This window comes from Taurulus bubalis, assembly GCF_910589615.1.
Source record: "Taurulus bubalis genome assembly, chromosome: 10".
Classification (NCBI taxonomy): Eukaryota; Metazoa; Chordata; class Actinopteri; order Perciformes; family Cottidae; genus Taurulus; species Taurulus bubalis.
The window spans coordinates 18262762-18334850 of NC_136598.1; the positions used below are offsets into that span (position 1 = coordinate 18262762).

Genomic DNA, 72089 nt, shown 5'->3' on the forward strand with positions numbered 1-72089 from the left:
TTGCAGGAAAGTACAGCAAAGTAAAGAGGCCTCTCTCTCTTCTCTTGTTTGTTCTGAAGTCACAGAGACCTCCTGCTCCCATTCAGTATTTTATTAGTTTTTCCAGATGGCTCAGTAAAGACAGACAGGAAGGAGAGGAGACAGAATGATGAAACAACTCAAGCTATTACATAATATTATAGAGTCTTCTAAACTATAGAAGTTATTGGTTTTATGTATTTTGAATGGTCATGTCTTTATATTTTACTGTGTTTCAGTAATTGAAATGAGAAATAATAGTAGTTGAAGTAAAAGCTGTAAATACAGTTTGAGTGAGGCTCATCGCAGCTTTATGAAGTAGCACTGGGAAGTAAAACTAGATTGATAGGTTATGTTTTTGTCTCAGAGCTAAAGGGCTGAAATATCAACTAAAGTTGCATTAAGCAATAAAACCACAAAGATGAAATCTGCAGCTCAAGGTAAAAAGCAAAGGCCCCTAACCATCTCCTGTACAGTAAGTCAAGACATACTCCTGTCCTGCTGGCCCCGAGGCTCTGGGATGGGTTCCCAGGCCAGCTCACTAATCTTCTCAGTCACCAGGGCACACCAGCAGAAGTATTTTAAGGGCTCGGTCTATTTGGATATCATGGAGTGAGCAGAGCACGATCGTCGGCGTTGTGCTACGCTAAGCAGATTATCTCTGCGGCTTCATAGACTTAAACACAGAGTGTGGGCTAGTGCTGCTGCCTGTGCGTACTGCAGAGAGACCCGAGGAGGCGCACAATAGTTTGCTAATGAAGGCCATCGTTAGTCGCAGCTGTCACTTGTTGTCAATGTTCTGCCACATCAATTCATTTATGTATTGTTTGTACTGTAAAAAGCCAAAAAAGAGAGATAAATGCCCAACATATTTTACCAGAGTGCAAGCTGTCCGACCAGCAGTCCAAAGCCTAAAAACTGTTAAATTAACACTATATTGCAACTATAATGGAACTATAATGACTGAGACTAAAATCCAGCCACACTAGCACCTCTGTGAGGCTGCACTGACAACGATGCATTGAGCTAAATGCTAAACGTCAGCATGCTTAGATGCACACAACCAACATGCCAATGTATATAATGCAGGTATAATGTGTGCCATGTTCAGAAATTTTAGCATGTTCAAATGTGTTAATCAGTACTAAACACAATAATGCTGAGGATGGGAATGTCATTCGTTTTTCAGGTATTTGATTGGAAACAAAATACTTGCAAATATTTGGAGAAAACAAATTTGAACATTTTTACTTTTGTCTTGATGGTGGCACTTGAGGAAAAGTGAATGGATTGCCAAGTCAAGATTCATCCTTTGGGCATCATGAATATCTGTACAAAGCTTTATGGCAATTCACCGTAGTTGTCGAGATAGGTCGGTGGAAGGCAGACTGACATTGTCATCCCTAGAGCCATGCGACTAGCATGGCTAAAAATGACTAACGAAGCAATTATCTTAACAGTTACCTCTTGATTTCTTTTGTCTGTCCCTGCTTCGATAGCCCAAACTGTCCTCTCGACCAGCTAGGACTCATTTTTGGCCTCTAGAAGAAGCGATGTCCTGTGTGGTGGATGCCTGTACCTGTACCATGTTTGTATCTCATCTCATGAAGTAGAATTTCTTCAGTGTTTTATGCCTGCAACTGAAATGTGTCATGTAGTCTCAGCCTGGAACACAGGCTCATTAATTATGCATCACTTCACATCATAGCTTTTTGGAGGTTTAACAGTTTCAAAGACGCAAGCAGGTTAGAGAATTCTCCGAACACTCAGAGCAGACTGTAATCCCATCAGCAGTTATACACCTGTGGCTCAGTTTACAACATCAGTATAAGGAAGCAGCTGTTACACAACTGTGTAACCATTAGCTGCTCCTTTATCCTCCCTGTGCGCAGGTGTTCGCCTCCCAACCCACCGCCCACCACGGCCCTCACCTGTGTGTTGCGGTGCTTCCCTTGTGAGCCGACCTGGGCTGGCAGTCCCTTCTTGCACCGCCCGCCAACTCCGCCCATGGTCCGAATGACGCGCTCCAAGACCTTCCAGGCATACCTGCCGAGCTGCCACCGAACCTACAGCTGCATCCACTGTCGAGCTCACCTGGCCAACCACGACGAGCTCATCTCCAAGGTAACCGGCAAGCTGCTCCAGTGACTTCACTCATCTTACCAACAGTGGTTGTTCCTGGAAACCATTAGGACAGTACTTACATCCAGGCCGCAAACAATTACAGACTGAAAAAGCACTTTACTTCATGTTTTTTTTTCTTCTTTTTTTTTAAGATAAAAGAATACTCACTGTATTGTTTTTGCCTCTTCAATTTCATAGCACAGTCAATAATACAGAGAAAAATTGAGTAAGTTGAACAGCTATTAAACGACATGCGTGGAAGATTTAAAAAGAGGAAGCGCGAATGAGGAATTATGAAAACAAACATGCTGAACACCTGTATGTCTGTGTCAGCCGCCACCACGCTATTGCTCGTGGATGGATTATGTTATGAACTGGTTAGTGAAGAGGATTATGAATAAACTATCACTTTTTACACAAGTGATAATAAAAACACTGCTCACCTGTGCACAAAGGCCTTCTGCCGGTCGTAACACATTTAACGTATTCCTTCAATCGTAGCTTTCATATTGTAGAAAAAGCCACTTTATCTTATCATATAAGAGCTTCTGTTAAAGTAAAGGCCTGCCTCAAATCAACACGTAGGGATTTTATAAGGAAACTAAAACTCCTGTTCTTATTTGACTCATACATTATGGCAATATAACAGCATGCTTATATAATTGCATAGTTACCACGTTGTATGAAAGAGCTCATTCTTGTTTCAGCCGTTTCATCTTCGTCTCATCTTGTCTCTGCAGTCGTTCCAGGGCAGCCAAGGCAGGGCCTACCTGTTCAACTCAGTGTGAGTATCCCTCTCTTGTTGCATTTTTCTACCCACCTGGTTCATGTTACGCGTTTGGAAAAACTGTCCTGCAGGCTGGACTTAGACAGGAGACAAGTGTTTGAAATATGTTAGAAATGCACATTGTTTGTTTGTGCTGTGTTTGAAGCCTCGGTGTAGACGGAGCCAGCCTGTGCCTCGGAGTCATTATCAACCGAATTGAGTGTGAAAATTAGGCTGTTTGAATCTATGCTTCCTGGCCTGGCGCCCTATCAGTATGCGCTGTGTGAGTGGGTGTGAAGCAGTGACTCACTCTGAGCACATCATACAGTACATGCAACTGAGCAACGTGAGGTACTTGCACAATAACATTTTTTAACTTTTATTGCTTTGTCTCTGATTGTGTCTCCTTTTTCTCTCCTTTCCTTTCCTCTCCTTTCCTTTTCCTCTCATTTCCCCTCTCCCTCTTTCAGGGTGAACGTCGGGTGTGGCCCTGCAGAAGAGAGGGTGCTGCTCACAGGTCTGCACGCTGTAGCAGATATCTACTGTGAGAACTGCAAGACCACCCTGGGCTGGAAATACGTACGTATCCTTGGCTGATTTTGATGCACAAGTGCCACAAACTGTATCCAAGGTTAGAGGACCATAAATTGGGAGGTTGTTATTATAGCACACCCTAATTTTATTTGCACCCTAATTATAGTTGGACCGCTTCTTTTCTCGAGGTCAACGCAGTTTTACTGCTGTGTGGGCTGAATTCATTATGAGATTGATTTATCAGAACAGATGGCGATCTTTTGTGACTTGATTAGTTTTTAAACAAACCTGAACATCGATGTAGAACATTTAGGTGTTAATGGTAAATGAACATTTAGACATTGACAGTGTAGTTGAGCACAGCATCGATGATCACCATGTAGCTCGGCTTACTGTTTATCGGAACCATATAAACAGTCAATGTCTCCGTAATGCTGTGATACAGCATGTCAACATACACGTGCAGGATGTATTTAGTACAGGTGGTATTTTATGTCAGGGTGAGCTTAACAGCATCGACATATGTTAGCTGTCTTCATATATCAACAGACCATGTGCAGCTGTCACTGGTGAACCCTGTCTGTGTGGAGGTGAGAGTTTACACTATAGGGCACGTGACTGTATCTTTAAGGAGTTAGCACAGACACAAACAGTGAGTGTCCTTGTTGTTTGACTTCTCAGACGCCTCCATTGACCGCTACATGTCTAACCTTCTTCTATAACCTTCCAGCCTAAAAATAACTGTTTTCCTTATGACGCCTGGTATAAACACCTGGCGAACCATTTTTAAAAGTAGCAACTTTTCTGGGTAGTTTCTATTCCTGTCCAGACCCCACAAGGCAGAAAAAAAACAGAGGTCACTTGCATGCACAAGCACAGAGACACTAGATAGGACTTAATGGAGGGTTTCCATTAATATCAGTTGCAGCAGTATTGATTTTCCGCAGTCGTCAGAGTTCTATTGAGAGGCTTGACCTACTGCACTTCTAAATGAAGAAATCTGATAACGTGCCTCTGCAGCTTGAAGCCAAAATAGCCAAAGACAAAGCAAGCCACAGACGCTCCACGGTGGAAGAACATTTGTGTCAGCCGACTGTGTGACCCAGCGTTCAAGAGAGGCCTGAAATGAGTGGGTGTCTTGACACAAAAACACAGGGTTGTTAATGGACTTGGACGCGAAACAGAAGTTGTCATTTTTTGTAATTAATTAGCTAAATTATCCCCATATGGATTTGTTAATAGCAAAAAGCATATCTTTACCTCTAAACCTCACTGGTTCCAAAGAAGTCTATTAAAGCTTGCAGCTTGGGTTTAGTGCTGGCTACTATCATTATCAGTTACTGGGGCCAGAAATATCCAAATTTGGGGATATGTGTGGTGGAACTGGAATAAGCTGAGGTAAGATTAGCAAGCAGCAGCTATCGCAGCTGAACCTGATCAAGTGACAGCCATCTGTTAGTCAAAAACACTCCCACACTTTCTTGTCTTTTGGAACAGCACTAGTAAAAATCACAATAAATGCACGTATCAGAAGAAGGAACATTAGCTATTGTGTCTACAGCAATGTTAACAGCTTTGGATGGCTGCTGTACAGCCTTGCTTTATGCTGACATCATGCTAAAATGGTTTCACAACAATGCTTAGATACTCATGTGAAGCAGGTAGAATGTTTACCATTTTAGTTTAGCTTGTTAGCATGCTAACAAGCACCAAGTCATGTCATTAGTTTTGCAGGTATTTAGCCATAAACCAAAGTATTAGCATTGTATTGGAGAAACTAACAAGCTAATGACTGTTGCAATCATGCTTTTCAAATTAGTTTGCAGTCAACATACTGTTTGTATATAGTAAGGGAAACTAATAAACTGTGAAATATTTTTTGATGATTATGGTGTTGGTGTATTTCAGTTAATAAAACAACACAAAGTGGAGCTCATAGGCTTCTATGTAGGTGGAGGAATTTTGGATTACACACCTAACAGCAGAAATGCAGGTTACAGCCTGCAGAAATAGAGCAGACTCGACATCTATGTTGGCTATTGCGAGGCTCTAACCTGTGGCCTATTGGTTTTACTGTTACTTAGCAGTGAGACACATTCCCGCCAGCTTAAGGTATGACGATTCAGCCCGGTCAGAGATTTGGTTCTGCAGGCTCCTCTGCAGTGTTTAGTGACTGAGAGTTATATAACCAGCTCCCAGAGAGCCAGCAGCAGACACAGACCAGGACTAAGTCAAGGATTTTCATATACAGCTGTAAGGGCTGTCATGAGCAGGGTTTTTATTTTTAATTGTATGCACCTTGTGTCTGTTTCTAGCTATCATATTCTCTGTCAAATATATGAACATTCTGTCCGTCTGTCATTTTAATTAAATCGCTCCTGTCCTCTGCCACACCCTCCAGGAACATGCCTTTGAGAGCAGTCAGAAGTATAAAGAGGGCAAGTTCATCATCGAGCTGGCCCACATGATCAAGGACAACGGCTGGGACTGAGGGACGAGCAACCGGGACACTACTGCAACAGAGGAGATGGAGGGGGGAGGAGGGCTTGATGACTCGATGGGTGGACAAATGGATGGATGAATGGAAGGGGAGGGAGGGTGAGGGGATCGTGTGTTGGGTGAGTGTGCGACTTTGGTTTGGCTGATTTACCATTAACCTCTGTAACTCTCTGCCCATCCCTCCCTACCACGACTCTTGATGTATGCACGCACACACAAACACACACGTCAAGGTCCCAGACATCCCAGCTTGACAGAGAGGCAGACAGGCAGGCTTGTACGCAGCTAGCAGGACTAGGTGACTGGCCAGCAAGATGTCTCACTGTCTCGTTTTTTCTTACGGAAACATTTGGTTCAAAACGGTTGCAACACTCCTCTATACCTGCTAGGAGACATCTTCATTGTGTGAAATATTCCACCTTGCCTCACAGAAATGTCATTAAGTGGAAATGTAGCCAGGAGCAGGGTGGTTAGGCTGCCCTGGCGGTGTTCGTTGGCCTTGGTTGAAGAGCTGACCGGCATTCACTCTGTCATCAGATTGAATCAGATGACCTAAGATGATTATAGCAAATCCAGCTGATCGCCGCCATGCCAGCTGGGCCAGTGATGAAGCCTGGCGCTGGAGGCACGGAGGCCCGAGCACATGGGCGTTTTGATGTGTGGTAGGGTTGGTGAAGGGATTGCCACCCATCAGGCCGCTCTCTCAACATGGTGAGGAGGGGAGGATCCCGATCCAGTTATGCAAAGGATTTGATGGCTTCTGGCTTGGATTCACTCCATGCCTTGCCAGTGATGCAGCTCAGAAGTGGGCTGAGAGTGAAAGAGATACAGACAGACAGCTTGTCCTAAAATCTCACAGGAATTTGCCCTCGCGACCGCAGAGCAGCCCTGGGTTTTATTCATCCTATGATACAAGTTGTGTAAAATGATCTGCTGATCCTTCCCGTGTATGTCTGACATTGGCAGACGCATCGCTGCGTCCACCTTTGTTACTTGGCCAGACAGAATTACACAACATAAGCGTGTCTCAGGTGAACTACTTTGGCTGGGATTCCCAAAGGTTTACGAGCAGTGTGAGCATCTTTCTACTGTTGGAGGTCGATGAGTTAAGGTGACAAGGCTGTGCAGGCTTGGGGGAGGTAGCTAGTGATCAGTCAGATACTAACACAAGCCCTGCTATCGTGCAAATAACAGTGTGGTTTGAAGAAACTAACAAACAAATGGTCAAAGCATGACCGGTTTCATGGGCCAAAAGAAAATGCAAATGGAAAAAAAATTAATACAGAAAGTAATTTGTTACCTTTACTGACTTTACGAGGTATATACATAACCACAGAGGTGTGTACTGTAGCTGCATATGTATAAAAGGTTTCACTCTTGGGCTCTCTTTCAGTCTGGGATGGCTGCCGTTTAACTGCTGTTACACTGATCTTCACTAACTGGCCCTCATAAAACATAACAAACCGACTGGGCAACATTATGAAGCAATGCACTAGACCCACCCGCTTATTCTTTTCAGCAACATCATATTATCGTCTTAGGCTTTGCCCCAGTTTTAGATATTTTTTCTTCCACCTCAGTTCTCTCAAATATTCCTCATTCATCCTTTGCGTTATGACACCTGGGAAACATTTGAGGTAACATTAATGGAAAGCATTGCTCAGGTACGTTTATGCTACCGTTTCATCTTAATGTGCTGGATGCGTTATTATTCTCTGATGGAAATGTATTATTTTCGAGAGGATCCATCCCGTGGAAATGCAACATTAATGCATGCATGAAGTTAAACAAGTGTTCTGACCAGTTTTGTGCTCGGTCCTCGTCACATTGTGAAAAGAACATTGTCTGTGTGTACCAGAGTTGCAATGAAACCTTGGGCTGTAATGTAATACAACAATTGATCCGATTGGCTTCAGTCCATTTGAGCTGTGAGATCTTTCTTCTTCGGATTAAACGCGATTCTGGTTTAGAGTCAAGTCAAATTAGTTGCCCCGTTTGTCACACATAGTTGCCCGCTGTTTGCGAACACTGCTCTAGAAGTTGCCAAACCGAAACAGAGGACTCTCTTCAGTAACGCTCAGCAGCTGATCGCTCAGTCGGCGGCTGCGACATTAAACCCCGCACAACCAAAGAACCCACCCATCAACAATATATTGACCAAACAAAAAATCTAATTTTGCTTGGGCAAAGTGTTGCGAAACAAGGGGTTGTGTATCGCTGAAAGCCAAGGTTGTTGGTAGCCTTTCTCTGTGATATATATAATGTATTATGATTTTGTAAACAAAAGATCTTAATATATGAATATATTCTATTTACTGTATTCACCATGAGGATTACCATTCTTGTCAACCAATGTGCTACAGACTGTAAATAGTGTTAATGTATTGTGTTTTATCTATGATCCATACGATGAATGAATGAATATGATTTAGGTCATGTCATGCTTTCTTTCTGGTACCCCACATTGGCTGTACGATACTACTTTTTTACTGAAAATGTTTCAATTTTAATGTCTTTTGTAAAGGAGGATGCTGATGTTGGCTATATATCATTGGATCTTCATCTAATAAAATGCACCTTGATATCTGTATGGTATACAGTGTTTATTTCTTCTCATGCAGCCTTAAATCTCAAAGTGTCCCACACTAATGATGCAACTTAATTCAATTGGGCGATTCACTCACAAGTGATATTCTGAAAGAAACTTGAGCCTACACTTTCTGAAGCTTTCATCGTTAAACCATCCCTGCTCAGTAAGTGCCTCCGCCTTTCAACCTTCTCTGTTACGAATAACCAAATTTAAGATGATCCTGTTGACATTATCAGGGTTATTTTCTTCTGCTTTAAGGTTTTAGATTTGAGCTTTGCTTAACAGTGACCACCAAGGCCACAAAGGACAATAAGGGTATCGTTCTAAATGCCAAAATGTGCAGAATTTAAAAGGTGAAGACATTGATTTTTAAGTGGCATTGTAAACTTGATTGTTAAGACGCTGGCGTATAAAAAAAGGATTTTCTAGGAAACAGTAAATAAATTAGCTGTAACTAAGGATATTTCACCAGCTAGTTTAAATTAGTACAATCATTGCCGTTTAGTTCTGACCCATTTCTAGTTCTTTTGAATTTTTCATGCTGTCCCCCATCGTATTATAGTTACAGCATTTTGGCTTTCTAGGGCTGTGGCCTAACGTCTATCTAAAGTCAGATAATAATAGCTGCCATAAGCTTCCACAAATAGGGCGGTAGCATCAAAATCCAGTGTACTGAACTGAGGAATAGTTTGTTTTCTTGCTTAAAAATTAAACGTTTCATCCGTGAGAGCAATAATTAGTTGTTTCTTGTTTTAACAGATATATTGTCTTGATTTAAAAGCTTGTGTAAGATTGGAGAAGCCATTTAAGAGATTGAATGGTCTGTGACATAAATAACTCCTGTGAACCATAAATGGTTAATGTTTTCCTTTTGCTGACGACAATCACATTCTTCCAGGAAGCCACTATTTTAAGAACAATGATGAGGAAAAAAAATAAGGCGTTCACAGCAACTACGAGGTGGATGTTTGTGTGAAGTGACCAGGCATCCCCAGATAGCGTGGGCACAAAGCCTGCTGCAATATCCAATGGTGACATTTTATTGTCCCCATGGTAACAAGTGCATCATCTGTTACGAATAGGGAAAAATCAACATCAGCACCAGCCGCTTCGTTTCGCCTCCGTAAGGATGATGCTCGTGGTGTTTTCTGTGTGTATTTGAGGATGAGTGTGTGTGCGCACAGGAGGGTTATGGTTATAAGAGTCACCTTTTAGTTTTACATTAATCAAGCTTCTGGTTATGCCCCTCCTCCTCCCCCTCTCCTCTCCCACCCCTGTCCTCCCGCTGTACTGTTGTTTTCAATAATCCTCCTGGACTGATTTCCCTCTCTCTGTCCGACTTGGCTAACTCACTCTAAATCTCACTGCAGCAGATGGTGCTGTGTTTGCATTGGGTGAGGTCTCCTAGCAACTCTGTCACTCTCTCGCTCTCTCTTTTTTTCCCCGAGCAGTGGAGGAGTTGGTTGCTCTGTCTGGGTCTGCCCACCCCTCCTCCGTCTCTTTGATTGACCTGACCGCCTCTCAATGTTGATGTCTATGTTTACGTCTCTCTCGTATGCAAAAGTAGGGCAGGGGCCGACTGTCTGGATTACTAAACATGTGTAATGATTACATTTGATGTGTAACATTGGCAAAGCAGGACACACAACAACTAACGTGATTTGTACCCCGATGTGACCTAGATTTTTACAGATGTTCACACATGTTGTGACGGCAGGGAAATAGGAAATATCACATTCGGGCCACGCAGGGTTTAAAGCTCACATTCATGTGTATTTCCAGCTGCTAAATGTAGATTTGTTTTTTTCTTTCTTTCTCTTTCCAGGATCTGACACTTAAAAGGAGATCATTACCATCCTGGGAGACATGCTGATGAAAACACACCATCAGGTATGCATGCAGAGACATGCAACTCTATAGATTCAGTCTGCCAGGCTACAACATACTGTCTGATCCACACACGCACACGTGCACACACACAGGAGGGCAAATAAGGACACACTTGAATCCTTACATGGCCTTGGTTCTTGTTGCAGACACACCTACATTGTTGTAACTGTATACACGGAAGGACCTTAAATATAGCTCAAAATTCTTCCTTCATTGGTTTATCTATTATTGGTTTATCTCTTAATTAAGCAAATGTCTATGTAATACTACATTAGTACTAGTTCTAACAACTTGTACTGTGGATACTATACTGTTGCACATTGTGTCTTTTATCTTTAACGCCACCAACAACCTCCTTAAATTTAAACTTTTTTTTTAAACTATTATCTTCAAAATCAAGACCAAATAGTTAGCTGTGAAGATCAAAACCACTTGTGTGTTAAATATTAAGATGGTTAGCGTAGCATTGAGCCTCGCTCTGTGAAAAGGTAACAAAATCACTAATACTATATCACTCATACACATTATATTGTATTTGTTTAATCTGTACAAAAAACAAAGTGTAAAAATAACAATTAGCCTTTTTTTTTGTTCCAGGGAGTGGTGTGCAAAGCTATTTCTTGGCCAGTAACTTCCTGGGGTCTCCATTAACATGGTTCCACTTAGTTTTTGGTGCAGATTAAGAAAATTAAATATAACTTGTCAATGTGTTAGCTTCAGGGCTGCTGGCTCCAGTTTCATATTTACTGCACAGCTTTCAAAGGGGTATTCATATTCTCACCTAACTCTCGGCATTTCTGCTTGTATTTTCACAAGGTTCTCATTAATACAGAAGTTCAGGAGCACACTCAAACAGACGTCTCTTTAAAGCCTAATGGCTCACAGAGTGATCATCCATCAAGCACAGAGTCACACACACAAAACCAACACTGAGACACTTCAGTATTGGTGAGGGGAAAATAATAATACAAATGGCAGCCATGACATGTAATGCGGCGGCTGCCCCTGATTAATTGCTTTAATTTACTTTTCCAGCTGTATCACTGAGACAACACAAATGCTTGATAATTCTTCTTGAAGTCTGTTGACTCGGATCACAAAGAGCAACAACCCGCTGCTTCATGAGAGCGCTGTATATCTTTTTTTGTGTGTATTTTCATTAAATTAAAACAGTGCTATGCTCACTTCTAAAAGCTTTTGCTGATGGCTACACCTAAGTGGCACCAGATATCGATGATCATTCTGAAGCATCCACAGGGGATCTTCTGCACTAGCATTTAAAATCTGCCTTTGTGGCTCCTTCTTTTTTGAGGGAAATCATTGGCCCTTGAGGGATACAAAGTGCCCCCTGTTTGTTTGTTTACCCGGGTAGAAGTACCGACAGGCTTCGGCGGAGAAGGCTTTTTTCCTCATCCCATGACCTCATATCTATATCAGGCACTCAAAAGCGGGCCGTGGCCAGCCCCGCTATAGAGAGCAATGTGCAAGGCCAGCACAAAACAATGTATTCAAAAAGGTCCTCAATGGGGGCGGCCTGAGTGATGACAACTCAGATGAACCCTCACATAAAAAGTAAGCGCATTCAGACACAAGGGTTCCTTTCAGGTGAATTCCTCTGCAGTGTGGCTTATTACATGTCCAGGATCCACCAGGAGATTTATTTGTTCAAAAAGTGTAGTCTCTAATAAGAGATTCCCCCCAATGACCTCTCAGGACCGAAGCAGCGTCCCAGAGCTTTTCAAGCTATGGTAAACAATTGGAGAGGGAGGCAATTGAAGTGTTTAGCGTTTGTCTCAGAAACGCATCAGTCATCCGAGTCTCACGGGATGCACACATACCTTATCTCCATGGCAAAATCACCACATATTTCTGCAGAAACGGATGCTTAAGAAAATGTAATTCATTCTATTCAAAACATCCCCACCTCAATCCAGTCTTAGTCAGCGATAATTACACATTAGTGAAATGTGTTTCTGTATATTTTAGCTGTTTTCATTGGGACCAAAGTCCTACTTAATCCAGTTAGTAAGCATGGCTAAGAAGAGGAATAACACTAAAGTGCACAGTGAAGCAATCTGGGCTTGAATCCTGCTCAGACACACAATCACATGTTATCTCTCAATCTGTAATGTATCCTCATTGTGGCGCTTCTATCAAGTTTATACCTATACCATAACTTAGTTTGAGGAAAGTATAATAACATATCATTGGTGGGAATGGAAATTCTGCATGTTGAAGCCCAGATTATTCTTGGAAAACTGAACATATAATGTAGGCCTAGTCTGTTTGTTATTCTGTTGTGATAGAGATCATATGACGTCAATGTTTTCATTATGTAAAAAAAAAAAGTCAAGTTTAACTTTTCATGATTTCAGTGCAGCAATCTCCTTTTCTTTTTTGGAAATACAGATAATAATTTCTGGAAATGTTTTGGAAAACAAGTACATTTTTTAATGGAAACAGGTTGAAATAATCTGAACGCAATTACAGATTAGTTTCCACTTTTGACAAAAAATATAATTTTGAGGACTTGATAAACAGAAAGGACTGGATATATTGGATGGAGATGTATTTGCCCTTTGATTATATTTTGGTCTGCAGAGATCAATAAAATAAAAGCCGGGATGCATTAACAAAACACATAAATGATATACATTAACAAATATGCTCCTTCAAAGAAGAAGTGAACGTCTGTGCAGCCTATACTGTTCTCGAGGTCAATTTCTGTCCACACGAGTGACTCTGAACAATCCGCCTGTACCTGTGAGTGAACCTGCTGATTCAAAGCAGATGTATGTGAGGCTGGTCAGTCCCTGCTGGACTCCGCTCGTGTTGGAGAGCGGAAGGGAAACAAACGCAGACTCTGCTGCAGCTGCCAGGAGACCTGCTGTAAGGCGGCCGAGCTCAGGACTGCAGAGACTAAAAATAGATCAGCTCAGTGGTTCACAGGCACCACCCACCACATTACCCATGTGGCAAAACAGCAGCACAGAGCAAAACAATACCACTGCATACTGTACTACACTTAAAGAAGAGCAGAGGCAGCCTGCTCCCAGCTCAATGTCAACATGTGTGATACACAACATGACAGATACTGAACATAAAGGGGAACGCCTTCACCCTGGACGATTAAAACCAATATGTGTACTCTTAGATTGAGCCTATGGCCCACTAAAGCCCATGCATTTGCAGTATTAGGAATTCTGGCGACATTCCCAGAAAAATTAAATCACAAGAAGCACTCTATGGGCAGTGAGACCCCAAAACACATCATGTCACATCAACGTCATAGGTGCTGCCAATGAGAATAAAACTGAGATCTTCAAGATTGTAACTTTAAAGAGGACATGAAGGGGATCACGTATTTGAGCACAAATATATCTTGAGTCAATACCAACCCACAAACAGTTTTTTGGCTAACTGAATTTATGATTTGAACGATGACGTAAAGCAGACAATGAGAAGGTGCAAGGCTTTTTTTTTTTTAAACTACAGTAACAACATGTATACTGTATTTTGTCTGCTGTGCTTCACTCGTCATTGACTTTTCCAATTCTCTCAGCAAAATGTAATTTTGACTGCAGAAAGAATTCCTCATGAAGTCAGTTTCATAAAAGAGCAGAGCATGGAGCGTCTTAAGGGATAACATGTAAGGTGATGTTATCAGACGTGATAATATAATGGAATACACATAACGCATAATTATTATTTAAATTATAGAAAATGTAATTAAATAAGTAATTAAAATAAGTATAAAGATAAGCTTTTGTTTTTCCCCCAACTGGTTGATTACATTAATAAATACTTTATTTCCAGTATTCTTTAATGATTTTCCTCATGTGTGCTGGCAGGCTGAAGCGCTGCTGTTTAAACGCTCACAACGCATTTTAACCGGCAAGCTAATGCTAGGAAGTCAGTAAAATAGGGATGATGAAGTATTACATTATTTCTAGCGAAATCCATAGTTGTAATTCATTTTAATTGAAGGTTAAAAGCATCTGACTTTATTTTGATTTGTAAAGCAACTTCATTCTCTGTCCGGTAAACATTACTCCATATCTTATGTAGCAAATACTTGTTTGGTGATATGCTCCACATATCATTTAGAGAACCTTTAGTCATTCATATTAGTTAAATATATCCCAGCAAATCTCAAATGTTACCTTCAACCTGAAGAAACTTATTACACATCGGACAAACTGATTGAAAACACCTGAACACCTGTGGGCCTTTTAAAATACTCCAGAAGCAGGTGTGGCTCGTTAACTGCAGGACAGTCTGACATTATTGATGGATTAAAGTGACAAAAAACAATAAAACGTTCTAAAAATATCTTCTTGAGTTTTCTGTTAAGTAAAACAAATAATGGAGTCTTGCACTGCAGATACGAGGAAATAAGACTCTGTATCAGAGGATGTGGTTGATCCTGGAGCAGCACAGATTTGGGATTTCTGTAATCTCAGCACAGTGGTTTCAGATTGGTCTGATTTATTTACTCCTTGCCTCGAACACGTCTGTGTATGGGGGGCATCTGCTGTTGGAAGAGCAGGCAGGTTGGAGTTGAGGCAACAACACGACTTTCTCTAATTTGAAAATATCTTATTTGAAATAGAAAGCACTTTGAACTGCATGAGTCAATGCTTTTACTGGAAAAGAATCACACCCACCCAAAAAAATCAATTAGGTGCATTAGGATTTTAGCTCTGCTCAGATGTAAGGTTAAAAGAGCTATTGAGCCACTTCTCTTGCTCGCACACACACGCACACAAACGTACATATGAAATGCATCATCTATTCATTTTTTCTTGTTGCATCAGCAAGAAAGATGATTCGTAAAAAAAAAACTGTGGCTGAAGCAATTTATCAATCAGCAATTATGTAATTATGTAAGCTTTTATGTAAACAGAAAGCGTCTGGTGAAAAGGCAGAGACAGAACCGTGCTCTCAACTACATAGTCGAGGTAACGCGTTTCCTCTTCACTAAGTACGTTTCATGACAGCAGACTGTAGCCGACTTGTCTGACATCATAAGAACCACAGTCATATCTGGGTCTGTATTATTGAGTGGAAATATTTATTTTAAAAACTGAAAAAATAAAAACAAACCCACCAACATAGTTTTAGTATATCATACAAAGACATTTCAATGTTGCTATGTGAGTATTTGTTTATCTTTGACTACAGTGTGAGGCAGTTTGAAAGGCTGGCTGAGCTGGTAGGACTACAGACACAGACCCAAAAGAGGAGAGAGAGTGAGAGAGAGAGATTAATAAAGAATATTTGGGCAAAAATACAACCAAACAACCCTCAAGGTGCATTCAATTCATCTTTCTAAACACTTGAAATACCGTATAAAATGTGTCTTTTTGTTGTTGTTTTTACATTCCAATCTCTAATGAAATCAGCTACCCAGGTGTGGAAGAAGTGACAGAACACAGCTAAAATCATTATTAAATACAGAGAGACCTGGACCCAACAGTAATGCAATTAATACTTGCTGTTTGTTAAACCTGCTTGGGGCAGCAGATGGGTGGTGTCAAATGCAAACACGATTTTCAAAATAAAACACTTTTCTCTCTTTTGACGCACCAATCTGCTTCTGCAAGTGGTTTAGAACTAGTTTTTAAGAATTATTGGCAAATACTATTTGACCAGTGTCTGTTAAATAAACCAGTGTCACAACTTTTTTTTTAGATACACAGCTGAAGCAGAGCGTCAAAACAAAGTATGTTAAGACACAGAGAGAGACACAGTCCAAGAGAATCATCATGGCCGTCATCAGACAAGAAGAAGAAATCAAGCGGATGCCTACTCATCTCATGGTTTGCACAAAGGCATTATCAGTCTGTTCACAGAGTCCACTGGCGACAGGTTAAAGGTCAGTCCATCAGTCTCAGTCGGACCATCTGTTAAATAACAATCTCTCCCTCCTGTGGCTAGCAAGTGCACCATTCATAATTAACTTAAACTGAATCCTTACTTGGAGAGATGCAAAAAAGAAAAAGTAATGCTATTGAATGCTTTTAGATTAAACGAAAGCAAAAATATTTTTCCCCAACAAAAGAAGGCTTGTAGTTTATGTACACAGCTACTTGGTCTTTAGGAAGCTATTGAAAACACTGCAGTCACCATGTGCTGCACACTTCAGAGTCCATTGTGGTCCTGGCAATGCAGACTGTTAGTTAGAGACGGGTTTATAAAACTGCAGTCCTGCAGGGTGTTTGAAGAGGCAGGCGATGAGTTCATGAATAACGGGGTTGTGCAGCTTCGAACGTCCCGACAGTCGAGTCAGACTTTCAAACTTTTTCAGGAATTCCGTTTCTTGCTACTGCAGATTTTCTCTGGCTGAGAGGGCGGTCCTTCCTTCTGAAAACCCCCTGAGCGGTTTATCATCCTCGCGGCGTCACAACGTCTCCAGGAAGTAATTGAGCGAACGACTTGGAGAGCCGCCGACCAGAAGACGACACCGTTAGCAGTTCATGATGTGACTGGATCACCGGCTGCACCTCCACAGCCGCTGCTTCTGTGACAGATCCGTTGAAGGGACCGACTTTTGTATGCACCAATAAGGGTCTGAAATTTTATCTAACAACTGGTGGTTTATCTGCCAGATTTAAACTGATATTGTTTAGAGGGAGGAGGTTTTCCTTCCTCTTCCCCTACTTTTAACCAAAATAAAAAAGGGGAAATTACAGAAATTACCCCATCTCTTTAGAGTTTGGGAAACAACTTTCACTCTAATCAGTCATTCCCACAATGCACCACTACCTCTGACGATGTAGCATGAGGTAGTTGGCAGTCTCAAATCTCACGGGGAGAAGACTAGTGGTGCAACTTTCCTTTTCTGAAAGTACTCCTGATTTTGGAGCGGATTTAAGAGTTTTCATGCAAGCGTCTGTTAAAAGAAAAAGAGGGTCGGCTTGAGTAAACAGTCACGGTCGTTAATGGTAGAGAGGTGAAAGGCAGAAAGTCCAGTGAACCAGGCAGTGAAGTGGTATGGACTTGATAAGGTGATAACTCACAGTGAGGAAAGAATAGGAAGAAACTAGGGGGGCGATTAGGACAGATAGACAGTCTTACAAGCTGACAACACTTGTTTTAGTAGGAGAGCAGGCATGCCATCTACGTTACACAGAGACATGATTTTAGGAATGGGGAGTGACAAGAACAGTCATTCTTATTACTGTTGAGGGTTTGGCCCGTGTGCGGTGCTTTCCTGGGATGTCTTGAGAAGAACTTGTGCTCTTTGTGTCTCCATTGTGACTCCTCGACGGAGCACCGTTGTTAAAAACCGGGCAAGAAAAAGACAATAAATACTCCGTAGAATGGGTCCACTTCACTTTGACAGTGTTTTGCCAACAGAGTCCTGGAGGAGGGGCACGGCATGGAGAGGTGGGACACCACGACGTCAGGCAACCCCACACCTTCCACTCATCACATCTACTGGTTCCTCCCTGTCGCTGAACCCTTGGACATGGGCAGGTTTAGAAAAGAAGCACCGTTTAATTTGGCTTCGATAACAAACAAACAATAGAGAGAGAAGAAAACATGGGAGAAAGAGGGTGAAAAGTGTATAAATAGATAGAGGCAGACAGAAGCCGGTCTTCTGGTGGAGGAGGGGCTCGACAGCAGTGGCAGGTCAACCTGTTGTATTGAAAGAGACAGATTAATGTTACTTATTTTTACTGCAGTATTCTAGGGTATATTTACTCCGAAGAGGTTGTCCTCTGCCTTTACCCTCTTGTTGCTCGCCCCAGCCTTCTGCTACTCCGGCCAGCTCGTAATGTTTCTTCCTCAGCTCGCCGAGACGCTCGCGTTCCTTCTGCAGGCGAGTCTCCAGCTCCAGAACCAGGACCTGAGGAAACATGGACGCAAGCGGACGAAAAACACAAACCCGTCAGTTCCATGCAAACCATGACATACCTCCTCACGATCACATATAGTTGCATGGAGGCAGATTGTGAGGGAACAAATATTATAATGTTTTTTTCTTGGGTGTCATGCAAGACAATTGATGAAATTACTGAGCATTATTCTATCTTTTTTCCTTTGATTTGCATATACAATTAATTTTATTTTAAATGTAATGACCTTTTTTTTTTTTAAATACAAAAATGTCATCAAGGCTAAATTAAGTTAAACAGAGCAGTCGTAAAAACAATCTTATATTATTTTTCTCCAAATATCCTTGTGTCTGTCCTTTCCAAAGCCCAGTTAAACAATCATCATTCATACAGGTTTTTAGTTCAGAAAAACACACTTCAAACAGAGGGACTCTATCCAACAATGGGACATGTGTGAGAGCCGGTCCAGACCTTTCTGTGTTTTTCTTTCAGTGTCGGGGGAGCAGAGCCACAACACAGAGTGAAGTGTTCATATGGGCCCTCTCAGTGCACGAAGAACAATACACCTTTATATACTGATGTGGAAACTTTAGACATAAACTCTGTCGTGATAGATTATTAAATAACTCATTTCTAAAATAAGATGTCCTCATGTTGTGGGCTTAAATGAGAGAGATAATTTTCCTTGTTTCCAATGAAAGTGAGCACTTTCCTGGACTGAAGTTACTGCCCTACCTATTTGAAAGCCTATTTTTAGGGCTCAACTCAACTTGTGGCTTACTATGGTTGATATATTTGCTGTATTCCACTGCTGCTTACCTGTGCGTCCATCTCTTGTCGTTTGATCTGTATGAGAGTCATGCTGGAGAAGTCCATTGTATCTGGACACAAACAACAAATTACGGTTTGAAAGTTTTTATTACAACTTGTAGCTTTGAACTCCCTAAAAACAATTGTAAATTTTGTATTATGATCAAATAAAGCCCAAACATACAACACAATGAACTAAACAATCCTAACTTTCTCACCTTTCTCTTCAATCTGGGACTTCCCAGACTTGGTGGAGGCCACGACAGCTGCAGTGGCCTGTGTGACGCCCCGGGACGCCTTCTGCAGGCGCTGCAGGTTGCCGCTGTCCTTGTCTGCTTTTACCTTGAGAGGGAGAACAGCAACAATTCAAGAGACATAAGCTCTACAACATGGGAACTCTGCTCCCAGCTGTATTCCTCTGTTACCATTTAGACACCAACAGAATAAAACAACGTGCATTATTTGCTCACCTTAGAGGCAGCCACTAGCTGTGCTGTGCTGGCAGCTATTTCATGAGAACACACCATCAACTCCTCAAACTTCCCTTTGCCCTGCACCACCAGATCAGCAGCATCTCTGGAATGACACCGCGTGGAGGTTAAGACCACTTTGTTCACAGCACAGCAGGAACCACCTGATTTATGAATGACCTTTCAGGCTCACGACATGATTTACTGTTTTGTTTGTTCTTTAGTTATTTCCGCGTAAAGGTCACCCTTTTCATCCTTCAGGATATTTAAGACTCAACACTTTTATACTCGGCGGTAAGAAGGAGACGCTCAGGAGGGAGGACTGACACTTACACCATGACTGTGGCGCCCCATCCCACTGCTTTGGAGGCAGAGATCAGGCCCTCAGTCCAGCGGGAGTTCTTGGCATAAAATTCCTTCGTGGAAGCTGCCCCCTGGTGGACAAAGGAGGAAATAAGACAATATATGTTTCACGAGTTACATTTTAAACTGTCAGGTATGAATGCAAGAGTTGCAATGTAAGACCATTTTTAATTATCCATTAATCTAGCAATTAATTTCTTGAATGATCAATTATGAATTTATCTAGAACACAGGGAGAAAAGTTGTTCACAATTCCTCAGTCAAAGGCAACATATTAAAATTGTCTGACCAACGAGAAAATATATTCAGTTTACTGAATGAATGCAGCAAGCTTTTGTTGAGTGTGTCTGAGACTGTATGGAGTGGCTAATAATAATAATAATAATAATAATAATAATAATAATAATAAGTAGCAAGGTATTGTTTCATGGTTATAAATTCTTTTTTTTTAAAATTAGAAACATACATTTACATAACCTATACCAGTGGTTCTCAACCTTTCTTCAGTGATGTACCCCCTGTGAAATATTTTGTTTAGCCAAGTATCCCCTGACCAGTGCAAAACAGCTTGGGTTAAAACAAATATGTAATACACAGCGCTGTGCCATGAGTGTCGGATTTAATATAGAATATATACAGTTTATGAATTTACACTTATATTTTATTGAATATGTAAGGAATTTTGAATGGATGTTACTTATATAATATATATTTAATCTCACGTACCCCCCTGGAGTGCCTTCACATATCCCCATTTGAGAACCACTGACCTATACTATACCATACTATTCCATATTACATGTTATATTCTGCTATACTGCTACACTATGTTTATATAAGATAGTATATCTATGATATGTATTAATAATATACTTAATATTATTAACACTGTATCATTACATGGCACAAGTATCATTACTTAATTACAGTACATATTATTCTGGTGTACACTGTTCATTATGCTGAATATAGTGATAAATCTGTTAATAATATGACCCCCATCTCATTGAAATGCAGAAGAAGAAGAAGAAGAAGAAGAAGAAGAAGAAGAAGAAGAAGAAGAAGAAGAAGAAGAAGAAGAAGAAGAAGAAGAAGAAGAAGAAACTCACCCTGCCACTCTCCACGATGTCCTTTTGCAGATTTTTGGAAGACAAAACAAGCTGCTTGATCGCCTGCATCAGCTCTGTGCAGGAGGCTAAAATCCTGCAGGGGGTGACAGAGCAGAGGAAACAAACACCGACTCAGTGACGGTCTACAGCTGTTACTGATCTCACCATTTCATCCAATTTTAAAAGATGGTGCTCAATACAAAAACAAAGCAGCTTCCTCACTGTTAGTTCCCCCCGTCTAATTATTGCATGATCAATACACCACTGATCCAAATTCTCAGTAGTTGTTTGTCTCTTTTCATAATTATCTCTCACAGCAGCACTGGTGCAGTCATTACTGCGAAAACAACTGATTTTTACATTAATAATTACGTCAGAGAAAAATAGAGCGTAGAAGACAAAAGTCTAATTGGCTTCATTTGCACACAAATAGAATAACTGCACAGACTGGATGAATAAAGATGAAAAGATACAAACCCAACTACTAGACGACACGCACTTACGTATGAGACGAAAGCAGAACAATCTAAAACTTACAACTGAATGGATTCTCACGCAACTTTGGATGGTTCAATGAAGATTTACGTGCATGCAACAAAATCCCTGAAATGTGGAGCTTCAAGCTTCTGCACAATAACGCAATCAAGAGATTTCTGAACTTCCTGGAACCAAAACTAATTTGGTGTGGGACATCTATGATATCATTGTGGAGCTGCTCCAGTGAAAAAGGAATGACATCACCAGTATTAAACCTACAGAATACACACTGAAGAAACTGATTCTAAGTTTGCATGGATGAAACGCAGCAGACAAACACTGGCTTCAGTCTTCAGTTTGCATCCGCTTTGTGGCAGAACTGATGAAATTCGTTGCACGTCAGCCCTCAGTGTGTGACCGTCTACAACTTCACTGAAACATTATGTAACTCTTGCTGCCTTGTCTGTAAGCATCTCCATTTCCAGTTCTTTTCCATTGTTGGAAACGATTAAATATTGTGGTCAGGTCTTTCACAAACATCACAGGAGGCTGGGTTTCCTGTGTCTACCTAACAGAGGAATCGCTTCCTCAATCTTCAGATTTTTTTCAAGCTATTTCATTTTTCTTTAACCACAGAAGTGGGTGTTGTTCAAGTTTACGGTTAAGTTATGGTTAGTACAAAGGAAACTAAGATGAAGTCCTAGAAAGAGAAAACATTTGTTTGTGGGTGAATTGTAGTTATATTTCAGGAAAATTACTTCTTGGAAACATAATGAGGTTGATCTTTCTTGTAAATTTTCACTCTCCTGAATCTCATTTAGGTGCAATATTCTTTAAGTATTCAGTTAATTTGAGGTGACAGTTTGCGATTATTGTGACGGTAAAAGGGATTTCGGTCTGAAGCGGTGCATTACCTCTCATTGACTTCCATCTTGACTCCTGTATCAACTGCTCGAGAATTGTTGAGCATTTCCTGTTGGGATCCACAGAAAAAAGACACTTTGAAGTTAATACTGTTGGAAAGTGAAACACGGGACAATGTTTTCACACAGCTTAGAAAAAGAGCCCACGCATGCACGCACACACGCACACGCACACACACACACCTCTATCCTGGCAGCCGCCAACTCCACAGCAGCGGAAGTGGCGGCCATTTCCTGCTCCACAAGATCTCCCAGCTCCCCCTGCTGTAGCTCCAAACCTCGAGGACGCAGTTTCTGACCGAAAGACAGAACAAGAGAGACTGAAGTCAGTATTAAAGTAAACAAATTGAACTTTTTAAATCACGGTCTAGATTAAATGAAACTCTAGTGCAAACACTAGTGTGTATGTATGAAGTACGGACCTCTGCAGTGGCCAGGACGGCCTCCAGAGCCGCCCTCAGCTTGCCGTTGTCAGCTGCAGGCAGGCTGCTCTGCTGCTTCATCTGGCCCAGCAGAGCCAGAGCTTCAGCCCCGCACACCTTCACGCTCTCTGACAGGACTGACAGGGACAGAGAGAGGAGGCATGTCATTTAAATAAATAAACATACACAGACAGAAAAACACACTGGTAAGTCTGATTTCCTAAATTGTTATCCATTTTCACTGACACACAAATAGATGAATTACACAAACTGGATGAATGAAGATGAAAAGATACAAACCCAATTACTACATGACACGCACACTTACGTATGAGACGAAAGCAGCAGATACTAAAAGCTACAACTGAATGTTTCTCCCATCACCTCGGATGGTTTAGTGAAGATGTATGTGCATGCAACACAACCACTTTGCAGTTTGGAGCTTCAAGCTTCTGCAATAATGTAATCAAGAGATTTCTGAACTTCCTGGAGACGTTAGTTGCACTCCAATTTAGTGTCGGACATCTATGATATGACATCAATTTGTGAAGCTGCACCAGTATTAAACCTACAGAATACACACTGAAGAAACTAATTATAGGTTTGCATGGAGTAAAACACAGCAGAAAAGCATTATGTGCCACAATGGCTTTTTCTATTAAAATACCATGTTGTGTCTTGTGTAAACTCTGATGTGTAACAGTGCCACTAGTGGCTGCAGCTGCAGTGTTAATTATTCTGACTTCCCCTCAGGCAAACAAACTGAAACAGCCACTCGGATGAGAGGACAAGAAGAAACCAAAACTACCTCTACAGCAGCAGCTGTCGACCTGCTTTTATTTTTTTGTAGATGCTTAGATGCAGGACAGCCAGCTGATTTGCATCAAATGGTACTTTCACATTCTTTATTCAAATGTTTCGGTACAGTATAGACAGACACAGCAACAGCTACAGACGCCGCTTAAGTTTGACCCAGTTTTAATTAGCAGGTTTTTTTTGGTTTGGTGCAGTAATAAGACTGCTGGCCAAAGCTCTATTATATTTAGGCATGCTGATACTTGTCTGGGCTGCCAACGTCTACAAAGAAAGCTAAATCCCACAGACATTACTCCTGAATGAAGTCAGCAACTTTGTTTTGTCCAAGCAGAATTTGGCTGTTCAGATATGGACCGATAAGAGGTATAACCAGGAAGATTACACACTAACATTAACCCCAGGAAGTTATAGAGAAAATTGTTTTCCCTTAAATCTCCCAACTTTACTATACACATGTATAACACATGAGGAGGTATGAACTACTTACAGACATGTCAGAACGTGTACATGTCTGGGCCCACAGATAATATCACGAGTGAGGTGGAGAGTACAATCTCTATCTCTCACACACACACACACACACACACACACACACACACACACACATCCACACACACACACACACACACACACACACACACACACACACACACACACACACACACACACTACTGAGTGACAAAGTATCAGCACTTCTCAAAGACACAAATATAGTGTGCAAGAGGGAGACAGTCACAAATAAAGACATACATGCAATGAAAGTTAATGAAAAAGCACAGACACACACCATCAGCTTGCTCCACGGGCACCATGTGGGAGGTGGCACTACCCTGAACGATGGTGTCGCCCACCAGGTGGCCACACTGGGTCACCACTCGTACCAGCTCAGATACACCTAGACAAACAAATAATATGAAATCAAACCTATTGGTCACTTTACTTGATTGAACGCTACACTCACTTACTCCTTAATTATGTTGCACCTATAACAGTATCTTTTGTATATTAGTTCAGAAAGTGGTGATATCACATAGTAGTTCCCTGCAGAGCTTCCCTCAGCTGCAACTTGGGCAAAATCAGCCAAAACAACGGAGAGGCAAGGCCTTTAATAATGACAATTATTTTAGGGTGTGTGTTTGGTGACGACGGTCTTCACGACAATGTTGAGTAGCAAATTTTTTTTAAATAAAAAGGCATGTAGTAGGCATGCACTCATACACATCTTTACATCCAACGCTCACCTTTGCAAAGCCAAACTCTCACCTGTGTTGTCAGCCAGGAAGCCCTCTCTGGCAGAATGGAGTCGGTCCATACAGTCTAAAGAGGCCTGACATCTGGATGCTAAGTAGTCTGCAGAGATAAAATAAAACAAAGAGGACCATGGGAGTTAAGACGTAAACATGTGAGCATGCACACAAACATCACTACACACAGGGCTAATTAGCATCTATCACAGCTGCTCTGACCTGCGGAGCTGGTGCAGCTGATGTGCGCCGGGTCATCTATCTGAGCCAACGAATCCTGGATGATCTTCTCTGCCTCCTCCACAGCTCCCTGCAAACTGCACCAGCGGGCTGCGACCAGCTGGCTCTCCAACGCCTGCTCCCTGCTCTCCTGTGGGCGCAAATACACACACAACTTATCACACAAGCCTTTATTAGAAATGCCAGAGGGTCCAAATGCGAAAAATAATTAGACGTTCATTGACGTGCTGGGTCCTTCACTTGCAACCGAAACATCTGCTTGATTTATTGCAGCTAATTAAGAAAGTTAATTAGGAAAGATAATGGATAAAAAGACAATTTGTCACCTTCTCATTGAGCTGATTCTGCAGAGCTTCTGCAGTCTTCACCCCGCTCTCCCTCTCAGTCGCCAACGAGCTCTGGACTCGCTCAAGCTCCTCCCCGCGGACCGCCAGCTCCGTTTCCACCTTCGACAAGGACTGCACCAGCTCCACCTTTTCAGACTCCAGGGCGACCAGCTGGGTGCTGAGCACCTCACTCGACTACATGGACGAATAAATGGAAGGGTAAAAAATGATTGAAGATGATTACGAGGAACAATTAATCCACAGGAAGACGTGGTTAGGATAATACTGGGCTGACATGACATTTCAGGATGTGGTTTGAGTGCTCTGACCACACAATAAAAAAATAAAAAAAACACCTCACTTCATCGCCGGCCACTGATTATAACAATATTGCTTCTATTTAAGTTTGCGGAGAGGCGCACAGTCTACAGAGAGGTTTATGTTGAGGCCAAGCTGACAATCAAAAGAACACTGGCAAGCTGCGGTTGTGCAACTTGGCTGCAAAACAACAAACACAAACTGTGGCAACAGAGTGAAGAGTTACGTCAGGAAGTTTGTGAAATTAAATGTTTGGACAATTAACTATTTAAATACACAGTAGTGAGTGCATGGTAAGAAAAACAAGTGTGAGACTTACAGCCTGAGTCCCAGCAGGTCCGACAGAAAGCGAGAAATGTAGAGAAATAAAGAAAAAAACAGATTAAGAATATGGATGTAAACTGTTCGGCAGGAGCTAGCGAGAGCTGAAAGCATGTGACAGCGGCGATAAAGTGTGGGCTGTGTGTGAAAAGGACTGTGGAGATTAGAGGGATGATGGAGGAGTAGGAGGACAGAAAGAGTGACAGAGTTGATAAGAAGTGGCAACAAGAGTGGGACGCCAGGAGTGGGAGGCAGAGACAGATGAGAGGTACTCTGCATGTGCAGAAAAACATCTGAAACAGGAAGGCGAAGGGAGTTGAGAGCAATCAGTAGAAGTTGTGAGGGTTAATAACATGAATTCATGGCTTACTGAACTGTCTCTCCCCTTATTGTCCCCTTCAAAATATTCCTGGAGATCAATTTTTGCTAGCGGGAGAACACTGAAGCGAGGAACCAAGCACAAGCAGCTGTTTGGACAAGATTTTACAGTTTTCATTCTGGTATCTTCTTTTTTAAAAGGAACACCTTTCGTCGGCCGTTACAAACATCAACTTGGCTTCTGGGCTCTGCCGAGATGACAAACACAGGCCGAAAGAGGACCAACAGGAAAGAGTAGAGGATGAAATCTATTGTGCTGCAATTTCCTCAAGCTGAACCCGATGCCAAAGATTTGTATCAGCATATAGATTCAGTCAGAAACTGGATGTGTTTGAGATGTTGCTTTGGGAAGGACAGTCATTGACGAAGATGAGATGACATAACAAATGACAAGAAAATGGAAATGGTATGGAGTGAAAGTTGGGAAAGTGTAATCACAATGTGAACAGCCTGATACAGGTATGGCATGTATGTTATATACTATAGCCTGGGCTAGGGCAGTGCAAAACACCACGACACAACAGTTTGGCAGTGTAATTTTAGAAATGTACAATTATTAGTGTTACAAATTGTTTATGTGTCACAAACTGTTGTGTCCTGGTGTTTTGTGCTGTTAAGGAGCGTTAGTTGTGGGTTATTAATTGTTGTTAGAAAGTTTTAACCATGACTAAAGTTATAACCCTGACACGTAAGTAGATCAGACCGCTGCGCCCTCAGCTGTGAACATTACATCTTGCTGCCTGCCGAAGAGCGACAACAATCGTTACGGCCATTCACCGGTATATGAAAAATTCTGGAAATTTGAAACCGGTATACTTAATTGGGCTTAATTGTTCTGGGTTCAGGTTTCAGACGGGTCCCATAAACAGGTAATCCATACTGTCAACCTTTGACAAACACAGGACCGTGCACCAAAGATGTAAATAAGACTACAAAAGTGGAGTGTATGACTAGAGTAAGAGGGACATAATGCCAGCAGCCCATTTTTAGATTTTATCCAGACTGTGCTCCATTAGGATCACCCAGATTTGTAAATGAAAGGTTCCACATCATTAATCTTGTCACACTTTCTTTCACGCAGCAGCCGCTATTATCTATTTTAATTGGGGCCATTATGAATGAATTCAGTGACTTTTCACAGCAACTTTGTAGAGAGTCATTTTGTGAGAGGAGAGTGACCTGTTGTGACGAGGCCACGGTGGTCTTCAGGGAGTCCAGCTCTGTCCTGCTGGACACCAGCTCTCTCTGCAGCTCCTGAAACTGCTTCAGCTGGTCCCTCTCCTGAGCAAGACCAGTCATAAAGTTCACTTTAGACACCTCACAACAGCTTAGTTTGAACACCATTAACAGAACAACATTTATGTCGTACTCACCTGTCTGTCTGCAACCTCCTGAGCGGCCTTCACCTTCTCTTGCATCTCTCTCCTCACTGCATCCACTTCGTCCTGTGCTGCCCGAGCCACCGTCATCTGCCGGGTGACCTCTGCGTTCTGCACACACACACACACACACACACACACACACACACACACACACACACACACACACACACACACACACACACACACACACACACACACACCAAAATAAATCTGGATCTTCAGCTTGAGGGAATTACAAAAAAGGACAGCTGGAGGACAGAAGTTAATTAAGCTTGGATGTTTTTTTTAGGAGGGGACATGGACACAGAAGGATTTGATTGAACTTGACGGAGTAAGACTCGTCTTCCTCACCTTCCTCAGCAGGTCGGCGTGGCTCTGAACCAGCATTGAGTACTTCTCCTTCAGTTTGGTGTAGCGCTGCTCATTGGCCTGAGCTTTTTCTGGTTGGAAACACACAATATAGAGAGAGACATTGGTATTATATTGTATATATTGTGGAACACACTCCTTTATCAGATTTGTTAACTGCTTTCAGATTTTGTTGTAGCTTAACTTTAAGTCATTGATAAATGTTTTAAATAATATTAAGGCAAGAAAGCTTCAATAATTCCAAACTATTTTGATTTAATAAATATCTTTCTGAATTATATAATAATGTATGAAGTTACAAATCTCGTCTTACTCTCTATCTCCGTCAGGCTCCGCTGCTCCTTCTCCGTGTCCTCTCGGACCCTGCGCAGGTCGTCCAGCTCCGCCTTCAGGAACTCGCTCTCTCCTGCAGCCTGCAGCCTCAGGTGGCTCTGCTCCGCAAGCTCCGCCTCCAGCTCATTGACACGCCCCCTCAGAGCCTGACACAAGCGACCACTCTGATGAGAGAGGGGAGAGCAGGAGGAAAAGAAATTAACTTGTTTCCTTTGTCGATGGATTTCTTTGTGTGCGAGACGTGACTGCAGAGTGATGAAGAAATGTTTTACCTCCAGTCTGAAAGACTCCAGCTCGTCTTTGAGGGCCTGGATCTCCCTGGTCAGCTGATCAATCAGACGGTCTCTGATGGATCAAGACAAAACATCAATCAAAAGTAAAATCAGGAGTCACTCGTGACTTATAACAGATAAAAATGAAATTCTGCTTGATTTTAGTCTGGATTTTTGTATGCATCCAATCAAACGTTGTATTTTATAGTTTGATCCATATCTGTGTTGTGATATTCGGGATCATTACATTACATTTAGCTCACACAGCAACGGGGAGCAATTAGGGGTTAAGTGTCTTGCTCAAGGACACAATGACATGGACTAGCAGAGCAGATTATCATAATTTGGCTTTTTAACGTTTTTAAAATAATTCTTACAACTACAATCTTGCAGTCACACAAATGTAACACTTTCTGGCCTTACTTGTCGTCCTTCCGCAAGCCGTTCTGATTGAAGTTGAACGGGTCAATAGCAGCCGAGGTGCCAAACAGGTCGTCAAACTTGGTCTCCAAAGCAGGCTGTGTGTTAAAAAAAAAATATCATGATGATGATCTATATAAAGCATACATTGGCACCATTCTATTGGTAAACCAACTAAACCAAATCATTATCTTGAGTTTCCATCCCTTTCCTAACCGCTTACCGTTAGTTCTAGTTATTATGAAACAGTCATTAACTATTTAGAGTTTGTTCATACAATCCACCTTAGTGACTTGATAGTTTAATGCCATCTAATATGTTTATTAGGCGCCTCTATCAATCTGCACATTCACTAATAATAATGCAGGTGTTTTGCAGTTGGATTGTGGGTCCAAACTGCCATTAATTACCTCGTTATTTACTATGTTTCATAGAAGACAAATGCATTTTTTGTTCTCTAACAACCAGCTATGCAAAAGTCAATCTAATTAATATCCTGACGTGCCATGATTAACATAAACCAGATGTTGAGAGTAATCTTACCAAGAATCTGAAAAATTATTACAAAATAGAGTCTCCTCAGGTAATTTCCTGCTTTTTGTCCCTCAGTTTACCACATTTCATCTGTTGCCTAACATCCTTCTTCAAAGCACATACAGAACAGATGAATTTCCTTAAAGAAGGAACCACTCCGTGAAACTTGTCTCGTTTAGTTACCGGCAGCACGGGGACGTCCGTGTCCACCAGGTCGTCCGTCTCCACCAAGTGCTCCGACTCGGGGGACGACGACTCTGCGGGGATCACGACCACAGGGCTGATGTGCTCCGACAGGGCCGACGCACGCAGGAAGTTAGGCGGGTTCTGCAAGAAACACAGGGCGAAATTATGAGAGTCAGCCGACAGAATTCTAGTGTCGGGGCCGAGGCTTAGCAAGCACCGTGCGATGACAATCAACAATAAAGACAAAAGCATTAAAAGAAGTCTTTTGAATATTGAAATTAAAATGAAGAGCGAGGGTGTGCAGCTATGCTAACGTGCAGCCAGGGCATGTTTTTGTCGCTTCATGTTCGTGATGGATATGGGTTACATCCTCAAATAGATACGAGCAAATTTAGGAGAGTGAGAGCCAGAAGTACATATTGTGAAGGCGGCCTGCATGTCTCTTTCCTCATTTCCATTTATCTCACATGTAGCAGTGTATATACGCCATAACATGTCAGCAGAGTGAAGGGGGTTTGGAAAAAACGGAGAAGTTGATATGAAAAGGCAAATAATATATAAACAAGATATAATCAAGAATTGTTTTAGAGTATGAACAACTAGAATATATTAATCCATTGGGGAACAGAAACCTGAAACAACCGTTGCGGGTCAACTTTAGGCTTAGGTGTGGTTAACAAGTGGACTTAGTGAGGGCGGGTCTCACCTCAGGCAGCTGTGGGATCTGAATCAGCCTCTTGAAATACTGCAAGTTACTGGAGCGATAGAACAGACTCTTTAACCTGAAACACGGAAACAGAGAGATCAGAAAGAAGAGCTTCGACACGGAAAATTCATTCAACGCGGTACTACGAGCTCAGTCTTTGAGGTCACACTCGGTTGTGTCGAGTGAAACCGTGACCGGCTGCGTTCCTGCGAGTGAACTTCATACTTCTTAAACTGTTCCTGGAAGCGATCCCTGTGGCCCTGGAGAGTGTCCGCTGGAAGGCCTGAGAGCAAAACACAAAACACAAGCGTGTCAGTGCTGGGACGCACAATCTGTTCAGGTATTCTGTGTTTACATGTATGTAACGTTTGAGTGCACACGTGGATGATGGGATTTGGAGCATGGAGGTATCAAAGCTGGGAAGTGAAAGCATTCAAATCTCCCAAACATCTTCTTTTAAAAAAAAACAGAGAAAAGGCTTGTTGAAACTGAATAGCATGCATTTTTTTGTTTATCCAACGGAACTTTGGAGCGTTTCAGGAGCCAAGAGGGTCTGAAAAAACGTTTAACTCCGAGGAGAGCATGTCATCTTTGAACCTTTGAAGAAACCTGTCACGCATTTTAAGTATTAACTCACATTATACAGAGCTAAAAGGTAAAGCTGCTGCTCAGGAGGCAATGGATCTCATGCAAGAAGCACTCATACGAACAGAAGTGTATGTGACATATTCAAGAGCGTTTGTGGTTTTTACAGATTTTATTGCGTTAAAACATTTCTATAAACGGAATTCACAAGTAGCCCAGACCTGTCTTTTTCATTAAAAATCAACTAAAACTAAATATAACTTAAACAAACATATACTAATGCTACATTAATATCCTCTTCTCATATTATCATCATCGTGGCTAATATCTAACCTTCATTCTGTCTTTATTTCTGTCACATCATTGACGCCTGTATTCATATTTTCTACAGTTTTTGTTCCAGGTCACAATACAACTACTGATCGAAAACCAATCGATTAATAGTTTTTGCAATTTAAAATCTTTGCTGGTTCCAGCTTCTCAAATAAGAAGAATTGCTTCTTATGATTATACGGAATGATAGAATATGAAATACTGTTTGGTTTCAGACTGTTGGGTCAGATAAAGCCATTTAAGGACGTCACTTTGGGCTCTGGAAACTTGTAATGAATGGTTTTCACTACTATTTTACCTTTTTTCGTAGATTAAATGATGAATCGTGAGAATAATTGTAGATTAATTGATGGAAATATATTTTTACGCCACTACAGACACTGCTAAAGTTGCCTTCTTGCCTTCATTTCAAATGGCAGGACCTAAAGCTCTGTGGTGTTAAATTCTGATTTTTACACTTTGGTGACATTTTTATGAATGAAACTTATCCACAAAAGGTAATGGGAGCCTACTTATCAGTTTTGGGGAATTTATTCTGTGAATGATTAAATCCTATCAACGTGCAGCTCCCTCGTGAATAGGTGGCATTCATCAGGTTTTACATAAAGTAAAGAGAGATCTGGGATGAAAATACTGATTAAATGATTCAATTGACTTGATAATAAGATTGTTCTAATAAGATCTGAACTGTATTTTACAGCTTAACAAGTTAATTTCAGCATGACAACCCAACTGGTGACCACTGATAAAGTCCATATACAACGACTCACTGCCCTTTAACTGCACCATATCTGTATCTTGACCAGCACTGAACAACCTGTACTATTTCTACTTCGCCTGTAGTTGTGCCGTTTGACCAACAGGAGGGTGTTTCACTCACAGGAATGCAGCTTGAACAGCAGCTTGACGGTGTAGTCGTACAGGTGGCTGCTGTCCAGGATGACTTGGATGAGGGGGGCCAGGCGACACTGGCCCGCCGCCGTCACCGACACCGACCGAGACATGTCTAGTGAGCTGAACACTGGGGAGGGCAGAGAGGAAACACATACACGATCAATGGACGCATCCACAGGATCATTACACACCCACAACGTTGTCTGAACCTATCAGTTATCATCACACATTTCAGAGAGACAGTCACTGATAAGACTGACCAATCAAGTTGTTCTGCTGTGCTCACTTCCACTGAATTGAACTAATAAAACAGTTGAAAGACAAAAAACGCTCACTCTTGCTTGTTGGGAGAAAGAAAATAAGTTTAACGTGGAGCAACAACTTGAACACTAACAGGATTGTCTGACTCCCTCTCTGCCTCCATCATTACGCCCCTCTTTCATTTCCCTGCTCACAACAACCCCCAAAGCCTGGAGAGCCTCTGTGTTCACTGCAGAGGTGTGGTTTCCTGAACACACACACACACACACACACACACACACACACACACACACACACACACACACACACACACACACACACACACACACACACACACACACACACACAATGACGTGATGCTTTTCAAATACACCAGACCAAAAGAGGAAGCTGACGAAGGTTTTGAGATTTGGGTTTGAGGTGACACAGGCTCTCTTGTGTTTCGGAGTAGAATATCAGCTCACAGCATCAAACCCATAGAGAATATAAGTCAGAAGAGGAAAAGTTTGTCCTGAATTTGAATAGAGATCTGGCTTCTCGATTGAAAATAGAAACAAATAGTTCAATTTCCTTTTTTTGTTCATTTATGAACGGGAGAAAATAGCTTTCCCGGCATTTCCTCTGAACTCCTGGTCACATCCCAGCCGTCTATTTTGAGTCCCGTCTGGACACTTTAACCCAGGATGACTCATCCAGACATCAGCATGACCACCTTCCAGTATCTAATCACTAATAGCTGCCAGAGTGTCTATTTCTGTGCACCATTATGTACAGTACACCTATCAGTCAGACCGCGTCTTCCTGTCTGTCAGTGTATCATCAACCGGTGCGTGCCACATCATAATCTGGCCCAGATCAGCACAGTTGGTAGCACAGAGCGCACGGTCGGACCAGAATAACTTACCACCCAGGAAGAGGTTGAGCTCACACTCCAGGTAGTCAAACATCTCCACTGTCAGCTGGAAGCTAAGAGAGGGGAGACACAGAAAGATCGATGACCACTTTTATATGAGCTTCATATTCCTGTTTGCAACACATTTTTTTGTGTGTATATGCAGGTTTTTAAAACAGGAGGAAACCTGCTAAAATTAGGCAATAGACTCCATTCCCATTGCCTGCAGACATAATTACATGAAGATCTTTGAATTAGACCAATAGTTACAGATGCAAACAAAAACAAAAAAGTGTAATTATATGGCTAAGTCATCATATCATATTCCTCTATCATGCCAAAAAGTTACATTGCATTCTTATTTTCAGCACGTAAAGAACTTTGAAATAAGGAATACATTAATCATGAAACACACTAAAACGAGGTCTCACTTTCATACACTTTGTGTAAATAAAAAATCCCTACTGGTGATGTAAAACAATTACTGGTTCTGCCAATGCAGTCTTGTGGTTTTGAAGAGAGCATTTTATGTCCGTACATTAATAAATAATAATAGTTATTTTATTCATTATAAATTCACTTCCATGTGTGCCTGAAATAAGTTCATCACGGTCGCAGCTGGAGTGAAATACCCACCTGGGAATAAATCTACACAATCATTTTACCTCTTAGGGCCTCAAACTCCTCTGATTAAGAGTTGCTGGTGGACATTATCTTATTTTAACGGATGACATATTAGTAAGCAGGTGATTGTAGCGGCCAAAAGTGAATGAAATCTTTCCTCCCATTTTCTATTCCATCTCCGTCTTCGAGGCCTCGTGATTTCATGACAGTGTGAAGAATAAGCTTCGATGAAAGAATGAAACGTAATCAGGACTATCAAATTAATTAGAATTCAAAACGTTGTTCACCAATTTAAATTTCCAAACAGCTTTTTCTACTAACTTGTGCTCAACGACCGCCTAAAATTATCGCCTTGAGTAAGTTCTTGTGGCTCTGGAGCATTATGATGAATGTATAATTGTTTGAGAAAGAACACTGAAACTCATTGATATCTGGATCCTGGGGCCTGGCAGGCAATACGCACATTAACAACAATAACAACAACAACAACAACAACAACGACGACACACTCACAAGTTGTTCACGTCGTTCTCTCCCGCCTCGTCCAGCTGCCTGTTTGACATCTGCAGGTTGCCAGGGAAACGAGGGTTCTGAAAGAGAGGAGAAACAGTCGGAGATTCAGACGTCTATTTACAGGCCCAATCGGATGATCGTAACCATTTAACAGGCTGGAATACATAACTAAGTACATTTACACAAGTACTGTCTCCAAGTACAAATGTGAGGTGCTTGTACTTTACTTTCCCCATTTTATAATTCATGGATGAGTCGTGTTTGTGTTTCCGCCTGATGGATTTAAGTCAAATATTCACTCTTTTAAGTCTCTACTAACGCCTTAGAAACACGTCTGTTGCTTTAGCCGCTAATGTTGCACAATGTCCATCAGTTTGCAGCTAACGGTGTCTTTCTGCTGTTTGCTGCTCAGCACGTAGACAGATTTTTAAGATGAGATTGGCAAGAATTAAACAAAACATAAAAGGTTGTGGGCCAAAAAACTAAACAATTAGCTAAAAAAAGTCTTGAAAAAGCTCTGCAAGGCAGAGGGGAGCAGCAGGGTCGGGTAATTCCCTGTTGCTTCGTCACACATAAGTAATCATGTGGTCTATTGTTAATATTGTGAAATATTAATCAGAGCAACATTAAAGGGCTTTGGTATTTTTCAACCTGGACCCTTTTTTCTCCCATGTTTTTGTGTCAAAGTCCACTAAAAGTGCTTGTTTTTGCCACCGAGAGGCTCAGATTGTTATTATAAGAGTCTGACAACATCATGGAAACAGATAAATAAAAAGTTTTCCTTTCCCTCCCGTTTGCCTGAAGACAAGAGAGTGAGATTTGAAGAGAGGAGAGCCACGGGACACCGGAGCTGTCAACAGTTTGAGTCGGTTGGAGGACAGAAAGCTTAGCTTAGTGCTTTCTAAAAGATTTTCAAGGTCATGGCATATTTAGCTGATTTCGACAATGCGGGTGCAATGGGAGGCTTCAGAGGGAGACTTCTCCTTGAGGGGAGGCTTGGCTTTACACAACAACAGAGCGGATCCAGCGAAAGGCAAAGAAAAATGTTTAATTTCTCTGTTATTATAACTGTCCGACAACATTATGGAAACAGTCTGAGCTGGTCAGTGGCAAAACCAAGAGCACAATGGCGGTGAGGAGTTGCCCCGAGCGAATACGCTACCGCTTGTTTGGCGGCTGCAGCGGCTCCCTCAATACTGGAACAAATCCAAGAATTAGTCACTGAGACACAATAACATAAAAAATAGGGGTTGAAAAACATTAATGTTACCCATTAAGTAAAGTAAAGGATCTGTAAACTTCCTCCGGCAATCCTTCAGGTTGATGCATTGTCTGGACTTTGCACCGCTCTCGTGCTTTCTTTGATTCAGTCTCAGTAGCTGAAGCCAATCAAAACAAAACCCTGGTTCTGAATTGAACATGCTGTCATGATTGATTTACATAAAACTGCAGCACTAAACTGTTCTCGTTTCTCTGCTTCCAAAATAACATGAAGTTTAATGGTGGACAGGTGTAGGGACTCCCAAGTTACAGCTGCATATCACCTTATTCTGTTAATCATGCCATTAATTCAAATAAGTGAAGTCACAATATTTCCACAGAAATATGCACGTACGATAATGATAATCTAGCAAGTAAAAATAATCCAAGCAGTTATTATTTTTAGTTCACCAGCCCTTTGCTTTAATAAGGTTAATATGAGACTGTGTTTACTGGAGCGGATTGTTGATTAATTGACCTTTATCCAGAGTGTGAGATGACAATTTGTATTTCCTTCTCTGGGAAGTCAGCGGCTATTTTAGACATTGCATATAGATCAACCTGCCTGCTGGTGTATAAGTAACACATTTTGCAAATGCCGGGTATAAAGAGCTAATCAAAGGTTTCATCTGCCAACGTGTCACATTGCTCCTCCTCAAACTGCCCTCTAAAACCACCCCAACACTTTCTTTGGGTAAGAATGACATCTTCCTGTGATAGCATCAACACTACCCCTCGGTCCCTGCAGCGCTCTGCTGTCCCATAAAAAGGCTACATTACAGATTCCTCAGAGGCCATTAGTGTGAAAGCCAGAATTTTCTATAAAGCCGGCCTCCTGCAGAGGCACGCTGGCACTAAAAACAGAGTCTGAGACAAAGATAATGAGTGATGAGGGAGACTGGAGCTGGTTTTTATAGGCCAGGCCAACTCACTTTGATGTGGAACTCCATTTTGGTGATGAGTAGTTTGAGGTAGATGCTGCACAGCTTCCCATAGCCTTCACTCAGGTGACCCTGGAGGAGGGGGAACACACACAAGAGGGACATTAAAGAGAAGGAGGAGGGACGTCAACAAAAGTGGAAAATATTATTTCCTCCTCCTGGAGGACTTGCAGGTTTGCTGGTTAACAAAAAAAGCAAATCATTTGGTTGTTTTGAGGGAATTCGTAGTGGCACTTTGGCTGAAGTCAGTATACAATAAACATGAAAGAGCCATTTCATTTTCTAGCTGCGGGGCTGAATCATCTCACAGCAGCCAAAATATTCTCGCCTCCCGCTGCACAGATTCAGACTCTTTCAGTTCACTGTGTGTGAAAATGTCCCCAGACTAAAAGTGTGGACAAAGTTGAATACGAGTAGCTCTGTGGCCAATTGCTTCTCTCTTCCGTTTTCCTTGAGCCTGGGAGTGCGGGTGAACAGGAAAGAGGCCACAACCCCTGGTCACAGGGACCACACTTCCTGTATCCTCATGCGCAGTGATTTCAGCAAAAACTGAGTAGTTAAAAAAAAAAAAAAAGCATCCCGGAATACAGATAAGACCTGCAGACTGCAAGACTGGTCAGGCTTTGTGGCTTTATGGAGTGCAGGACTGCACAATAAACCTGAAAAAAGAAACTCATGCTCAGTTCAGTTCAGATCAATGCGAATGTTATCACCACTGACACTTTTAATCTATACAGAAACCGCATTTAGTTTTTGCAGGCGAATGCAGGGCTTCCCCACAGAGAAGCCAGTAGTGTCTGTCTGTTAGTCACAACGTTTAGCTGGCAGGCACTGACTGTCACACTTGCCGTGTTTTTACACGACTTTGTCCGCCACGCTGTGTGTCACTCCGACAGCAGCAGGCCGACTACAAACAAATCATGTAATCTGATGACCACAAGATGGAGGACAGTTGGTGGCTGTACGCTAATGTTTCTAATAAACAAAATACAAGCTTCTAATATTACAATTCTCAGGAAAGCCATGCTACCGTCATCACTGGGGATTATTATTCATAATGTGGATGGGAAATAGTTTTTATGAATCGACATCCTATGAAAACACAAAATCAGTCTGTGATTCATCCACCCTTAATGTTTTACTATTAAAAAGACAGAGTCAACATGGTCCTTCTCCTTGTGACTGCATGCAGTGATGTGACCGCAGCGATAACATAATCTCTGTGTCCTTCCTTACCCACATCCTGCTCATATCGGTTAAGTCAGCCTTGTTCCTCATGGAGTCCTTTATCACCTGCAGGGACAGAGAGAGCGGGGGAACAGAGTTAATAAAATAGGACTCATCTGGTATAATTAACAAAAGGAAGGAGGTGTGAGACATAAACGGAAGAAAGAATCATTAGTCACGAACCACAAGAGACAGATATACGAGATCAGATCCGTTTTAGAATATGTGCGAAATGTCGCTGTCATCTTCACGTACGTTTGGATGGCCGTCTCGCAGCAGCTTGTGGAAGACGTGGCAGAACTTCCAGCAGAGCACCGCGTTGCTGGAGAGAGGAAGCCGGTTGACCGATGCCCAGAAGGTGTGGGCGCCTTTCTCATGATGGGTCCCCAAGATGCAGGGTGACGGGGCCGGTCAAGGATCACTGGGTTGTTACCGTGCAATGACATTTTCTGTGCGGCCTTCGTCTGGGCTCGTGAGCAATATTGCATTTTGTCTTGTCTTTTCATTCTCTGCCTCCTCCAGGAGGGATACACTTAAAAAAAATCCTCCTTTTTATTTATAAAAAATAATAATCTTCACCAATCTTCAAAACAGGAAACCCATGTTTTCATGAGTTTCATGGACAAAAGCAGAAGACACTGATTATCACCAAGTCTTTTTACAATGTTGACAGCTCGGACAATGCTTTGGGTAATTGAAGATAAAGATAAAAAACACAAACGAGCTACTGATGATGTGTAAGAGTCTGTACTCCTAAGTAAAAAACATGACTATACTACAAAGTGTTTGCACTGCAGATGGTGTTTTGAAAAGCCAAATTGCATGTTAATTGCAATCTAATATTCAAAACACGCAAATATTTTGTTCTAATCTTCTTTTGGAAAGGTTGAAAACCCAAAATAATGAGCCCTAGATATATTGAATGTAGTTCTTCCTCTCCCCGGGACTCTGCAGCTTTGCATTTTAGTTCACACATGACTAAATTAGCTCTGCGGCAGAGCCACGTGTAGATGATGAGGTTACATTAAGTTTGTTGTTTTGATCTTGCACTAACGTAACCCTGCAGCCTCAGAGGAACAGCTCCACACACACACACACACACACACACACACACACACACACACACACACACAATGTGAGGATATTCCTGGCATGCTTCTCTTTGACAGCGACCTCCTGTGTGTTGATGGCCTTATTGATGCTGACAGCCTGAGAAGAGGAGAGGGAGAGCAGAGGTGAAATGAGGGGAGAAACAGAGAACATAAATCAGAGCACAGCTTTTCTTTCACGCAGTTTACAGAAAGAAACAAAGAAACAAAATATATAAAAGTGTTTCATTTTAAAAGTTGTCACCCTTCCACCTTTATGAAAGCTGCCCTTTCCCTTTTCTAGCCACCTGGGGAACTGAAAGTGGCAACATTCTTTTAGCAGAACTTGATTGACCTATTTTCTGCAGAGTTAGTATTCAAGGCAGCAGCTGAGAGGCCCGAGCTCCTCTCTGCTTTTGAGGGGCTCTACAGAAGCAAACATCTGCCTCATCAAGCGACACGTAAGCCATCAGGTCTCTCTTTACGTGTCCCCCCTGCAAAACACACGGTCACTTCCTTAAATTAGAGCGAAACGACAGAGCATGCGAAGTGTGATTTATCTGAAGCTCTCACAATGAACACTTCCTTAAATCATAAAAAAAAAAAAATATGTAAACAGTTGCGTATATTAACAACAGTTACTCGTGAGTAGATGATCAGTGGAATATCTGTCTGTGAAATCTCCTGAGGAATGTCAGCCAGGCCAAAAAATGAACCCCCTCCAACTTCAGCTCAAATTAAAGTATCATCTAACTCGTTTTATAGAAACACTGGAGACTTCAGAGTTATACGTGCATCTTGCAGACAGACGCAATTCAGGATTCATATGCACAGTTAGACAGCAGTCATTTGCAGAGTTGTGTAGTTGTGTTGGACATTAACAGGCTGAGTTACAGCCACTAGTAGTTTCGATGGTCGCGTTAGCTGCTGCAGAGTCCTTAGTGTGGATAGTGAGTCCCGCCAGTGATCGCCTTCTTCATTCTTTGGTGAAGTTTTTTCATTTGATAGAACAAAATAAAAACGGTCTAGTTTATCATTACAAAAGAGACTTCAAGAGCGACGCTAGCAGCTCTGTGCCAACATGCTGATGTTAAGGCGATATGTTAACCATGTTTTACTGTTTTAGTAACCTAGTGAGCATTACACTGCTAAAGCATCGCCAGACTCACAATGGACAGTTGCAAAACAAGAGAGAATGTCCACACATTCCCTCCAGTGCCTACATAACCCACAATGCAACTCAACTGCTGATAGTTTGTTCGGTGATTCCAGAGTGTCATGCTCATGCCAATGTGGACTCAAGCTGCTAGCCTCAAATAGCGACGAGGAGCAGCCTACAGAGGTCTGGTGAGTTCACTTCTTTCTAACTCCACAGCTCCAGATTTTTTTAACAAACTTGTAGTCTTCAGTCCCATCAAGTGTCATCACTTGAGGCAATTCCTCAGATTTTGCACGACTCCCTCTGAAGCCTTAACTTTCTTTTCACATAATACAGTATGCAGTAGCGCTCCCCCAAGAGGATTCTACACATTTAAATAGAAAGCCATCCAATAGTTGTCCAGACGTTTCACTAAAAACCACAACTATCAACGTCACATAGGTAACTGAGTTAAAGTCAGGGGCTCACCAAGGTCAGTAGCATACATTCTCTGGGGACCATTGAACCAAATTAAAACCTTTCATGACAATCAATCCATAAGTTGTTGAGATATTGTCTGGATCAAAGTGGAGAGCTGATCGACTGACATGCCCTAGCACGGCTAAAAATGACAAACTTATTACTGCTTTCTTTTCTTTACGTCCCATATCGTTACATTAGGCAGCCAAACAGGAAAGCTAAATGATGAAATAAATATGGAAAATGTTCTTGCCATAATTTCCAGGCCCACATTGTTTAAGAATTTAAGTTGTTTCAGATGCTTTTCAACACAAGGTGTTCTGGAGTGACATCTGGCTGACGTCTCAAATTGCACACGAGAGGAAAATCAAAACCAAGAAAACTATACATCTCAACCATTCAACTCAAAATGCTGAAATAATATAAAAAAATAAAGCCTGTTGTCACTACGGTTTGCGGTGTAGTCATTAACCGTGAATATCTGTGGTCAGCAGAGGACGTGAGGCCTGTTTCATAATCTCACTTTCACAGATTCCCCTGAATCTGCTCCTCCTCTTCCAGTATGTGAGCTGTCAGGACTGGAAGTCCACCATGAGGAATCATTGGAGGAGGATGGGGCGAGCCAGGGGGGGGGGGGGGGGGGGGGAGCAAGAACGAAGAAGAGAAGAGGAGGAAGAACTTGGGAGCATTGGTAACTGTAATTGTTCCCAGGCTGAGACAAACCCAACACGCTCTGCCAAAATCATTAGTTAGATCTCTGAACCAGAACATCTGCATCCTTGAAATAAGGTGTCACTGACTGTTTTGAATCGAAAATGTCCAGATAATTCTTATTAATGAACATAATCCCTTCAAATAAATAGCTCGAAAACACTAAACTGGGATTAGAGGGAAACAATCTGGTTCAAAATCCAGTTCCCATCTTGCCTGAACAACAGCAGAGACTAGACCGCATCCTCCTGCACACAGCACATCCGAATGACTTATCACCAGCTCCAACAAGTTGGCGAAGGAGTCACAGGAGTGGTTCACAAAAGCAAAGTGAGGGCAGGAGGAGGAATGTAGAGCCGCTGGCTCCCGTTTCAACATCATCCACACCCATCTGCACTCGGCCCGTAATCCCGCCGGTGACGAGGAGATACCGCTGTGTGTGTGTGTGTGTGTGTGTGTGTGTGTGTGTGTGTGTGTGTGTGTGTGGCAGACATGACAACTGACCACGCTTCCACCCCTGTTCTCAAAAACGCACAATATTGATTAAACATGAGCACCGGAGCTACAAGTGCAACACCTGTCTTACTGCATCAGCAGCTAAGGCTCTGTGTGTGTGTGTGTGTGTGTGTGTGTGTGTGTGTGTGTGTGTGTGTGTGTGTGTGTGTGTGTGTGTGTGTGTGTGTGTGTGTGTGTGTGTGTGTGTCTCATCATTGTAAAAGGTCAAACACAGCAGGGCTTACGCCGTCCTATCCAAGCTGTGCATACTTGAGCAGAAAAAAGACTGCGGTCAAAGCTACGGTCTGTTTCCTTTGATCGAGACCACAAGGGAAAGGTCAGAGTTAAATTTGAACATCTGCTTTGTGAGACGTTACACTTCCTGTTTACAAATAAACAAACTACTGAGTTTATCAAAGGAATTGCAAACTCACACTTACTTCCTTATCTCATCTTGGTAGGTGGTAAGAACATGTGAAACAACAGCGTTTAGTGGCAAAACACAGAGATCTCTTGCGCAGTTTAACACTGAACGTAAAAAAAAGGTATATAATATTATCAACCACACCACACATTTCCTTTAAGACAACTTTAAAGCAATGAAATTGCAGTCGGAGCTGCATTTCAGATTGCCTGTGTATAAAAGCACACGGGTTTAGTTTGGTTTAATTGGGAATAGTTGTGGACTGGTGGTATAAGAGCCTGACTCCGCGTCCATGATGTATAGATCAATAAATGCACTTTGCAGTTCTTTTACAGGGACCAAAGTATGGAACTTGGACGGTTAGATGGGGTTGAAAGCAAATACTAGTAAGTGGACCTTGAGTGAAGTGATACGCTAGTAGTATGTTCCAGATCAAGAATGAACGATCAAAACATTTAGCAACATGTGGGTTCATTTGCTTATGCTGATCTTTCCAAGCATAAAACACCAACACATAAAAGTGCACATTTTAGAGCTGGTTCCTGTTAACACTATCAAGAAATCAAATTCAGTGTATAGCGCAGCCAAAATATTTTGTTTACATTCTGACCACATATGCTTTGCATTACCATCAAGTGAAATTACTTATGTGCCATTTCCTGTCACTGTTATCTTGTGTTGTCATCAGCACACAAAAGGTCAATCGGCTGTTGCCTTCTATTAATGTCACGTTTAATGTAACATTTTAGCTTATTTCGTTTTTATTTCCTCTCACTGACACCCAAATACTCACGAGATGATTAAGAAACTCGCAGTGCAACTGGTTCCCACATGAGGATGACCCAATTAGCCCACAGTGAGACTTTGTACTTTGTGTTGGGTTGAATGAGATTGCCAGCTGCCTGGGACTCCTGGCATTGGCTGCTGGCATCGACGCATCAATGACCTATCAGCTCCAGTGATTATGAGGATGAGGAGCGAAGATCAGCCCTGAGGGAGTCCACCTTAAATTGGTTAAAGTGGTCAAAAACCTCAACTTCTTTCCTCCTGGTCATTCATGCTCGGGCCTTCCTTTCATCCATCGCTGATGTTCAACACTATATCCACCAATTATAATAAGGACTCAACCTTAGAAGCAGAACTCCTTTTTGCATCTACATATTTCTTTCCCTCCAAAGCTTTCAAACAAAGTGTTATTGATACAGTGTTGAAGGTTAATGTTAAGTTAAGCCTGGCAAGCCCCAACCGGCCCTTCTGTAGAAAGCAAGCATTGATATGCTAGTGGTAGCCTGGCCGTGTCCACTGCAGGGTCAGTGCACAGAGCCCAGAGAGGGGAAGCATCTTCTGTCTGCTAAATGAAAGCGCCCTCGCTCATCGACTCAATTCCCCAACCCGCTTTCTTTGACCGATTCGCGAGAGCATGCGTTTGATGCACGCCTCAGCAATTCAATTTCTACGTTCGTCCCGGAGAGATGTCATCGTTTTGTGGCTGAGAATTGCATTCCTGGTTATTTTCGTCTCCGTTGTGGCACAGCTCATGTCAGCGTTATTGATGAGACGAACCCGCAGCGAGTAGCGTTCCATCATGAGAAAATGACTAGAAGACCTCACCAGGGACAAATGAAAGGGGGCAGAGTACATTCAGACACTTGTTCTTCGTGGATGTAAATTCTCATGGCCGAGGAGGTGCTTGTGTTGTCCCGGATGATTTAGCATGGGAGTGGAGTGATTGATCAGATTTACAGTACTATGATTTCATGACCCCAGTCATTTTGGTCGAGAGGGAGGAGGACATATGATGCACTGTGCTGTGTTTTCAGACACTCATATGCCTTTTGTTCCTATCTTCTTGTCGAGAAAGACACATCTTGTACACTTAGGTCCAATACAAGTATTTAAATCACAAAGTCAAGGGTTACGTACAGGTCCTCCTAGATTTATCTCCAATGTTTCTGTCATTTCTTTTCAGTTTTTGTGATTTGCTGTTTCAGTGGGCCTTCAACTGTATTTGAACTAGAGGTGAAATGATTACACTTTTATGGTAATGATTAATGCCATAAAAGTCATTTTTCTCTGGTTCCAGTGTCTCCCATGTGAAGATTTTCTGCTTTGCTTTAAATAATTGTAAATTCAATAAGTTTGAAGGAATCACCTTGAGCATTAACCATGGTGATGGACATTTTGTGTTGGCCAATTATATCTCAGGTTTTAACCCACACTGGCCAGAAAGAGAACTAAAACAAAGTGAGTTAGTTGCAGTCGTTATTTAAACCGTGGGAACTAAACATGTGAACTGTATTTCCCAAGTGGACTTGTGAGTGAAAAAGCCCAGGCATGCACAGAAATTGCCCAAACATCCAAGATAAAGAGACATAAATGGCAGTTCCTACAACCCTCAAACTATTCAGTAAACCTACTTATCTCCCTCTAAATTGAAACCCACAGGAAGTTTATCCAGTGCTCTTACAAGCCCAGCCAGTCTCTTTTGTCAAGCACTTGCCCTAATGAAGACATAGAGACCGCAATTTAAAAGGAAATACTCTCATTGCACGTAAGTGTTCAGTCTTACATCCTCAATATTTGCTTCCTTATCAAAATTACTTATTATCTTTGAAAAACCAACCAGGGAGAAGGACGTGGAATTTCTCTTCAGTGTTCTTCACAGTGGAAACTGACTTTCTGTCTCCATCTGTTAATAAATCATTTCACTTTTCCATGCAACAGAGAGCTTTTCACACTCTTTTTCTTGTGCTTTTAGTGTAAATGTAGATGCCACATCATGGCGGCAGGTGGCAACACTACACTTTGCTGCTGCTGCTGCTGCTGAGACTTGTACAGCGAGGGGATGGATGGAGGAATGAAAAGAGGAAAACATGCACGGCTGTCTGTGAACCCAGCAGCACTGTAATGCTGAGGTACGGCGGCGGAGGCATGGTCATTGTGGCTGGGGGTGAGGTGGTGATGGTGGCGGTGGTGGTGGAGGAGTACAGGCGCTCAGTCAGGCTTCCTGTCTTGGCACACTCTGCACTGCCCATTTCCTGCCTGCTGAAAAATGCCCAGCTCCACCCGCCTTCAGCTAGAAACCTTGCTCAGTCAACCCAGACAGCGCCTGAGACAGTTCAGTCAGGCCGAACCCTTCATTCCTTCTACCCTCTCACGTTTCCTGCCAGACTACCAGGTGTCTTTCAAGGAAAACCACCGGCTCGTGACAACTTAGGTCAACTCTATATTCGTAGCTGTGGCTACCAGTCATGAATAAAATAGTACTTGCGAAAGCAATTGCTGAGATCTGGGAACGAGGTGATGTGACTAAAACAGGGGGCAACAAACATGAGCAGTCGGATCTCCTCAACTAACCTTTTGGCTTGGTCCCAAACTGTCTAATGATTAATCGGAAAAATCCACAAATCAGCCGCACCGATATCTAAGCCGCACGGGTCAAAGTTGAGGAGAAAAAAAAGACAAAAGTAGCGGCTTATAACCCGCATTTTACGGTATTGGTGTTTCTTGTCCCGCGTTGTGAAAAAAATAATCAAGTTGTGACTAACTGTTCCATTCAAGCTGAGCTGAATATACTCTTTCCGTCACTCTTGTGTGTGTGTCTCTTTACATTGAAGCTGGGCATATTGATAAATAAAAAGTACAAGCTACACTGCAAATGTAAACCAAAAGGTTATCGAAACAATACAATCAAAACACAGTATTTGTGCCAGTTATCACTCCCTAATTTACATAAACGGCTGTATATGGAGCAACATAAGCATACATTTGAAGTAATAGTTCTAGCCACTTGACGAATACAGGTCCCAGATTCACTTTCCTTTTAACTCGGTTTTTGGTCTCCCCCATTTCCTGAGGGAAATATCCATCCCTTTGCCTGCTAAATGCTCCACTGTGTTCACCAGCTAGTCTCTAACTGTGTGTGTATGTGTATATATATATATATATATATATATATATATAGATATAGTAGATAGATAGATAGAGCAGCTTTCATGTTTCTTGATTCAGTACACCACAAACTCCACTGTGTGAACATACTTGCAATTTACATGTTCACAAATGAAGGAAGCTTTGACCCACAGAAAACACAACTCGCAAAAAAAAAAAAAAAAAAAAATAAATAAATAAATAAATCAGATAATAAATGGAAAATAGTTTTGGGCCCAAACATGTTTCCAAAAGTAACTCCACCCGATTCCAAAAGGTCAATCCTCTGAACAGAACCTTCAGTGTTGCTTGTTTAAGGACCATTTTACGTGTTGCATCTGACATCCGCTCTCATACAACAGTCACTCCACACCTCTTGAAAAGGAGCCTGGCTGGCACTGAGGAAAGTGGAAAAGCTTTTTTTGAGCGGCTATTTTTCCTGTGGACATGAATGCACGCAGGGAAAGAGGACAATTACAAACTCACAAAGGTCATGCTTTACCAGCCAGTGAACATATCTGCATTGCAATGAATAAGTCTGCTCCTAAGTGATGATGAAACTGCCCATCTTTGTTGCCACAGCATCTACCAGTCGTATCACAATCACGGAGGCTGACGGGCTGAAACGACTCTCAAGAGTTTGTTTTCCATAGAATCCACAGAGCATCCTCCATCCCAATAATAACAGGGCGTTTGGTGATGCAGATAAGCCCAGTGGGATGACGCCGTCTCTAAAGAGCCCATTAAAAAGCATGAAAACATAGAGCTTCGGGATATTTGTAATGTGTGACCTCAAAGCACCGGGCTTCTGTTAGCGAGGGCAGAGGTGGAGGGCGGCAGCTGGTTAAAGACACACACACATGCTGAAGGCCGGGCTCCGGCATAATTAAAACCGCAGTCCAACACCCCCATGGCAGGTTTATGAGCGTCCACTAACAGGATGGCTTTCTGCAGCCTCGTGTGAAGGAGCTTCGGCTCTAAAGCGCAACTTCCTGCAGGACCGGTGATGTCATGACGACACATTATAAAAGGAACATCTGTGCAGCTCAGCGAGGCTCCTCAGCCCACTTGCTCATTACAATGAACACGCGTGGACATCACAGAGTTGGTCTGTACATGTGTGGGTGCGTTTTCCTGAAGGACTTGATGATGACGGCTTATGTTGTGATCTGCCACCAATTAAACATTTCCACAACAGTAAAACTCCTGCAGCAAGCTGGCTTTATTCTCTCCAAGCACTGCAGTGTGTTTGACTGCCAACTCAATTTGTTACATTTGTTCAAGAAAACTTTTGATGTACATCGTTTGATGTGCACTGTTAGAGGCCTTTCTTGTAATTCTGTGTGGAAGGAGGACCTAGCAAAGTAATTTGTGAGGCAAAAATACAGTAGGTATGCGAACAGTTGGCTCCTCTGTACATACATGGGTTGAAAATGTAGGCTCAATTTATCACTATCAAAATAATAATAACGTCTGATATCGTGGATCATACATTTGTTGATTACAAATGAATCAGTGCATTTTTCTTTATTTTACCCGCCATGATAATTGTCTGTTTGCTGGTTGCATGTGGAGCTACAGCTCACAGCTATTTGAGGTATCAATGGCTGCGTCTAGCATTGTATTGATTGATGGTCAATAAAATGCCAGAAAATGCCTGTCATATTTTCTTCTTGTCATTTACATTTTACTTTTGCTTAAACATGATTAAAATGATCAATCAACACTCAAAATGATTGCTTATTAATTTTCTGATCATCTCAGCTCTAGTTAAGAACCAATTTTGTATGAGTTAAGCTAATATTGAATTATCTGCATGCATGAAACTCTTCTGTTGCCATTTGATATTTACTTAATGTGACAATCAGTATGATCATTAAAAAGGTGCATAACCTGGAGCCTAATCACATCGTCCCTTGTTTAACTTTGGTGGGGGACTTTTGTAGCTTCTCTCTTTCCTGATGTTTCAGAGACGATGACACTTGGAAAAATTTGTTTCGTACGAAATCAGGACCGTTATTTTGTTAGACATTAATGTGCGAGTATGACCGTGTACCTTCAGTGGGCCCCATTAAATAACAGTATCAGCAGTCACTGCAATGACACTGGAAACTACCGTTTGTTTGACATCTGTTGAAATTTCCACATCCTGCAACTCTAATTTTTTTTTTGCAATCAAGTTCCTCAAAACTCTTAAATCCAGCAAGTATTTGGCTCAAATGTGCGTCACCAACGTATACGCAGAGTGGGACTGTAGAGTTTGCTAGCTGGCAAGTCATCTCTCTGGACATTGTTTTCATACCACCATGTTCACTGCATGCCAAACAGCCCAAAAAATAACGGCAGCAACCAAGGAGAACAGCCAGTCTCAAATAACCTGTAACGTGCGACTGAATGGAGATCCACAGGAAGAGATTTTCCACCACTACACCTACATGTCTGCACTTTGCGGCCCGACTGACTTCATGTGGGCAGCTGGGGTTTATTTCAGTGATCAGAGTGATTTTCCTGTTCCAGTTATCAAAAGAAACTGACTGGATTCTGCACTTCATATGTTTTTTACTATGAATGTTTATTTTTGATTGTTTCCCAGCATATTTCCTTCAACACAAACTCCTCAGAGTCTCCCTGAGCTGAGGATCATTAGAAAGAGGAGTCTTGGTGTGCTTTTATCACCCACCCTCCCCCACACCTACTATACAAGGGATAAAAGTACACCCATCCATCCATGTTGGCAGTGAAAGGCCGATCTTGTTGCTTGGGCTTATGTGCACCTGCTCCAGTGCTCTGCCTGTTAGCCTCCATCACATCATTCACAGAAACAACATTATATAAATGCACACGACTGTCCTGCTTGTGGTACACACAATATACCATCTTGCTTGACTTTGCATTCATACCGTATCGCTTTAATTTGTGTAACACGCCAATAGTTACACAAAGACACACTCTGTCTTTAAGGTTTGTTTCCAACAGACATCAATACAAGCCGTAATTGACATTCATGGCACATTTAAGCTGGGCTTTGCAGAGCTTTTTCCTCCACTGACCTGCAGCTGGAGACTGAGCCGTGTGAAAAGCAGAGCGCTCTGGCAACAGAGGAGCACATCTCAGACGTTTTCAATGTCTTGGACCCTAAAATAGACTCAGTTAAAGCTGCGAACGATCATGTGTTAACCCAAGACACAGCCCTGTTTAACAGTCTTTGTATAGTGCAAGTGCACATCAACATGTGATCTGCATTCTTTCCCCAAAATGTGAGTGGACTTAGACTCCTCTTCCATTTAGCAGGGACCCTGTGGACTTCCTTTAAGGACCATGTTTCCCAGATCGCTGCTCAGACCTCCAATGCCTTCTTCTCCCCACAACACAAACTTCCCACGACCACACTAGGCTGCAATAGCTGGCACACAACAACAAGCCCCTGCTTGCACAGAGCATAACGCGCATGTAACAGCCCATGTGTGTGCAACAGGACTTTCTGGACACCACCTCCCAAAAAAAAAAAAAAAAAATACATGCCAAGCCTCGGTTATGTGCTGTCGTTGTGCTTTTTTCTTCTTCTTCCCCTTTCTTATAAAAACAAAAACAAATCTTCAGCACTTACGATTTTACTGAGATCCATGGTCGCGTCTCGGATCCCTGGAGCCGGAGAGGAGACCCGCCGTATCCTCACGCGGAGTGATTAGTAACGGGGAAGCGAGTGAGGCAACAGATGCATTTGGGAGGAGAAGGGGGAGGTGGAGTGGGCCGTTAGCTCAACATGTGTCCCGATTTGGTATTAAAATGATCCCCTATCCTTCTTTACTTCCTTCCGCGTGCCTTCTCCTTTATTGTTTGTCTCTCTCTGCGAGCCCTACGTGTTCCCTTATCGGCGAGGACTTCCAGCATCCAACCGCCGAGAAGCCGACGCCGTCTGGGGGTGAAACTCAAGAGGACTACCGCTGGTAATGTCCGCTCGTTTAAGCTCCACGCGCACACCCACCCTGCGTGTATGCTTCAGCCCACACAGCGGCTAAGTCCGGATAGTGGGCTACCTTTATTTTGCAAATAGCCCGCTCTCCTGTTAGACAATGGTAGCATGGAGCCTGCAGAGAGGGATGGCTTATACCCGGTGCTGCCCAATCTGCGGTTCGGGGACCGACGGGGGTCCTGTGAGAGGGGAGGTGCTCTCCAGGAAATGAGAAAACAGCTGCAATTCCACTGGAGCTCCTTTCATCAGGAGGTGGTAAAATCACTCATTACTCTATCTTTTGATTGGTGCACCTGACTTGCAGCAGATGAAGAAGAAGAAAAAAAAAAAGACACAAACTATAGTTTAGCAAAACTAAGGATGTTCCTTTGGGGGATGATGTCAATAGTCAGTCATTAACGGGCCATTTGCAAGAAACCCTGCTCAGTGTGCCACAAACACAATATAAGACCAGAACCACAAGTAGCTGTTGTTGTCAAACCACGTGAAACACAAGATATTAAAAAGACGCCACTGCACATGCTCAAGTGTTTTAGTAAGCACACATTTGTGTGTTTTTTATAGAGCCGTTGTCCCCGTTTCAGATGTGAATTCTCTTTGGGTCTTGTTTTCATGTGTGTGTGCAATGATATTATGGAAAACACTTGACGCATTGAAATAAGTTTCATAGGTGAACGTGTGGCGAGAGGAACTGGGCCTTAACTTCCACCATGAGAGCAAGTCTAGGGAGCTGATGCCCCCATCTGGTTTCTCTGAGACTGTCAACCAATACATCCTCTCAATGCAGAGTTGAGCTAGTGTTTGATGCAAGCCTGGTGCATCTAGTAGGCGTCTGTCACAGAAGAAATTCTGACATGGAGGAAAATCAAAGCAGTAAATTAAATAATGAATTAATAGCTGAATGCCTTTTTGCTGGTCCTGGTATTGTGCAAGCTGGTTCACTATAACATGATTTATGACACATTACACTACTTGATGTTGATGTTATTATTTTAAGAAAACAGTTGAATTCAAAACAAACAAAATAACTTTTGTTATACTTTTGTTGTAATTTGATCATATTCATAATAGTAATAAATAAATCATATATGCTCAATATCATCAGGGACATTTCCTAGATATGCAAAACGACATGATGTGGACGGGAACTTGGACAAATGCTCACAATAATAATTCAGTGTTGCTATAATACATGCTAGGTCCTGCATACATTTAGTATTAATTACAAAATGCTAAAAACATAGTGCTTCAACACCAACACTAATTACGAACCGGTTAATACAAATATAGCTACATTAATGCCTCTCAGACCGCTTTTTGTTAAAAGCTTTGTAAAGGTAGAGTATGTGGTAAAAGCTGTACCTAATAAAGTGGCCAGAGTGTATGTTTCAATCAATTTGAACAATACTGATGTATCATTTACTGCAGTTATGAAAATTGTTACTGTAGCAATTGGATGAGTTAAAATTTTGGGAGTTTTAAAAGTGTTATTATGAAATATATCCAATCAGACCCATAATGTATGGCAGGAGTGATCCTGCCACATAGATCTCCCCGGAAAAAATATGCCCACAAGTTCCATTTTTAAATCCAGGTCACTGTTCTAAAAAACATTTGCTATACAATCACAGCACATCAGCTGATCGGCCTAGACCAGGCCAGCCACGATAATCAATATGCTACTCATTATACCTCCAGGCCGCTCAACATAAACAGTCTGACTCCAGACAATGCCGGCTCTTTTCCAGCGAGTCTCTTCACTTCCTGGTACGGCGTGGGCCCTCGTTGTGAGGGCGGCCTCACAGAGCATTTCTCACATACAGCAGTCCCACTCGGTCTCCGCCTGGCTTCTCACTCAGCCACCCAAAACCCCTCCCCCTTTTTATTCAGAAAAGTTCACATTCAATCACGCGTCATCTCCTTGTCACCACCTTTCCATTCAAAAGTTACAGATTTAAATGATGATTTTATCTGACTTGTGTGCTGAGACCAGCACAACCACACAACGTCTTCATGTAATGGCGACATCACACGCTCTCAATGCCATTTCATGTGATTGTTTTCAAATGCTCTATTTAAAAGAGACTTGTAGTCTGTTAAAACATAACAAATATATGATATGTATCTTAATGTTAAAAATATGCAGATCCCTAACTGTGGAATAACAGATGTCGTGCAGAATATGTGACTTGCAGCTGACACTGCCCGACATCATAACTTCTTCTATCTCGAGGTCGAATTTCAAAAGTTGCAGTCATAAAAGTGATTCATAATAATGTACTTTGAACCACAACATGAACTGTTAGAGCAAACGTGCTCTGTGCTGAAGCCTGAGCACGGAGGTTGAAGTCCTCTCACGCACATATCGCTCCCTCACTCAAGACTGACTTTATGATGTGTAGTTTTTGAGGCCGACTGTATGATTCCAATGCAAAACCCCAATACAAAGCTTACCCAACATTTAGTTCAAATCACAAACAGATGTTTTAACCATGTACATGCTATAGGATCCCTCAATCAGTCTGCAAGTTTGCAGATGATATTTAGGCTCAGATATCTTCAGACAATGAACTGCTCACGTCCGTTGTGCTTATTATAGGTGTAAATAAGCGCTCCCTCTCATTTTGACGTGTTGTAACAAGTGTGAGTTGGCATGATCAGTATAAGGGCTGGGCAATAATGTATTATTGTTTATTGACTTTTAGTGCAATTATAATGATCATATCATGTTAATCCCTCTGGAAACCACTGTTGTGCAAATTAATGTTTCTGAGCAAATAAAAAAAATCTAAAATGTTAGCTTATATTATATTTCAAAAATGTTTTGTCTGCTGTAATGTAGAACAGTAAGACACAGTTCATTGCATTGAGAACACATTTTATTACTTTATATGTGATTATCTAGTGTTTTTCCATCAGAAAAGATAAACATTAGAGTAGTAATATGTATTTCCACTATATCATCCAGCCTGACGAATGAATATACGGTCTCATGTCTGTGAGGACTGTATTGTATTTGATGCCTATTTAAAATGAGGCCACTCATGTTGAAGCAGGCTAATTTGCATACCACACGCTTACACCGATGATGTAGGTTTCAGACTGACTTTTGACCTTTGCTGCATGTGAAACAAAAAGCATCACTCCATCTCCGTCCCTCTCCGTTTCCGCTTTACCGTGCCGTAAAACACAGACGAGAACTCCAAAACAATCTGTAAATCAAAGCCATTGTTAATGCCGCCAGGAACTCATCGGTGCACTTTGTTCCACTTACTGACCTGTCACTCATGTCCAGCTCTATTATTCTACAGCCAGTCAGTGCAATGAGGCCACAAACCATCGCCTGCTGTTTCTGCTGCCTCAGCGCTTTTAATGGTCTCGCTTTCATGCTCGCATGCTTGTCTGTGTGTGTACTGCATGTATGCGGATATCCCTTCATAACTTCCCTGCATTCTGAATTGCAGGATGTAAAAAGAACCAAAGACAATCTCAAGACAATGAGCAATGGATGGGAGAACAACAAGGCAAAGAGACAGACAAAAGACGGAGGAGTAAGAGAGTAAGAGGCAGCCAGACGGAGTGATTACAAAATTCTTGTCTACGTCCGCCCTGCTGAGTCCTGCTTGTGCCCGAGGGCCAGGGCCCTGCTCCTCCCCTGAATTCCACAGCTATCAGGGCACCGAACAGGGTGCAGAGCAGGGGGACGAGGGGTGTCCATTAATGCAGGTCCACACTACTGTACACCAGGGATCCCCACCAAGGGATACTTGCACACCGGGGATTACTTCCGCAGTTTCTAGGAGGTATGTGGGGAGATTATGGAGTATCTAATTGATTCTTAAAAAATATATTCACATTGAGCAGCTGTAACAACTAAACCCCATGTGTTACAATTTAGAGTGCTTAAAAACTAGTTAGCAGGCGAGCAGAGTGGAGAATAGTTAGCTAAAAGTTATGGATAAATGGTTGAAATTGTTTATGGATAAACAATTTCAGAAAGATCGCTAAACGTACTGGATAAACTGTTTAAATAGTTAGCTTAAAGTAATGAATAATGGTTGAAATAGTTTGCTTAAAGTAATGAATAAACAGTTGAAATAGTTAGCTAAAAGCAATGATAAATGGTTGAAATAGTTAGCTAAAAGTAATAAAACAGTTGAAAAGAAATGGCTTAACAGCTGAACTAGGTAATGGATAACGGGTAAGAAGATAGCTAAAAGTAAGGAATAAAGTGTTAAAATAGTTAGCTAAAAGTAAATCGATAAACTGTTATATAGTTAGCTAAAAGTAATGGCTAAACGGTTGGAATGGTTAGCTAGGAGCCAAAGAGAAACTGTTGAAATTGTTATCTTAAAAAGGTTTAAAGTCAAGCGTCTGCTTCTTCAGGGGTAGAAAGACGGCTGCAAACTTTTGTACAACCACACCGTGTACTGCCAACCTCGCATGTACTCAAATACAGATAGAAAAAGGAGAAAACTCCCTGTGGACAAGTAAAGGAGAAGGAGGGAGCTAACAATCTAATTTTAAGGCCTTAATTACGTAACATATGATGTGGTGTCACTCAAGGGCTCTCGCCGTCCCATCTGAGGAACTGCTGCCCCAGAAGTTTTCCAAAAGCACTAATTATGGTTCATATGTGTCCAGAGATTACTACCTACACCAGCTTTCAAATGAAAAACCTCCCCTGGCCACTGACAGCTTGACGGTTTTGCCATTTAGGAAGTAGTTACACACTTCTGTGACATTTTGAAGCCTTTAAATAAAGTGGATACCGTTTAAGGGTTTAGAACTAACTTGTTATTTACTTGTTGGTTTTCTTACCGCTTTTGAGAACACAATAGAATACTAAAACGTACCATTACGTTTGTTTGAGACAAACCAAAGATCAAATCCCCCCTATAACTCTGAATTTAAGAGTCAGCTGCAATTATGAGGCAAAACATGTCATTAAAAACAAGTGCTGTGTGCTATCCCGCTGCCCTGTTTCAATCTTTTTATAACCCAGTGTGGACACTATGACAGAGAGGATTTTGAACACACCCTGGCTGTTTACCCAACTCAACTGAGAGACAGACGAGTACTTCTCAGAATCAGTGTTTTATACTACTTTGGCTGCTGTCTGCAGCGCACACTGCTCATATTCATGTAACTGTAGAATATTTAATTCAGGCTGTATGTTAAAGGGCATACTGTATAATCACGTACACGGGTCACTTTGACCCCAAGACATCACAAGAGTTAAGAGTTATTCTGCTTTGTGGTTAACACAATCACAATTATCGATAGCAACAAACGTCAACAACTTAAAAAGTTTCTTGTTTCAGTCACAACAATATGGAGGAATGGGCTTATTAATAGAAACATTAAGCTTTTACTGTACTTTATGGCTAAAACAAGACTGCTGTATACAACAGACAGACCGATATGCAGACAGCCAGGAGGTGAAAGCCAGCCACCCAGCAGATTTAGGCAGCTTTAGAGCACAACAGATCAGATGAGATTATCTCTCGCTGATCCCCTGTAAAGTAGACAGCAGATTCATTGATTCCTGCCACGGCTGTGGATCCCCCAGTCAAAAATCAACCACACGGGAAAATAAAAGGAAACAAAACAGCAAGACTACTACAGGGTGAAAAAAATTATGAATGATCAGTGACTCAATATCATATCACAGCATTACAGAATTGGCACCATTGGTATCAACAACAAACTGGCTGAACGTGTTTAGTTGGACCACTGATGAATCGCTTCATAGCGGTAGCAGTGAGCTGAGCAACTGCAGAACCCTGTGCTTCATTTTAAAGGATCTCAAATAATTGAAAAGTAAAATTCCCACCCCTTCAGAATCAATTTCTTTTGACTTCAGTTGCCACAATACATATTATCAAAACTCCGAAGACACAATGTGCATGTATTTATAGTGTTGGGATCCTGGAGACCATTCTGCCTTGACACACTTCCAAAGGGTGTGATCTCCGGAGCATGACAGTGACCTAGTGACCAGGCTTCGCTTGGAACGCATAAAGCCATGCATGTCTCCCTCAGCCTCTAATCCATGCTGCTAATGTCCCAGATGGGAGAGGCGTAAGGGATTGAGGGGAAGGGAGGGAAAACTGCATGTGAACCACCCGGACGCAGAATTGACAAATACAGACCGTCCAATTCAGCGGCCGCTGGAAACGGAAGGAACACGGACGGCAGTTTGTGCTGCCTTGATCTGACCTACTTTCTGGCCCCTTTCCCTCCCCTGTGCCTGGTCTGGGGAGAGGGGAGGGGAGATCATCAGGCAGGAAGCAGCAGACTCCACAGCGTAACAGCAGCCTACATGCATATGCTCACTGGGAGAGCACTTCATACAAAGTCAGAAGCTACACAGCATTACTTATTCATCAGAGGCCATAACACAAAACTAAAAATAACAAACAAAAGGAAAATAAGTCCATATGTTCAATTGAGATCTGATCATTCCATCACTACCATCATCTCTGATCCTGCCTTGAGGCCTACAGAAGGCACTGACCGCCTGTCATAACTGACTCCACACAGCTCCAACTTGCCTCCCTCTTGTCTGGTTTATTCTGCAGATTGGCTAAACAGCACAATTATCTGAATGCAAAAGGCCTTTGACCTACATTTCAACAGCTCTTTTGTTGTACAGTGGACACATTTGAATCTCTGCGGTTCACAGACGGACATCAGGGGGAGCAACACCAGGAACAGCCCATAATCTGGTGATTATCATTGAAGAAGAGTAACAGTGGAGAATCAACACTGCAAGGTTTCCTCCAATATGTCAAAATGTAAATAACGGTGTGTCGTTTTTATTTATTTATGGCTCCTGAGCTCCTATGTCGTCACAACAGACACAATCTCACAGTTGCACAGTTTAATTTCGGTGCTGACAGCAAATATCCTGACGTGACTATTATCCTCCCACATCAACCAGGATCTTCATCCCACGCTTTCTGGGAAGCAACGCTATCTTTTTTGTATTAATCATTACGTGACCACCCCTCCTTCCCTCTGCGCACGTACCTGCCCTCGTTCAAAGTTTTCCTTCTCCAGCTCCAGGCTGTTGGCCCCTCCAGTAGTCCGTCGGATCACTTTGGGTATAGCGTTGGGTACTTGCTGCATGGAGCTCTTCACTCGATCCATTGTCGCGTTTCTCACAGCAGCGCAACAAAACACAACTTTCAGGCGATGGACAGGCTAGACTGGAATAAAAAAAGAAATATAAATAAACGCTGCACTAACTATGGCGGGCAACAGTCCATGCTGCGCTGGACTCGTCGCCCCGTTGGGTCATTTGGCCTCTCTGTCCACCACCCCAGTCAATGACAGGAGCAGCCTGAACGGCACCAGTGTAAAATTAGCTATTCTTAGAGGAAGAGACCACTTCCGCTTTTCAAAATAAAGCCCCCCTTGGTTACCGTGCTGCATCTATACAGTCTGAGTGCAACGTTTTGTATCTGTAAATTCAATCTGTATGCTGTGAAAATAGCTCTAATGCTTACATTTAAAATAATATGAGTCATGTTTGTAATGTTGTTGCCATAATTATCGCATGCACAATGAACTGCAACCAGAAAGGACAGGTGACATTTTCCATAATTTCTATTTCACATTATTATTTTTAAAAGACCAATACGCATGATGAATTTCTAAATCTAAAAAAGGTTGTAGGAAATGTATTTACAAACACTTTAATTCTAAACAAGGACCTCCACAAAAAGCAGAAGTGATATGTGTAACAAATTGCGGGAACTTTACAGAAATTAATATCAGTCTTTCTAACGCTCAGTTCTTCAGAAACCTGCACAAAACACACGACGTCCATGGGAAGCCTTCACGCACAGTGCTCACACACACACACACACACACACACACACACACACACACACACACACACACACACACACACACACACACACACACAACAAACAAAAAGAAACGTACAGGCTTCTGCTGTAGGAATGAGGACAACGTCCAGCTGCATGCTGATGAGTCTTGCTGTTATTTGGATATTTTCTCTGGCAACCGTCTCTGACTCCTCCCAATAACGTCTGCCACTGGCTGGAGCTGCAGCAGGATCCGCCCACTCCATCAATAATGCGTTGAGATTTTGATTTTCTAGGCATGTCCACAAAAAAACAACATCACTCCTGTCTTCATACATATATGACATACGTGTTTCCAAAAATATGGCATATCAGGCAACTTCAGGCACAATCATTATTCAGTCTCGCGTGATTTATAGGATGTTTGAAAAAAAAAACTTACTGGTGGTGTGTATTACTTTTTCTCTGACCATCTCTTTTGTGGGAAAGGTTTGAATCTATTTAATTCAATATAGTTGAATATGGACCTTTAATATGAAGGACATGATGAATAATGGCAAACAGCCTCGAGCCAAATCATTAGAAGTTTGAATGCATTTTAATGTCTCATGCGCAACATCACATTTAGTCGAAAAGCCCCAAATCCATTGTCATTGGCAATACAGTACTTCATGCTCTGCAGGAAATTAAGAATATAATTCCCTAATGGTGTCCTGATTAGTGCAAGCACAACTTGTCCAAATAAAAATAAACTGGCACTGAACATTGTCGGATGATACTTTATTATCATGTCTTGATTGCTATAAGTGGGACAGCTAATCATGCTCTGTCTTTGTTCCACTTTCCTTTTCAGTCACTACACAATATTTTGTTTAAAGGTTTTTCCCTGTGAACCACACGGTCCTCTCGGATCAGTTTTGGTAGAGTATAGGCCTGCTGGTTAAAAAGTGCAGACCCTGCTCTTGTATTCTCTGGAGACACAAAAGAAGTGCATGATTTATTGTCAGGAATCATTCCTATGATAACTGCAACAGGATCAATCATTGATCTCAGGCCTTTAAAGCATGTTTGCTCTGCACAACTCAAGGCTACCCTCTGTTGGTCAAAGATGGGGACCAGAAGTCAAAACTATAGTGTACATTTAACCAAACGTCTGTCTACATCGACACAAAAGTAAGGGAACATCCAGTATTTCACTTTCACAAAAATACATAATTCAACGGAGAAACAATATAATAGCAGAGAAAAGCAAAAGGACCAGCTGGACTTTTACATTGTGTAAATCACCGTTAAACAGATACATAATAGACGTACTCAGATCCGCCAGAACCACGCTGTAAAAATACTCCATAATAAGTAAATGCATTTAAAATCCCACTTCACTAAAAGTACAAACGTATTATCAACTAAATGTACCTAAAGTGTAAAAAGTACTCATTATCATAGTATTCTATTTGTAATACTAATGTATTAATGCACACGTTTTAAAAATGGATAGTTTACAGCAGTCAATCCCAACTTGGGGATCAGGCCTCCTCCAGAGAATCACGAGATAAATCTGAGTGGTCGTTAGATGATTAACGGGGTGGGAAAAAACACACAAAAAGTGGGTTTTACAAATCAAATGTATTTATATTTTTTGAATATTCTCAATCTTTTGCTTTTTACAGTGTTGCTTTTTGGGCCTCAAACCATTATCTTAATATAACCACATGAGGAGTCTGGAGTGGAAATCATTCTTTTGTCCCAATCTTCTATCCTAACAATAGACATCTAAAATGGGACAAAAGGTTTGTCTGTTCTTTTGTACAGGGCCACAAGCTAAAAAGGTAGGGATCCACTTGTTTCATTTTCAACAATGCACTCGACTGAATTTATGTCCAATCTTAATCTAAATAATAACTAAGAACAACTACTGTCAAATAAATAGTTGCGTAAAACCATAATATAATAAATAACATATGATACTTTTTTGTTATCTATCTATGCAGCAATGTATAGTACATAAGACGGACATTTTGTTTCCCTTGCACCTGGTGTAAAACAAAAGGAATGTACATATTATTCAAGATTCAAGATATTTGTATCGTCATATGCACAGATAACAGACAGTTACTCCGTATAATGAAAAGCTTTTTTTTGCTAGGTTCTCCTTACACACAGAATTACAATAAACTTAAGGTAAAAAAAAGTGCACATTGAGTGTATAAAGTGCACTATGCATTGTTACAAATATATCAAGGATAGTTGTGACATGAGGTCACAGTCGTTCACAGTTCAGTGATGGCCTGCTGGAAACTGTCAGTCTCCTGGTTCTGCTTCAGACTCCTGTAGCGTCTGCCTAATGGCCAAAGCGAGAAGAGTCTGTGCTGGGGGTGTGTTCTGTCCCTGATGATGTGGTGTGTTCTGTCCCTGATGATGTGGTGTGCTCTCCTGGTTACCCTGGTGGAGTAAATGTCCTGAAGAGAGGGGAAAGCTGCTCCTGAGATCTACTGTGCAGTTTTTATCACACGCTGGAGTGCCTCCTGTCCTGGGCAGTGCTGTTTTCATACCATACTGTGATTCAGCTGGTAAGGATGCTCTCGTCCTCAATATTCTAGGCTAAACACAAGTAAAGTGCAATAAACAAAGGTAAAGGCAGAAGAGTTTTGGGCTTCTGAGGATATTTGTAACAAGGTGCATGAATTCAATTATGGTCCAATACTGCTGAGCTGTATTGGCGTAAAAGTAAAGTGGAAGTTATTCAAAATTGTACTTAACTATGTGCATACATGCACTGTGAAAAGAAACTTCCAACCAAGATAAATAAATAACTCCAAATGTGCGCACCCAATCATTACAGTAAATACAGTATGAGCAGCTTACTGAAGAGGATCAAGCCCAAAAAAAGAGAAACCAACAAAAATGAGACGATGAAATCTCGCGAGATTACCACTGTAACGGAGGACTGGGGCTTGGTCTTGAAGTTTTCAGATGCATCTGTAGATGAATCATAACAGCATCAAGATGTCGGGACGAACAGGCCGCGCTGAGACCCGAAGTCGGGCTAAAGATGATATTAAAAAGGTCCTGGCGGCCATCGAGAAGGTGCGCAAATGGTATGTAAGCTGTCTCGGGGACAATATGGAGGGAAATGTATTAGTGACTGTAGCCTGATATCTGCTGCGTCGCTCAACAAACTTCAGTCGGAAAAGTTAGATGATTGACGGGGCTGCTGACCAATCAGTACCCCCGCTTGACAGAAGAGGCGGAGCTAACTGAGTTTTTTTTTTTTTTTTTCTTCTAGCCAAGAGCTGTCAATATGGCCACAGCCTCACATGCCGCCGTAATGTAGCGACCGTCCCGTAGTCACATAACAGTGACATCAATGAGCACATTTGAACATCTATCATCGCGGGTTTTACCCGCTCGTGTGAAGCAAACGATGGCTGCAAAGTGAGCGTGACAGGATATCTAATTGGCTGTCATCTCTGCTGTGGACCGAGAGGACACGAGCATGTAGCCCACGTTACCGATTAACGCTATTAAAGCAGATGGCGTAGCGTTGGAGCTAAATTGAGCTCATTTCGAAAATAAGTCTGACTAATTTCATTCCCAGGGAGAAGAAATGGGTGACAGTTGGAGACACGTCCTTACGCATATTCAAGTGGGTGCCAGTAACAGAAACAAAGCAGGTGGGGGCCTCTGCCACGTAAAAAAAAACACACACACATACAAAATAATACGATCGCTTTTAAGGATTTACTTCAAAGAATGTTGTTGCATCAGTAGTCTTATTTTACGTCTCCCCTTTGTCATCAGATATATCGCACCAAATCCACAGGTGGAGACGTTAGAGGCATGAAAGATGTGGTACTGGAAAATGCTAACTCCTTACTGGATTTCACTGGTGAGTTTTGTGGCTGTATTTCATTAAACAAACTGGAGCCATGGCATGCAGAATGGCCTGCACATGTGTCGAAAAGCCAAAATATATCACAACCAAAAACATGAACTACAACATAAAAAAACCTGTCACTCTGATGTTCAGCACAACTCCTCTATTCCTTAGATGAAAACAGCAACCAGAGCTTTCTGTCGGATGTCTACCAGCCTAAAATGGATAACAGCAGCAGCACCTCCAGCTCCCAGCAGGTCAGTCCTCCGCATACCTCCAGCCTCCGGACCGAGGACTCTCAGCCACCAATGCTGGGCCAGGAGAGTGTGGATGGTATGTGGATGGCTCTCCGAAGCATATTTACACTCAATTTTTAAAATAATTCCTGTAATTTTTTAAAAGGTACACACAATAGATACTGTGCTTGAGTATAAAATGGCATCCGAGAGCTAAGTGCGGCATTAATGAGGATATATTTCCACCTTTCCTTGTGAATGCAGAGCCAGTTCATTTAGGACAGGAGGGGGCTGATGAGCCGCCCACCCTCATCAAGGAGGATCTTCTTTCATCGGGAGCTGTCCGACAGAGCGCCCCGGAAACACAGGTCCGCTGAGAACTTCATTCCTATCTCTGGGGTCTGTAGCATGGTGTAAAATGTATGGGAACATTTGAGTAACATAGTGTTCCTTATTTATTCAACAGGAGGAGTTGGAGGAATCAGGAGCACCCCCTTTAAAGAAGATTTGCACAGGAGAAAATGCTATTCAGAGATAGCTCATTTATAATAATTTCGTCAAAATGCACACAATACCTGTCCTCAATCAGATTAGCTGAACTTTCAAAAAGTATTCTGAGGTTTTCTTGACATATTTACGCAATCGTTACATTTCAGCAAAAGAGAAAAAATAAGTATTTACAGCTACATCTTTGTTCACTTTTAAAGGTCTTTAAAGTATGCTGTTATAAGTGATTTTTGAAATTAATGGCGGGGAATTTTCCAAACTTTGTGTGGCAAGTTACTGCTGTTGCAGGCAGTGTATTTCAATTTATATGCTGTAAATGTTTTCCGGCAACTGTTTCTAATTTACTCGTTATGCAGTTATGCAGTTGAGCTTTACGTTTGCATGTATTGCTTTATTTTTTAGGTTTACAGGCCATTTTGAAAAGGTGTTAAATGTGTAGCTTTATGCAGATTGATGTTTAGATGTGCCATTTTTATTAAATACGAGGCACTTTCTGGAACAGATTTTCTTTTGGCTTATCACATGCAAGGAAATGTTTTTTTTTAATATTTAAAATTTAATTTGCCCATGTTTATAACTGCCGACATTGTAAACCATAATAAATGCTACTTTCCAATTCCATTTCAATTAATGCTGCAGTACAAAGCTGTGATCAGTATGCACTTGTTATAATATCTTGTGGCAATCACTCTGCTATACTATAAAGGCAGGGCCTATTGTTTAATCAGACCTGTTCAAAATGGAGACCAGACAATGGATTCAGAAATTAATTCAATAATTTGAGAGCGAATTCATTCCACATCATATTTCATCAAATGCATAATCAGAATATTGTATTTATGTGTATTTTTGTATTAATGAGTAAAATAGATTCATATAATCTTTATTGTCATCAGCTGACCTCGAGTTTCTCATATATATTCAATGCTGGGCGTGGTTTATTTGAAGGGGATATTCTAGTGTGACAAAAGACAGGCCACATCAGCCAATGAGAGGCTGTTTCAAAGCAATTCGATGAAGGCGCTTTACTGAGGGAGCCAATCAACGCCGAGAGAGGGCGGGCCGTGCGTGCGACGCTGCTTGCTGCCGGGGAAACGGAGTTCCGATTGAGGACGGATTGTACCGGTGGACTAGAAACTCCCGCCATTTCGACAAGGAATTAACCTCTTGATTGATCCAGGTTACTTTTTTGCAACACTTGCTAATTCTCTCATCCGATAACAAGAAGCTCCGGCAGTACGGACATACAGGGGAAACAGTTGAGCAAACGAGAACAGGCTTAGTTTGCCAAGACTTTGGATTCTTCAGCGCGCGCCATAACCTCCTTCTGAACTGAGCTTTTGGCTGTTGCCGCGAGTTTGATTCTCGTGTGTCCTTACATATTCATTCGGAGGAGCTAAAAGTTTACTAACTACACCGTCACGTCCGGCAACCTGGTCTACATCCAAGGCATTCGCATAAAACCAGCATGGCACCGCTACGAGAGGAGAGAAGAAGGATGCGATGAGGCGGGCGGCAAGAAGCACACTGTTATTGTTTTGCAACGAGATAGCATTACGGCCCGTTTCGCGTTAGCTCGTCCGCTAGCTGCCACACGTTGGAGCCGGGCCTGCCGGCGGTAACGTGAGACGTGGTACGATATTTCGGGGACACTTGCATACATGCTAAGGACATATCATTCCATATTGTTGTACTAGTTTGTTGCTGGGCGATTTAATTCTACCGTTGGCACCCCGTGGCCAATCCGTGGATTAGACATGGCACCACTTTTAGGCCGGAAACCGTATCCACTGGCTAAGCCGCTAGCCGAGCCACCAGGCCCGGGAGAGGAGGTCTACATCGTTGAGCACTCCAAGGAGGCCTTCAGGAACAAAGAGTATCCTTCAACGTGATGATGCTCGTGCTCGACTCATCGAGCCACCCAGCATGCTGTATACGTTACTTTGTCTACCCGATTAAATAGATATTCACGTAGTCCCCCGCGAAGGGACCGGGGAGCTAACAAACCTAATTCAATGTTACCTGACGTTTGTTTTCTCCATTTCACGTTTCACACTTCACACAACGTTACACTGATGACAAGCTAGCTAGCTAGCTAGCTAGTGTGTACACCGCTTTGCTAAACGGTTAGCCGGCTATTTCGCAAACTTAGCGACGTTATAGTATTGTGTGTGGCTAATACGTAAATGTTATATGCTTAGTTAAATACAGAGAGCTGATAAAGACGTCATTTCACTTTCATCTGTCAGCGACCAACGCGAGCGCGGTTAGCTCGCGCGCTGCTAGCGTTGGGTTTCCCATTATGTCACAATAGCTCGTCGTCTTCTTTCAGGCTGAGGATGTTGCTCCGCTAGCCGGAGCTACCGGCGACTTTTTTAGTTTGACAAGTAGACTCTAGTCTACTTGAATCAGTGTATTTATTCATGGCAGCGTTTGTGTGTCTATATGGCTTGGTTATGTTGTAACGGTAAAGGTTGCTTTACTCGTTTCGGCGTCAGTGTTAAAACTTTGAACGTCAGAAGTCCTTAACTGTCAGCAAGAGTATGGAGGCAGTTATGACAACGTCATGTGACGCACGCAGTGTGAAAGTGAACTTTAAAGTGTATTTTATTGTTATGGTTGTCTTAAGTTGACATAGGCTCTAGTAGACTTGGATTTCCATAGTGGCAGAGATAATTTATTATATATATATATATATATATATATATATATATATATATATATATATATATATATATATATATATATATACCATTTTAACGTCGACATGTGTCATCACTGAGTGAACGTTATGTGAAGCACAGGCCTCGCTTATACCTTTCCATGTTATACCATCCACATTAACTATAACTTTACTCTTTTAGATATTAGTCAAACTTTCTACTCTCATTAACTACCATCGAAGTGGGTTAACTTTTCCCACATAACTTCTGTTCATCATTAGGTAGCCAGGACTCTTTTCCAGCTTGCATCACCATCATTATTTGTTCCTCGCTCCCCTCACTGTTTATCAGTTTTGCGCCTGTAATTACACCATTTGTACACTTTTCAGTTTTTAGAGTATAACATGTGCATTTAGTTTTTGTTACGTCTGTTTGTTGGGCATCCCTTGACCTCTGCCTCCTTTTTATATTTCTGTCAACGACAGACCATGTTTTTCTTGTAAATGGTTAAATAGGGAGTAACTGTTTCCATATGACTATTGTAAGTTCTTTGACCAATTGCCTACAGAGAGTATGAGGCACGCTTGCAGAGATATAGTGAGCACATCTGGACATGCAAGAGCACTGGAAGCAGTCAACTCACTCACGAAGAAGCATGGGAGGAGGAACAAGAAGTCACCGAACTGTGAGTATGACACCCTGTTTGTGTGTGCATGTACACGATTCTATCCAACATGTGAATTAAGAGCCAGTAGTGAGCTCTCTGCTGTTTAATTAGGCTGTTGATTAGGTTCTGTGAAGAATAAACAGGTACAGTTAAGTAGATGGCAGTGCTTTGCATACAGATGTCCAGTAAACTTCTGGTTCCCATTATTTTCTAAATGGATATAAAACACCACCGGTTGATTAGATGCCCTCAATTGCAGATTAGCGTCTTATGACGGCAGCTCGGTAGTATCACGAAAGAGCCATACTGTCCCTGTGAAGGTCACAAGGCTTGCTGCTTTGCTATGATTGGGTACATCTGGTGCTCCTCCTCTCATTCTATTTAGAGGGTGTGTGTGATTGAGTCATCCTTGAATCTGCAATGGCCTGGTGAGAGTTTCCTTGTTCTGATCTGCAAAAGAGAAGAAATAGCCATATAAGATGTAGAATATTTCAACTGATCTTTGTCAATCCACTCATCACTAACCAGGTGTACGTATCTGTATGTATATGTGCTGTCAGTAAGAGAAAGTTAGACCAAACCATATAAATGTGGCCAAGGGTATCTCACAGCAAAGACGGGACCGAGCATTGCTCAGTTGCCCTGCGCTCAAGTCACTGAGGATCATGGGCTGTGTTTAAGCTCTGTCTAATTATATCAGCCAAGAGATGTTACTCCCCCTACTGGTCACTCCCAGCCCTTTGTTGCCCCGTTGTGTAATGCTCTGATCCCGGTGACGAATGCATTGCAGAACTCCAAACAATACGAAATAAATCATGTCCGGAATAGAGTGCTTCACACCCTCGGGGAAAAAATAATTATGCCTGATATTTTGACATATTTTGAGTTTACTGGGCATCGAGGCATTACAATCAGCGTCTCGCTTACTACAAAAGAAATTCAGTATATTATGATGGGAATGCAAGACACTAACCGTATTGCACTTTTGTCTTCATATACCTTGTTTGTACTCCACACTGACTAGTTTCTGTTTGCAGGCTTCAGGAGGAGTATCCCAAGTGGTTTGAGAAGCCAGTCCTGGAGATGGTCCATCACAACACAGTGTCTTTAGACAAACTGGTTGAAATGGCCTGGCTGGAAATCCTCACCAAGTATGCTGTGGATGAAGAGTGTGACTTCCTGGTCAGTTTGACCTGTTCAAATTTCCAAACTTTGCATTTTGATCTCTTAAAGACTTCAGCCTTTTTCACCCATTCAGATGAACATTATTCCAATAACTATTGTCTTTTGAGGACCATAGAAATTATTTTTGTCATTTAAATTGACACTTTTTTGCTGACCATTTATTGAAGCTTATTAACATGTTTTAATTAATGTTCTTCCTCAGCAGTTGCTTTCTGTTCTTTTAAGAAGTGTTGAGAGATTACAATCGCTGCTAAATTGAATAGGACTTGACGCTAATGTTAAACAAGAGATAGCCAGCCTCAGTGGTAGTACCTTGGAATGCAGGTGTTTAAAGGAAAACTTCCTCTTGGGGTATTCTGAGATTCTCACAAGACTTTTTCACTTCAGGTGGGGAAGGACAAAAGTTTGCAAGTGAAGGTGGTGAAGATCCATCCCCTTGAAAATCCGGAGGGTGAGTCGGGCGAGAAGAAGCTTGAAGGTGCCTGTGACTCTCCATCCAGTGACAAGGAGAATGCAAGTCAGGAGAACCAGAGGAAAGAACCTCCTCCCAGAGAAGAGGAAAACAGGAGAGAGAGTCTCAGTGAGTACCAATCGGTGCACAAACAGAGAAAACTGAATTTAGGTTTTGTAGTCGTACACCATGGATATGACACAACTTGTGGTGTAATGATTGATGATGATCAGTGTGTTCCTTTTAAACCGCACAAAGGGTTTATTGATTGTAGGCCCAGAGACATTTTTCTTTCTTTGGATGGAATGTTGTTTTTCCTCCCTCTGTTTCCATTTTAAGTTTCAACCACTTTTTATTTTTTACACAATACACCATTTTTTTTACATGGTATTGTTTCAATACCATCAGGTGACAGAGCACGACGTTCACCAAGAAAACTTCCCACTGCCATGAAGGAAGAGAAGAGGAGATGGGTGATGCCCAAATTCCTTCCTCATAAGTACGACGTGAAGCTCATCAATGAGGATAAGGTCTGTATCCTCTGTCTCTAAACTGGTCCCAGATGAGAATAAATCTTGTCTTGAAACCATGACAATATATTACTTCCATTTGTGGTTCATGATCTTTTGAGATCGACACAGTTTGAGTTTTTGAAAGAAGGTGACGCTGAATCTTCCCCAACAACCTGTCTCATAGGTGATCAGTGACGTCCCAACAGACAGTCTTTACAGAACAGAGCGCCCTCCAACCAAGGAGATCATGCGCTACTTCATCAGGCACTATGCTCTGAGGCTGGGCATGGGCGAGAGTGCTCCCTGGGTGGTTGAAGATGAACTAGTGAAAAAATTTAGCTTGCCCAGCAAATTTAGTGACTTTCTTCTTGATCCACACAAGGTAATTTACTCATGGTCCTTTTTGTTCCCATATTAGACAACTTTAAATATATTGCTTGTTCTTGTCTCACATTTTTTTTTCTTTTTTTGTTGAAAGTTTTTAGCAGAGAATCCCTCTGCAAAGCGTAGGAGCTTGTCATCTCCAGAGGGTAAACCTAACAAGAGGCTCAAGACCCCTGACACACCAGGAGAGGATTCAGGAAATGAGAAGGGTGAGAAGAAAAGGAGAAGAAAGAAGGACTCTTTAGGGATGCCTCTTAGTCCCACCATTTGGGGCCACATGCAGGTAAGCTGGCTTGATGTACACTATTGTGTATACTTTATTATGTTGGAGTATCCCGTTTAAAAGTTTTGCTTCATGTGCTCATATTGTCTGTATTTCAGAAGATGAATGGATCCCCACTTAAGATGAAGAACTCTGGAACTCCAAAGAAAGGAGAAGGCAAAGGCTCGGCTCCCTCCACTCCAAAATCGGGCAGGAAGTCCGGGGACAAGAAAGAAGGAAAGAAGACTGGAAAGAGTGGTGATAAGAAGCTCAATGTCCTCAAAGCTTCTAGAAAGGACGGTAAAGCTGGTGCCAAGACACCGAAGATGAAGCAGATGACTCTGCTGCATCTGGCTAAGAGCACCTCTTCTGGGAGCCCCAAGAAGAGAGCCCGCAGTACCGGCATGGGTACGCCTAAACTCGGAAAGCCACTGCACCCTATGGCTCTTCACCTCCTCCGTTACTATAAGGAGCACAAGGGCAAAGAGGACAAGAAGAACTCCCTTTCCTCCCTCATCTCTAAGGCTGCAAAGACCTTGTCCCCAGATGATCGGGACCGGCTGCCAGAGGAGCTCAAGGAGCTGGTGCAGAAACGCTGGGAGCTACTGGAGCAGAAGAAGCGATGGGCAGCCATGAGTGAGGAGGAAAAGCAGGAAGAGATGAAGAAAAAGCGCGAGGAAGTCAAAGAGAAACTGCGAGAAAAGGCCAAGGAGCGACGTGAGAAGGAGATGCTGGTCCGCCGCGAACAATCTCGCAGATACGAGGACCATGAGATCGAAGGTGGCAAGACTCTGCCGGCGTTCAAGCTTGTAGACATGCCCGAGGGGTTGCCTAACACCCTGTTTGGGGATGTGGCTATGGTTGTGGACTTCCTTCACTGCTATGCAGGGCTGCTGATGCCCAATGACCAGTATCCCATCACAGCAGTGGCTCTGATGGAAGCGCTGGCAGGTGAACGGTCTGGCTTCCTCTACCTGAATCGTGTGCTGGTGGTGCTGCTTCAGACTATGCTGCAGGACGAGCTGGCAGAAGGCTACAGTGAGCTCGACATGCCCTTATCTGAGATCCCTCTTACCATGCACTCGGTTTCAGAGCTGGCACGGTTGTGCCTGCGACCATGTGACGCCCACGGGGAAGAGAGCAACCAGGGCTCTTTGGACACGGGGGCTTTGAGCGGCTTTGACGATGTAGTGACCAGTGAGTTCTTGGAGAAGCTTGAGACAATCGAGGTGTTTGAGCTGAGCCCAGAGGAGAAGGTCAGTCTCCTGGTGGCACTGTGCCATCGCATACTCATGACGTACTCCGTTGAAGATCACGTTGATGCAATGCAGCAACGGTCAGCCGAGGTGTGGAAGGAGCGTCTGGCAATGCTGAAAGAAGTCAATGACCGCAAGAAGGCAGAGAAGCAGATGCGAAAGGAGATGGAGGGCAAAGGTAGGCAGGGGTTAATGTAGGAATGAATGTAATACGATTTAATACTGCTTCTTTCCACACTTGTATGTATTGCACTTTAAAGCCTATACAATACCCACACCATAAAGGAAAATCTTTCAGCTTTAAATTAGTCTTTTATATATAATTGTTTTCTTCTTTTTTTTTTACTGCGATCAAAGGAGAGAAAAAGAAAGAGGGGAGTGCTAAGAAGGAGATCAAAAAAGAAGTAAAGGTAGAGCCAGAACCGGAGCCAGAGGACATGATCAGCTCGGTGAAGAGTCGGCGGCTGATGTCCATGCAGGCCAAAAAGGATAAAGAGGAGATGGACCGACAGAACAAAGGTACACTTTGTAGCAAGGAGTTGAGCTGTTAATCCATTTCAAAATGTGCCAAAAAGAAGGCAAGTTGGTTAACTGACAAGCTCGATAGCACATTTACCTTTTGTGTAACACCAATTAAAATGTTGTTCTGTCAGTATTTTCTCTTTCCACCACTCAGATCTTGTGAATGCGTGCCATTTAGAGCAAAGCCAGACCGTCTACTGTTGATTACTTTATAGATACTTTATAGTTGGTATATTATTTATTTCCCCAAAGAGCGCATGGAAAAGGATGCTGAAGAGGAGCGTATGCGTAAACAGAGGGCTGCTGTAGAAAGGGCCTTTCAGGACGGTATAACCAAATCCAGACTTGTCACGCGCAGGACCCCACTGGGAACTGACAGAAATCATAACAGGTCAGTGCTGAACACCACCGTTTATACTCAGATAAATGTTAATTTGTTTAACATAAAAGTCAATTATAACCATGGTTGCTGGATGTTTTTGTTCAGATACTGGCTCTTCTCTGACGTGGTTCCTGGTCTGTACATTGAGAAAGGCTGGGTGCACGAAAGCATCGACTACAACTTCACCCCTCCACCTGAGGACAAACCAGCCGAGCCCGAGGTGGAAGAGGAAGAGGATGGTGAGTCGGCTGTTACTCAGGATTCACAAGGTACAGTAATTTTGGTGTAAGTTACCTTTTAATCGAAATGCTTACATTTGTTAAAAAAAATGACCATTAGCTGATTATCAAATCCCAAATATTCTGTGTGCGTGGCTGTGTGTGTGGCCGTGGCCCTAATTTGTCATTTTGGTCTTGGATAATTAATTAGTTTTTGCATTGTAGAAGCTGAAAAGGATGATGGCAGCATAGACGGTGCTATTAGCGATGGAGCCCAGCAGGGAGCAGCAGTAGACATCTGCATAGAAACTACTATTCCCAACCAAGGACAGAACCTCTGGTTAGAGCTTTGTTTCTGCCTTCTCTTTCATTTTATGCTTTTCTTTTGACACAACCTTTCATTCTAATAGTCTGCCTTTTTTGAATACAGGTTCATTTGTGACAACACAGCTGAGCTGGAGGCACTAATGGAGAGTCTTCATCCTCACGGGGTTAGAGAGAGTGCACTGAAGGCGAAGATTCAAAGCAGGTGCAGGCTCTCTCGTTATAAGAGATAATTACTTCAACAAATGTCTACATCTAAAGCATTACCTGTTTTTATTTAATTTTTTATACCAACTCTGCTTTTTAAAGCTTTTACATTCTGTTTGCTGTTCATACAGATATGCCTTTTTAT

The 72089-nt window shown here is 42.1% G+C and overlaps 4 protein-coding genes across 4 annotated transcripts in view; 3 read left to right on the forward strand and 1 right to left on the reverse strand.

The window, feature by feature from the left end:
- Window positions 1-2025: 2025 nt before the first annotated feature.
- Window positions 2026-5966, forward strand: ypel2b (yippee-like 2b; the record flags this gene model as incomplete). Its single annotated transcript, XM_079224746.1, has 4 exons — window positions 2026-2142; window positions 2883-2926; window positions 3379-3487; window positions 5844-5966. The coding sequence occupies 4 exons, from the start codon at window positions 2026-2028 to the stop codon at window positions 5931-5933; spliced, it is 360 nt and encodes a 119-aa protein (XP_079080872.1). The 3' UTR covers window positions 5934-5966.
- An 11907-nt stretch (window positions 5967-17873) lies between these two features.
- On the reverse strand, window positions 17874-57613 carry hip1 (huntingtin interacting protein 1). Its single transcript, XM_079225317.1, has 31 exons — window positions 57489-57613; window positions 39345-39423; window positions 38470-38612; window positions 38224-38280; window positions 36979-37059; window positions 34787-34863; window positions 33662-33723; window positions 32483-32623; window positions 30910-30967; window positions 30685-30760; window positions 29976-30119; window positions 29262-29356; window positions 28839-28911; window positions 28547-28730; window positions 28216-28304; window positions 27856-27972; window positions 27662-27763; window positions 25466-25660; window positions 25122-25269; window positions 24919-25005; window positions 24443-24550; window positions 22840-22976; window positions 22601-22711; window positions 22409-22467; window positions 21018-21111; window positions 19879-19979; window positions 19546-19651; window positions 19294-19417; window positions 19085-19146; window positions 18159-18276; window positions 17874-18065 (listed from the first exon to the last, which is right to left on the reverse strand). Exons 1-31 carry the CDS (start codon window positions 57606-57608, stop codon window positions 18061-18063), a joined length of 3153 nt encoding a protein of 1050 aa, XP_079081443.1. The 5' UTR covers window positions 57609-57613; the 3' UTR covers window positions 17874-18060.
- Window positions 57614-61276: 3663 nt separating this feature from the next.
- Window positions 61277-63521, forward strand: bcl7bb (BAF chromatin remodeling complex subunit BCL7B b; the record flags this gene model as incomplete). The annotated part of the gene is made up of 6 exons (XM_079224610.1): window positions 61277-61389; window positions 61890-61965; window positions 62093-62180; window positions 62343-62501; window positions 62669-62772; window positions 62871-63521. 6 exons carry the CDS (start codon window positions 61277-61279, stop codon window positions 62940-62942), a joined length of 612 nt encoding a protein of 203 aa, XP_079080736.1. The 3' UTR covers window positions 62943-63521.
- A 1147-nt stretch (window positions 63522-64668) lies between these two features.
- The window catches only part of baz1b (bromodomain adjacent to zinc finger domain, 1B), a gene marked incomplete at its 5' end in the record, with an annotated part of 14185 nt that continues 6764 nt past the window's right edge, over window positions 64669-72089 (forward strand). Inside the window, 13 exons of the mRNA XM_079224753.1 lie at window positions 64669-64787; window positions 66143-66259; window positions 67279-67423; window positions 67814-68006; window positions 68286-68407; window positions 68574-68771; window positions 68868-69056; window positions 69155-70469; window positions 70652-70810; window positions 71066-71204; window positions 71301-71464; window positions 71639-71753; window positions 71844-71942. Coding sequence (XP_079080879.1) covers window positions 64669-64787; window positions 66143-66259; window positions 67279-67423; window positions 67814-68006; window positions 68286-68407; window positions 68574-68771; window positions 68868-69056; window positions 69155-70469; window positions 70652-70810; window positions 71066-71204; window positions 71301-71464; window positions 71639-71753; window positions 71844-71942 — 3074 coding nt within the window. The remainder of the gene's footprint in view (window positions 64788-66142; window positions 66260-67278; window positions 67424-67813; window positions 68007-68285; window positions 68408-68573; window positions 68772-68867; window positions 69057-69154; window positions 70470-70651; window positions 70811-71065; window positions 71205-71300; window positions 71465-71638; window positions 71754-71843; window positions 71943-72089) is intronic.

Bases quoted from the DNA above. Each gene is read 5' to 3' on its own strand.
- hip1 (XM_079225317.1), bottom strand. From the start codon at position 57,608: ATGGATCGAGTGAAGAGCTCCATGCAGCAAGTACCCAACGCTATACCC. The intron at 25,270-25,465 runs GTGACAAATTGT...TTGCGCCCACAG, and splicing joins AGAATCAGCTCAATGAGAAG to GAGAGCAGGGAGCAGGCGTT. The intron at 22,977-24,442 runs GTGTGTGTCTGT...TGTCCCTGTCAG, and splicing joins GCCCGTGGAGCAAGCTGATG to TCCTGTCAGAGAGCGTGAAG.